The following is a 60948-nucleotide window of genomic DNA, read 5'->3' as shown; positions in this document are numbered from 1 at the left end:
GCTGCCTGGTTCTTGCATCTGCAGTAGCATAACGCAGGAAAACTCCCCCCAGGCAGTGCCTGCCCCGACCGGCTCCTGGAGGGGGGAAATCTGCTCCTGCACGTCCTTGTGCTGCGACTGCAGTTTAGTCATGGAGTGACACGTTCCCCACCTGGAGAGCCGTGTAAAACAGGAACCTCTCGTGCGCTGCTCCGGAGAGCAACTGCCTGTAATTCCTGCTTTTTAACAGCGTGGGCAGCCCCGCAGGGACCAGGCTGGGCTCCCACTCTCACCCCCAGGACTACCATCCTTGGAAGCGTCCTTGCCCAGCAGCTCTTCTGCAGCTCCCCACCAGGGCTGGCCACCAGCGTTCGGTCCTTCGGCCTCACCCATTAACTTCAGAAGGCAAGTGGTGTCTGCTGACAGGAGCCCCCGATTCAGGACACAAAACAAAGCAAGAGTTACACCTACTACTTCTTTTATTGTATTTTATTTGCATAAACAAACTTCAGGGCTTTGCTAAACAGGAACTGTTCAAGTCAAAACAAACCAAACTCTATTGGTGGAGGGGGGGGGGAACAGCACAGCAATCCTGGGGGGGGGAAGGCAGAGGAGAGGGAGCGCGGTGTCTTTGCAGCACGTGCACACTCAGCGGCGGTACGTGGACATGCCTCTCCTGCTCCGGCCGCTCACGGACTCAACCAGAGAACTGCCTGCAAACTCCTTCAGAATATTTTTAAGTAGAAGATAAAAAGAAATACGTCACAACAGCCGTCCTCAGCCAGCACAGGAGGGATTTGCCTTTCGTTTTTATAAAAAGATTAATAAAAAATATTGAAAAATTCTCATCTCCTTTTATATTTTTAACCTAGTAGAATTCTGAAGTTTCTTAGAAAACTATGTTACCTTGGAAAGAGCACTCGAGTTCACAACCAGCTGCAAAGAGGATACACAAAATGCCTACAAGCAGTTTGGGGCTCCAGCACACACCAGGCCTAACACTGTACACAAACAGTGGTGAAAAGTAGGGTGTAATTTTATTTTATTTTTTTTTAAACCATGCTAATTTTGTTAACTTTCAACATAAAAGGAAAACAATTGTTTTTAAAAGGCCCTAAACTCAACTGTTACATAAAAAAAAAGTTTTTTAAAAAAAAATCATAGCAGTTTGGTCCCAACAAGTTAACATTTAGATGTTTATTCACATGCTTCATTGTTTTCTTATTTATAAGAACCAAAAATAGTTTCCAAAATTATCATTGAATTGATGTTACTACATACGTAAAGGCCTAAAATAAGTAGAGTATGAATTTAAAAAATTGAATACACAATAGGGGAGAAAAATTTGAACTGGCGAGTTAATCCCGACCTTTACTATTTCAAATTATAAAAGAGAAAACAAAAGTGTCAAGACTACTGGGTTAAGATGGGCACAAACCAAAATCCACATTGTCTTCAAAGCCTGTTACCAAAAAAATAACCGACCGTTCAATAAGGTCACAGACAAGAAAATCCAGGATCTCACCCAGCACTTGACCTTATTCAGTCCAGAAGGTAAGTCTTTGGGAAGATAGACTCCAAGTGGATCCAAGCATCAATGGTTTCTCAGTTCTAGTCCACGCTAGGGAGGCTGAACTCTGGAAATGCAGTTAACTTCGGATGGTTTCAGAGCTCCGCTCCGGGGCCCTGCTCATCACCATTGCCCTGACAGCCCCCAGCACCCCTTCCCTCCCGCCAGGGCTGTCGGAGACACACGGACGCTGCGGCTACTCAGCCGTCGTCTGTAAGGTGTCCTTTTCCTCTCTGTTTTCTGTTCCGCTTTCGTCATCTTCGATTTCTCCTTCTTCTCCACTGAATTTGTCATGAGCCCATTTAGGGCTGGTGCTTGACTTGCGGAACATGAAGCGACCTCTTCCTCGGGGGAAAGCACCCCGACCACGGCCTCTGTTCACCCACTTGTCCGCACCTTCTCCCTCCCGGTCATCGTGCTGCACAGGAGGAAGCCAAAGACAGAGCTGAACCAGACTGACTACCGGCAACGTAAGAGCAGGAAAACTCTGGCTTGTGATCTACAACCCTGCCGCCAGACTGCCAGGTCTGAGCCGCAGCAAATGCTGCCAGCTAAAGACACGGAGCGTGTCACTGGGCTCAAACCGATCCATTTCTGTACTTCAAGTGCAGGGCAGAGACTGCATACCCAAAAAAATTACAATTCTGCCCTCAACAAGATAAGAGAAAAATGCAGTAATAAAATCAAGGCTTTCTTATTTGAGGGACAAGACTGAAATACTGCATGATTTAACGAGAAGATTAGGGATCTCAAGCACCCCAAGCCACCAAGAGAAAAAATGAGTTAATGTCTGTTTAAAACCGCCCCTTTTTCAAAGCACACAGTCAGCCAGCATTCTCCTAGACTGACGCCTGTTCGTACGGCAGACTGCTGTCATCAGAAATAGAAAGGACTGGTACTGAGCCGTCCAGAAGCTGGACGTTTTATGGGGACAGAAGAACTGGGAAATGTAGGCCATCTGCACCACAGACGAACAGATTTAAGCTGCGTTTTCCACAATACTGTGAGATGTGTGCTCATTAACTGGCCTTTAGGATTTCACTTAATAGCAACCACTCAACAATGAACAGAAACAAGTTCTCCTTGGCCGTGAGCCAGAAGCTTCTTGTGAAGAAGCCTTAACCTGGTGCATTAGACAGAGGTAAAAGCGCCAGCTGTCACTAAACTAAAGCTTTTAAGAGCAGCTACACCTGGAGCATATACACGTGTTCCAGTACTTCAGACACATACCAAGTAGTATTTCTTGCTCTTGGGTGTGTATTCTGGATCCCACTCCTCATCTCTGGTTCGCTTCTGGAAGTCGTTGTTGCCGCCGCTGTTGCTGTTATTGTTGCCTGAAAAGTTGCCTCTGCCCCATCCTCTGCCTCTTGCTCTGAACTGCTGCAACAGCAAAACGCGGAAGAAAAATAAAATGCTTGCAGTGGCAGTGCCCTCCCCCCCTAGACAGCTTCCAGGGCTACCAGGAGATACAACATCACTTCCCTAACCATCCAAGAACACCTTTAACACATCATGAAAATAAGAGAACATTTTAGGGTTTTCTAGCTCATCTGATCACGCAGTCCATCAGTTTCTATAAGGCTGTTTAAGATCGTGTAGAGGCGTTTCCAGAGAACCCAAGAAAAAGCAACTGACAAATACAACATGCACATACATCTCTGTAGCTAAGGCATAAGAAGTGCAAACAATAAGCGTGGTTATGACCAGATGAGTCACCTTGGTAGCCCAACCCAAACTGACTGACGCACGTCATGCTGCCCATCGGGGTTGCTCAGCAATTACTAATGCACGAAAGCTTCCAGGCTTGACTCTGCTCCATGCATCTTGAGTTTAGCTGCCCAGAATATACTCTCAGCACCCTGGTGCGTGCTCCAGACCTGGAGCGATCATATTCTGGCTCATCATCCACAACCAGACAATGTCTTTAGGGTTTCTCCTTTACAGATGCTTTAACTGTGAAAGAGCAAGACGCACTGGCCACTTTTTGACAGCTTTGGGAATCGATCCTTGGGGCAGGGGGGGTGGAGAACACTTACAAAGGTCCCTCTAGCTCTTCCTCTCTCATTTGGACCACTGAATTCTTTAGTCCCAAGGCGGGACTTGTCAAAGCCCGTGGTGCTTTCCTCCCTCTCCTCAGTCTCCTCAGGATACTCCTCCGCTTTGACCGAATGAGAGGACCGTGACGATGACGAACTGGATCTGGATCTCTCACGTACCCTTCGGTGTTTCCTGTTTCAGTGATAGGAGATGGAGGTGAGGGGGACATCAACAGGGTTAATAAATCAGTCGTGACTTGTTTGCTACACAACCATTTCCTTATCACTCCCCTACCAATGCAATGCTCTCCTTTTCCACTAGGAAAAGGAAAAGCCACAGTAAGAGCTCAGGATCAGTTATGACACACAGATCCCAAGTCTTCTCCAGAAAGAACTTGTTGCTTCCGAGGTGTTTACACCATCTACAATGAGATACGCATGCATCTACAGAGTCTTAGTCAAACAGAAAATTAATCTAATAGAAAAGGGTTAAATTAACATTAAAGCAACATTATTTAAATATGGCTGTTCGCTATAACACAACAGGAACAAGGAGGAAAAGTGACTCACCCGTTCTGACACATGGAGCCTTCTCATTTACCTTTAATAATTATTTAATGTTTCAGACAGATATAACGATATCAAGAAGACACGCAGAGGAATAATTCACGGCACTGGAGAAGTTTATGTCAAAAGGTGCACAACAGTATGTACACGATGTTGTCTCCAACCTTAACAGCAGAAACACGAAAGGCAGAAGGAAATGGCTATTAGGTTTCCTACATACTTTTTCTTTGAGCCTTTGTGACTTTTCTCTGTTTTCTCAGTTGATCTTTCCCTTGAGTGACTTGAATCTCTTGAGTCCACCGATTCTCTGGATTTATCACGTTTAAGATCTCTTTCCTTATGTTTTTTACGGCGTTCAATATCAAGGCGCAGGTCGACAGGGTCGTCCTTATATTTCCCTTCAGCCTACAAATGCAGGGAAGGGGGGAGAGTTTAACACAAGGCTTACAGCGCACCGGCTCAGCACCATTACTTTGCTATTGACTGCACAGACTTCTGGAGAACAGGAGTTTATCTGAACACTAATCAATAATCCATTTTAAGATGTAAAATAATGCACTATTAAAATACATTTATTATTTGTCAGAATTCAATTTTCCTACTGCTTTTTAAGAGCACTACTTTTTAACTTGTACTCTCCTCTTTTAAACAGCATTAGAATAAATAGCCTGGTAATAGGGGAGGGAGAAACCCAGAAGCTGACACTTATTGTACACCACAGCCAGTGAGAGATGAGAACAACTTGGAAATCCAACCCAGCTGATTCTGTCTCAGAGCTACAGCATGTCAAAAATGTCTAACGGCCCCTGGCCGTTTGTTACTGAACAGCAGCACACTCGCTATCCTGCCGACAGCCATCATCTAGCAGGGTGGAAGGAATTTTTATCACCAGGTCTGGAAAGAGTACTTAAGGAGAAGCAAAAGTTGTTTGCTGCTTGGAGAGACCTAAGCTAGTAAGAGATGGAGGCCACGGAAATGCAGCAACCAAGTGCATCTGGGGGAACGCCAACATCCCACTGATGTCTGTGGAGCCTTTAATACGTCTGTCAAGAAGTTACTCAGTGGCAGACGTCACCTGTAGCTCTGCTTCCCCCTGGCTGGAAGGCACCAGGTGAAAGATGCCAAAAGCCACCACAGACGGAAGCGTGCATTTCTCCACGCAATCCCAGCAAGCCTACCAGCGCGAGCTGACTCTGGTGTTCCGCAAAGCAAAAAGCAACCAGCCGTATGAAAAACACTCAAAAACTAGCTTTTTTTTTTTTTCTTACACTGTTAATTTAAAAAAAAAAAAATCTGGTAACACTTGCTTTGAGTTCTATTTAAATTGCTGCTTAAATAATGGAATAAGATAGTTTCTTTGGAAAACGAGAAGTCGTGCTACCTGCATATGCTTTAAGACCAGTGGTACCTGGATGAGAGTCTGCTGGCTGCACGTACAGGAGCAGCAAACTGAGCGTGGCTGTGGTTCTGACAAACGTTTAACTGGGCAGCAGGGTGTCTGCGGGCAGGCTGTACACGATGCTGCTAGCAACAACATACCGCCTTCACGGCTGTGCTCAGAGATCGCTACTTCAATTACACAAGACTAATCTCGGGACTGATATGCAACATACATCATATTAATCGTCTTGAATTAAATAAATACAAAAGGATTAGTAATTCTCTAGCTATTAAATTTTTTACTTACATGAGTTTCTAACCACTTTTTTGTTTAAATAAATATGTCAAATAACGCAGGCGTTTTGTTTTGGTATTTTGCTCTTCTACTTTCCCCAGGCAAAGAGCTTTAATTTCTACTCTGAGAATAAAACTGCTCCCAACACGATGGATGACAGATAAGTGACAAAATCAGCAGCAGCTCCCTTATGTGGTACAGCAAACACCTATTTGGGTTTGGGAGGGCACGTCTGTTTCACGGAAGGCTGGCGAGCTGTTTGGAAACCACGTTTATAATACACTCTGCCAAGCTGATGCTCAGAGTTCAGGCCCATCAAATCCATCTCACCATCGTCCATGTCAAGCCACAAGTGTGTTTGGAAAAAATCGAAAACAAATATGAAACAAGTAAGGTTTCAGCAGGACTGTTTAAAATCTCTTCAACTTTCAACGTAAATATGTATGAAGGTGAATAAACAACGGTTAAAATCCCAAACATTTTAGTTAAGCCATTTTTACGATTGTTTACAGTGAGTGCAATGGCTTAACATTCATCTACTCAGAAAAGCTAATACACTAAATTCCAAATGGTCTGGATCTACTAAGACAAGTGCTGAATGTTAAAGTAACAGCAATCAACAGAAATGGTACAGTAAGTTGTTAGAACAAAATTTATAATCTGCTTAATAGTGTATTTGGTTTAGATAAGTATTTAGTTTTACTTTCCTCTTTTTGACATGCATGTCTTTTTGAAAACATGGTTGGAAATATCGCATGTATACAATTGATTTAATAATACTTACAAGCAGAAAAATATCACAAAAAGTCTCTTCTCTCATCATGGGCACTTGTTCCAAAAATCCTCTCTTTTTTCTCAAGCTCACCTCAATTGACTTTGGGGTCATTTACCATAGTCTAACCACTTCACAAAGGTTGTTGATACATTTTTAATAAAAATTAACCCTTTGTAGTTCATTTTTAGAATTATGCCCATCCTTAAAAGAAAAACACAAACTTAAGTAGAGAGTAATTTAAACAAAAACATCACTGTTAAGTTCATGCCCAATGCACTCATTTTGTTCAATTAAACTAATCAGTGTAACAGTTCACCTTGAAGCCAGGATCTCTGGAACTTTTCGTTTCCTCTTGAGAGAATCCATGTTTTCTAAAAGTACTAGGAGATATATCTATCCTCCTAAAAGTAAAGGAAGTACACAGATATAATCTTACTCGCAAGAAGAATCTGAAGTTTTTAGATCAAATGTCATTTAAAGCAGACCAATATTTACAAAAGTACTTAAAACTCCCTGTATTCTTCCAATTTTTTTGCTGAAGGTAGTTATATACTTGAATTATTCCGGAATGAATCAGGAGTTTAAGAGAAGGAAATCTGATATAGCCCTGAAATGTTAAGACAGCGTCTAATGGCACCAACCTGTGGATTTCAGGGCTCTTCTTGTTTTTAGCGGCATCTTGTTCCATTCCTTTCTTTAGATATTTGGTAAAGCGTTCATTCAGTGTCATTGCTGAAGACCCAAAGTGATGCTCTGTTGGGGTTTGAGTAAACAATGACAAAATATTAATACCGGTTTTGTAAAAAGACACAGCACATCGGTGCTACAGCTTGGTCAAATTCAGATGCGGGACATGCGAAGCACACTGGTGATGAGCTCTAACTAAAGCTGCTGACAAATTCCAATTTCAGTCTCGAAATTAACAATTTATTCAAGTGAGTCATTAACTCACTAGAATACACAAATTCTAAGTCACAGTCTCCCTGAATATTGCTGAGGTAAAACCAAGAATGCCTCTTCTGCCTTTCCAGAAGAAAAATTATTTATGTAAATAAAGAAGACTCATGATCAGGCTGCTATTCTCATCTGTGGCACATCTGCTGGAAAACAACTCTTCCAGCATTAACTAGAGTGCACGAAACCCACTTATTTGGGCAAGGGAGGAGTGAACCCTCATCTGAGGATACATGGACTTCTCACCTACCTCTTACATGATGCACTATAGTCACTATATGCTGAGCAAACAGTTCAGAAGGACTTCGCTGAGACTGAGCAGATTGAATATGATGGAAAATCGAACGAAATTCTTGCTCTTTTTTGTTGCTGTGCACAAGGTCACGACACAGCTTGCGTTCCTGAGCCAATATGCCACTCGGACTAGAAAAAGAACAGACCACATGAAATAGAAGAACAGGGTAAAGGTAAGCAGTTTAAAATGATTAATGTGTCAGAAGTTGGAAGCTGACTGCATTTTTTATGCAGTATTATTAAGGCACCACCTAAGAACATTCAATAGCACGAGCAGGACGCTTATTCAAACATCTCTAAAATACACTGCTCTAGGTTACTCGAATAATCCAGGTCACTTGTTATGCTGTACTTGGAGGGCTGTGCAGGTATTAAACCCTGACACCCAGTGAAACACAAGCCCATTCTTACACCACTAGCTGGCCGTGATCTTCTGCTACTGTTCCTAAATTCTAGATTAACCTCCAACATCCCATAGAGCGTATTAACACTTACTGTCTACTGCTGTACAAATGTATTTTCTGGGATAATTTTTTACTGTCTTAAGATTTCCTGAAGCAATGAAGTCACCCCCAGAGCTTCCTAGAGTTTCCGTGATGCTATATTGAGAATAAGAGTAGTTAAACACACTCCAGAGAATCAGATGTCATTTAAGTGGCACTGTAACTTTTCCATCCCACTCAGCTTCTAGCAGCAAGAAGTCATTGAGTACCCAACTCTTTCCTGGTGTAGCGTGGAACCTGATGCAGACACATTTACGTTCTGAACTAATCTTACATCTAGTCACAGAAAGATCAGGAAAAGTTTAACCTTCACGCTATGATTTCACCATCTGCAAACTGGTAACCCCTCTAACCTCTCCCCCGCACCGCCCCCCCACAAAGAGTCATACAAGTATCATAATGCCAGAAAAAAAAAAAGTAACTCCCACCTCCAAAACATGCAAATTGTGATGCAATATTATTTTGCCTTCCTCACACTTGGCAAGCATATGAGGATCTCAGGAAGAGAAGGAGGCAAAGATCATTGTTTAGACTTCTGAAAAAAAACAGCAAATACTTACCGTGCAAGATCTTCATCAAAGGAATCCATTCGAATATTGACCTGGGCTTCACGAGTAATGGAAAAGGAGGATTTGCCAGGAGTTAGCCCCTCTCCTTTGGTGCCTGGTTTCTCCTTTACTTCAGAAGTCTTCCTTGGAGGAGGGGAAGAACTTTTTTCCTGGCTTGATTTGTAAGTGGTCACTCTGAAATTCTTTTCAGGAACAAAGCCCCTGTGACCTGGTTCAGCTCTCTTGGACGCTGGTCTCTCTTCTTTTTTTGATCTGTCAGAATAGCTTTCCTCCTCCATTTCGTCAGGTTTCCTTTGTTTCTCTTTTCCAGGGGGCAAGAACACCACGCCTTCCCATTTTCCTGACCTATCTTCTTCTTGACTTTTACTTGAAGTTGCTACAACCTTAGACATAAATTTGGGCTCGTCATCGAATTCCGAATCTTTTCGGCCCTTTGCCTTATCTTTCTTTTCCTGCTCATCTGTTTCCTCTTTGCCATAATGACTCTCCTTGTGGAATTCCGGGACCTTCAGCTTGTCAAAGTCATCCCGGAACTTGTAGCGCTTGGGCGACTGGCTGCCACGGTATCCCTTCTCGGAGTCAGCTTTGGACGCATAGGTGTCAGATTTTCCCTTTCCATCTGTTGATCCCAACTCAGAGAAATTCCCTTTTTCTTTACTTTTTTCTTTTTCAACATTTGTTACCTTCTGTTCTTTGTCTTTCCCATTCTCAGTCTTCTGCTCTTCCAGATACCTGTTCATAAAACAGACATTACAGCAGTTATTAAAAATCAGAGGTTAATACTTCACTTGAAAGTAGTCAAATTTTAGAGAACATCAAGCTATGCATGTACAGAAAGCTGTGTCTAGGCCCTAAAATAGTTAAAATGTAAAGAAGATTCCTCAGCCTGGATTTACACTTTTAGTTCTCAATAGATTCAGCAAATGTAGAAGAAAATGGATATGCAGAACTGATGAAATGAGGCTTAAGAACAAATAAAAAGCAACTTACCCACAGATTCATTTTAAGGAAAATAGTAACATCTTACCCAATCGCTTTATTTACTTACAAACCTGGTTCGGGAGAACAACACATCAAAACTTTCAAACTGGGCTGTTCTGCTTTAAACAACACACTGGAAATAAAAGCCTCAAAAGCTACTTCAAATTTTGGATGCAAGTTTCATAGGTAAGCTAAATATTTCATGACACGACTGTAAATACAAATAAAAGCAAAAAGGTTAACAGAGGAGAATATTTATTTTGCTGGGAGAAGAAAAAACACTTCCAGTGAGAACAACAATTTATCATAAGCTAGTTTAAAGTATCAGAACTATGTTTTAAAGCATTCATTAAGCAAAACCCTAGCTTTGAGGAAACTGCAGTAAAGCCCAAGGACATTAGATCAGTGCTTTGAAAAGGCCAAGAGTTACAGCTTTTTTTTTCCCTTTTAAAATTTCAGACACCCTTGATACAGAATCAGTCCAATATAACTTTAAAAATAATAAAGAAGAGATTTACAAGTCCTTGTGAATGTTACCTTGTCTTTTAAAACAAAGCATCACCTTCAAACACAAATCTGCAGTGGACTAGCCAAGCGAACAGAAACACGGTAAGCTGATGCCTTCTGTATGGAAGGGTGTCTTCATTCTAGTGACGATCTTGGTGCCTTAGTTTCTCATACTACCCACACACGCAGGCACAAGCACCGCAACTACTTGGGCTGCTTGCAGCAGGACATGCCGTAAGAATTAGATTTTGCTGATTTATAGTATCTAATGCAATTCAAGAATGCAAGACTAAAAAAAAATGTCTTTAACTGAAAATTAAAATAACTCAGAAATGCCAGTTTCCAGTGCACACTGTTAGGTTGCTAGGAAATCTCATCGGGCACATCTTCACTTCAAGCGTTTGTTTTTGCAGGGAACCTACGCAATCTTTAGAACTATCCAAGTCAGAAAACTAACTCCAACTTTCTACATTTCTATAATTTAGACAGTACCAGGCCCAAACAGCTGGCAGCTTGCTGGCATGGCACCCTGCACACACTGGGGTCCCTTTCCAGCTGGAGCCTGCACGCACACTGGAACCCTTGCAGCACTCAGAGAATGCCTACACATGCAAGCTGGCTTGACAAAAAAAACTGCACACGACGAAACACAGCACTTGCCTTTTTGAGAAGGCTCCTCCTCCAGGAGCTGTGGTTTCCTCCTTCTGAGATGTACTGTAAATTGAACCGATTGGTGTTGGACTTTTGCACACAGGGCTCTTCCTTGTCGGGCTCAAACCTGCCGAGCCATGGTCAAACGGACTCTGATGAGAGCCTGCCTGAAAGGAGGCGCTGCTGCTTTGTAACGCAGAGCTCATCTGCGACGGGCTGGACAGGGGAGGGCTCGACTTTTGCAATGGACTTGGCCGAGGAGAACGACGCCTCACCACAACTGACTGGAGAGGGCTTTTTAATGCAGGACTGCGCTCCCTTGGGCTAAGTTCAGACACAGAAGCTCTCGACGCTGAACTTGTACCATAGGTGGTCATATCTTGCCATGGTTTTGATCCCTCAGATGCCTTGGCATCTTGAGCCACTGCTCCTGAAAAAGGCTGCTCCTTAGACTCATCACCTTGATTCTCTCCTGCAGCCTGAGATGCCCGGGCATCCTTGGAAGATGACTTTTTCTCCTTTCCAGATTTACGCTTGGAAGACTCAACCCGGCTATGATTTGAGGAAGACCGGGAAGAGGAAGACCTCCTTGACCGATCAGAAGATGACTTATCAGAATTTCTAGAATGACTTCTGGACCTTGGTGAAGGAGATCTTCTCTTGGGGGAACGAGAGCGTGACCTCCCTCTACGAGGGCTATATGCTTGGCGATAATTTTGCCAGTTTGACCTGTAATTCCCATATCCTCCTCGGTTATACTGGCCCCATGGATAAAACCCTCTATTTCGGCCACGAAAATAATACGGTCTCCTGTATCCTCTATTATGACCTCTGAAATCCCGGTTCTGATAGACTCTCGGATGGTTTCTTTCTCTGTTATGAGACGGAGAATACGATCTTGAACGGGACCTAGAACTGATAAAAGAAAAAAATTACACAAATATTTTTGAGTTTATTCTTCTGTCACAACTTTTTATTTAAAGCCTTATAAAAAAGAATTTGAAAAATTCATTTCTAAGCTTTTAAAAGTAATTCCTTTGGTTTACCCTCATCCAATTGAGGTATTACACTTTGCCCTCAATAAATTACAGTGGAAATAACTTGTATCTATGATACTGCCAAACAAATATTTGACCTCAGGATCACTGCAGAAACCAAGCAGAGTACATGTTGCTCTTCATTTTTCTAGGATGAACGTGGCTGCTACCCAGCTTCAGAAAAAGTGACATATCTCAAACTTCCCGCCGTTTAAAACTTAAGGTCAAGGTTACACCTTATTTTAGATCTCCTCCACAAAGTTTTTTTTTTTTTTTTTTTATGCTACCATTATTGGAACCAAGCCAAAATCTTCCTGTCGCATCCCTCAGTTACCTCATGTGCTTTTGAAATGCTGATAATCAAGATGAAAACCAACTTCTTTGCCAGGTGAGTTAAATAAATTGCTACACCTCCACACAGGAGGGGCAGTACTGGAGCAAATGGCACACTGCTCTACCGTTTTAAGTTTCAAAAGGTGCACCCCTTGCCACGATTCAGAAGCTGGAGCTCCATCAAGCAGGCGGGACGGCAGAGGGATGTGCTCGCCCTCCATCCTGACGCCGCGAGATGGCACTGTTCAGTGTCCCTCTGCTCGCCACCACGCCACGCAAGAACACTCATACAGGACAGAACCAAATCCAAGACAAATACAGATTTAAGTGGCAAAACGTTAAGGGCTAATTGTTCCAATAGTCTCTTCCACTAAATTTTTGGGGATGCAGCTGAGTAACTGTTTAAAAGCCTCGCTGTAGCTAAGTGCCAGCTTTACAGTAAATATTTCACAGCTGCTGGAAAAATACAAACTTCTGAAAGTCTGAGATTTCAGCAAATTTGCATTAGCAAAACAGAGAAAGCATCCAACTACTAAGTTTAAATAGAAAAGAGATTTTTCCAAATGTAATTTTAGTAAATAATATGCACCGAAATAATTTCCACAGTCCCTTCTTAGATTAAGAGATGCGCCTCTAAAAGAGCCATCGGTCACACCGCAATAGCCATGTACTGCTTCTACAGACTGGCAACACACAGCTCACTGCTGCCCCCTCTCCACGCACACCCCAAACCCCTAAATTAAGGGCATACAACGCTGCCGTTAGAATTCCCACAAGATTAGCATACGTGCATGCAGTCAGAGAAAAACTTTAGTTCTGTTTTTATTTTTTCCACCTATCAAATACGTTACAGTTTAGCAGGCAAGTGTTTATTCATACCATAGGCATTGCCAGCAAACCGTTCAATGATATTTTAACATGTTTCGTCCTTTACTTCAAACAACCCAAAAAACCTACATAACTGATCTGAGATACTTCCTCACTCGACGCACAACAAGAAGGAAAAGCAGAGGCAGACAGCAAGAACCAATTGTAATGGGCCCTACTCAAAAGCACTAAGAACGTATGCTCCCATTTTCAGACAACTGCTGCGTTTGTGACCAATTACCAGCAAGAGACCTGTTGTATGCCGCTTCCAAAATCTGCTCTATCATTTCAGAGAGGCTTGCAGCAGGAGAATTTCACTCCAAAAGTTGCAGAGATGATTTACAAGAAATCTTTTTAGAAAAATACAGTCAATATTATGTAAAAGAAACACCACAAATAATAATTCTCCCAACTCCGCCAGCCACTGTAGCTAGCCAGCTAACACACACTGCTCCAGTTCTAAAGCACCTACCATTTTACAATATTTAAAAATGAAAAATAAAGTCATAAAGAAAGCAAGAAATACTAGGCAGACACCAACATGACAATACAACGTAGAACAAACAATAAAACTACCAAATGAAGAGTAAAAAAATTTGTGGTGTATGCTGAAGTACACAATAATGGACTTCTATGCCAAGATACCACGAGACCTACCTCAGAGAACATCCTAACGCCACACAAGATGACTTGCCTGTACTAACCCCATCCATTTTGATTTTTTTTTTAAAGGAGTTATTTACAGAGCACAAGTAGATTCAGCAGCAGCAGAGAGGAAATGCTCATGTTTGCACAGGGTGCCTTTGTTTTCAACTGTCAAAGTTCCTTCATAGCCAGGCAGATATTCCCAAATGACCACGTATCTTCCAGCATTCCAGCTTCCTTCTGCAAAGAACTCCGTTTGACTCAAGTCTCCGCCTCTAATTTAGTTTTGCCATGTCCTCCTCTCTCCAACTGTACATTTATTAGAGCCTCTGCATTTTAAAAATCTCTTTAATTGTTAACAGTTGCATGTGTTTACAGTCTAATGATTTTTCAGAATATGTGTTATTAATTTAAGATTAGTGAAAAAGCAGCTGAACATCATTATCCCCAGTCCAACTGGAATGCCTTTGCCAGATACAAAATGCTTAGCCAAAAGAAAAAGAAAACACAGATATCCTGATATCCAGGGATATCAGGCCTGTAACTGGCCTGATCAGAAGCAATTCAGGGAGATAAGAACAACCACTATGCACATTAATGATTTCTCAAAATTAACTGCAGTGCAATTAACTTTATCTACTTTATCCATCCAGAACTACCATCTCTGTTAACTGACTCCTGTATGTTCAGGGGAGGGGCAGGGAAACAACAAAACTTGCCCCTACCTTTCATAGCAGCATCTTAAACTGACATTAAAACTCGTCTGAATTCGTTTTTAGAAAGAGGAAGAAAGCATGCAACATCTGCAAAGGCCCCTCAAGCCTGGGATCAATTACATTAAAAGCTTAAAAAAAGCCAAAGATATTTAACAAAACAAAGGAGCACGGTTTGCTACGGACCTTCCTTCCCAACTCTTTCTTCCCCACTCTGACTATGGAACACGCACTTAAACTCTCTCACAGCAGTAAAGTAAATGTCTGATCAAAAGCAAAATCTCAAAATAAACCCAGGTCAGGATAAAAAGCTATGATTTTTTTGCACTTTGTCCTGCTTTGGCAATTGCAAACATCATCATTAACCATGAATACTTTTAATACAGGGAACTGGATCTCAGAAATTGTGCGTACTTAGCATTAGGAAAAGCACAACAGGCTATCCTGTTACACACAGCAGCAATTAAGAACCGCACAAGAACATGGGGAAAAAAACCACACATGCATTTTGACAGAGGCTTCTATTAATACCTTCGAGGAAAAACAAAGCACAGAGGTCTTCCCTAAGGGCCCAGTCTAAAAAGGCTGTAACAACTTCAGTGTGGGCTGTACCCCTGACAGAATGAGCTCTACTAACAAAAACACCTTCTGATCTAACTGTACATGAGAGTATCTGTTAGTATGCATATTAGGGGAAAGAGACCTGCACAGAAAAGTAAAGTTATGGTTCACCAAAAAAAAAACATGCTACATAGACCAGATCAAGGGCTCAAAAGAAGTTTCTTGACAATGCTGAGAAACAGTTACAACTGAAAACAGCACCGCTTGGCAGGAAACAGCCTAAGCCACAGGACACTATCTGTCCTCGAATCTAATCAAAGTCTTTCCCTGGGAAAGAATTAAGTGACAAACCATCTGAACAGGACAGAGAGGAAAACCACCGTTACACCCTTTGGCTTCGGAGCTGCACATACTTACCTAAGTCTGCGTTTTCTTGACCGTGAGACAGAACGAGAACGGGAGCGAGATTTGGAGAAGGAACGCGAGCGTGATCTTGATCCAGACCTCGAACGGGAAGAACGGGATCCAGATTTTGATTTGTTAGTTTTAGACATCTTTGCAAGCACCTGTCAGTTGTACCTGAAGGAAACAGGGTAATAAAAGTATTTGAAAAATGAAGTCACACGGCAGATTGGAGAGAACAGGCAGCATCTGGCAGCCTGACAAACTACAGAGGGACATGAAGCTCGATAACACTGGAAATCGGAGTGTTTGAAGTGGCTGCCTAATAACAGATGAATGGTGTTGGGCTCAGAATAGAAGGTTTATTTCAGTCTAAGGAGGAAATCTGCAAAAAGAATAAAAGGTTTTCAACCCAGAGTAATTACAAATTTGAGTGCTACAGCTGAAAGCAGCAAGTTAATGCAAAACCCAGGAACAGGCAGAGGCCAAGCTGCTAGCTTAAGCAAGAATACCTCTAAAGAGACAAACCATTTCCTTTCAGTCACATCACTGTCAATACAGCCAGCTGTCACTGGGTTAAAGAACAATGAAGAAATAAAAAGTCTTATTGTCAAAAAAAACCACACACCCCCATCTTCTCTAAATTTTCAGAAGGAACCATGAACAAAAATTATAATCCAAGATAGATTAATATTACCCTATTTGTACAGATCTGCTTTGCTACGAGTGCTCAGGTTAAATCCCAGACACACGTGTCCTGTCTGCTTGTGCAGTTTATGCAGTTGCTATGATCAGTTACAAGCGTCTATCATCCAGTGAGGAGTTCTGTTGCAGCCAAAGTAATTCAGATGTCCTTCCAAATATTCACAGTGTCACTCAAATGCTAAAGACAGAAGAGATTATGCCGTAGCATTAAATGACTCAAAATAGCTATAGTTATGAATTACCTGGGTTATTTTCAGCAATGTATCCAGGTAGAGAGTCCCTTAGAAGATGTTTCAGGGAACACAGTCCGACCACATAATTGTTTCAGTTACACCCTACCCGATGTGTTCTCTTGTAAGCATCAACTTTGTATCAGCCAGCAAGATTTTCTAAAGGATTTTCATCATCTCTTACCTCCAGGGAAAGAAATATTCAGCATTATTAAGAGGAGGGAGTGTCATATTGTTTACATTTGAAGGGTAGTACAAATTTTGATAAAATCCAAGATGTTGTTTTTCTTTCAGCTGGCCAGATTTTCCTGTTAGTATCCAAGAGAGTCAAATGCATAACACACGGTTTTGCAGCTTCCCACAGGTACCTTCACAAACTTTCCCCATCATGCCAACGACAACCTGCTTTTGTGAGCTCCCTTCCACCAAGGGCTGCGGAAGCAAACTCGGCATTCCAGAGACAGGTCAGAGGAGCTCTAGTGCCTTTTCTGTCCAGCCATTACAGTCCTTCTCAACTGTAGCAATACTTGACCTATTTAATCCCTGTAACCAGCCATAACAAAATTCCTGACAATCTAAAATTTGATCATGCTGCAAAATATGCTCCAGCTTTCGAGTCCCTGTTGGTTCCAGTAGAGTTCTTCAGCTTAAATGGAAAATGCTTTGGCCCCTGACTTGGCGAGCAGCAAGGGGGACTCTTCCTCCTCGGATTAAATTCCCAGTCTCCTTTATTTCCATTCCTAGAAACTGGAGGTTTCAGTGGTGGTCTGGAAAAGGGACTAAGTGCTAGTTTGAGTTAAGTGTTTAGACTGTCGAGTATTCCACATTAGCAGTTTACCAACTGAAGATGTGAACTCTGCAATTCCAGAAGTAGCTGACGAAATTGAGAAGAAAACCTGCTCTCTTTAAACACCACATGAATTTCATTCACAGCATGAGAAGCAATTTATTTAGCATTTAACAGAATTCTTTAGGAATTTCTACAAGAAATGACATGTTTTCCCTTTAAAGTTAGTAAAACATTTTCTCTCTCTCACATCACCTACAGAAGCTCAAAATACATGAGAGCCACAAAGGATCATGTAGTAAAAATCTAATCAATGTTTTTAACCCAAACAGCCGTCCACGACTGCCTGTGGCTTTGAGACCCCCTAACAATCTGCTCTATTTAAGTAAGCGTAAGCCCTTGGCCTCTGCTGCCCTAGGAGAGAATAAAATAATCACTGTGCAAGTACCTGAGATCACGGAGTCCCCGAGAAAACTGAGCATCAGTAATTGTTGTGATCACCCGGAGGTTACATATTGTAAGTTAATTATTTATTTCAAGGGCTGAAAAGCATCTCAAATCAGGAAACAAAGAGAGGCATTCTGACAACAAACTGCCAAAACCCGAGCATCTGTGAAACAAACACTCTCCAACGTTCATCACCCCTTTTCTAGAAGAGGGGAAAAACAACAATTGCTCTGAGAATTAGGAAAAGGATTATAAAGACAAAATTTGCATTAATTGAGTACTGAATAAAAGTTGTCAATAAACTTTCCCACAGAAGTGACTAATGAATTAGAGACAGAAAGAAAAAAGGAACTATGTTAGTAAAAGTTTATCCTTTTTTTCACCTACTGATTAAAAATAGAGACATTTAGGTACATAAACACAACCAATCAAGTACTTCTGCTGCTGTATCCATTTTAAGCAAATTCCAGTGGACTGACTTGCAATGTCTTCACTTTCAGTCGCTCTCCAAAGCCAAATTACATATATGGTTACCAAATACTCCAGTTACTGCCAGGGCACTCTCAGGAACAGCGCAACGCCCGTCACAGGAGCAACTGCTGAGAAACTGGGTCACTCATCATGGGAGCTGGTACTTTCCAGAAATAGGAAGTCAGCTTTTGTTTTAAAAATCATGTTACATGTTCCTGTTCTTCCCTTTCAATTCAACTGAAATATTTTATGATATTCCACACTAGAAAGTATGTAGAATAAAAATAAAAATTAAATGTTTCCTGCTTTACTAGGAAAAAATAAAACACACCTGGGATGAAAAATAAAAAAGCACTATCACTGAAGAAGCAAAATTCATTCTTATGCATGGCCATTTTTCAGGGGAGAAAAAAAAAATCTGTGAAAGGACCATATATAAACATTTCCTTTTAATTTACTAAATATATCTGTTGAAACAGCAACATTTCCTAGTCTGTTGCCAAAACAATCAAGGAAGAGACACAGAATGAACAAATGGCGATGGGAACTACTAGAAGGTAGAGGAAGATGATCTATATTGCCCCTCAGAATCAGAGAGCTGCTCCCAACCGAATCCTGAGTGCTTTGATACCATAAGCTATGTTCTGTAAGGAGATTACAAATATATCCCATAAACTGTGTAATTTCAGGATAGCTCTGTATTAAGTGACAACCCCGTAGTTCAAGAATAAACTACACTTCAATGTATTATCATCTGTAAGTTACCTTTATTTACACTGAACTCCATACCGCTTGATATATTTTTATAGACTAATATCATTGAAACAGCTTTGACCACAGCTCTTCTCTTTTGTGTCCCTTCTATAATAAACCATTTTCCAAGAAAAAGCAGATGGTTAGACTGACTGACCGCGCAGAGCAGAAGTGGCAGTAAGTCCTGAGAAGGCCCCAAAACAGATTTTTAAAGTATCACTTACTTTGAGCTGTTTAATAGTCTTCGTATTTTACTTGGATCCACAGCACTTACTAGCCAAACATTAGTTTGGTATGTGTGATGTGTGCCAAAAGCTCCTTTGTCTTAGAAGGTTTTTTTTATCTTTGTCAATATTTTTAAAGCTGATTCATTCCTAACATGTGAGGTAACTCCTACTAGAATAGAAACTGAGTTGCTATGCTCTATCAGCACCCAAAAGGTTAAACAAACCAAATACTGGAGTCATTTCAGCTGCTCTGTGTTAACACTGCAGCTGTAAACTTATTGTGGTATACATTTAGTTGTTCTAAGCTCAGACTCAGATAAAATGTGTTCAGCTGGTAAGCAAAAATACTGTTCTGAAAGAATATATTCTTATAAAGCATCCTAAGGATTACTCTGATTTTAAAGAAAGAGATGCCAGTAAATGAAGCAAACTGAGAAAGCAGCAGTGGCTGCTCACTTTCCTTTCCATTTAGATTTTTCCACTGAACACACCGCTGTGCCCCCAATGCACACACATGCATACAGCCCCACACAGCTCACAGGGGAGCACTGCTTTTTGAAACACTGGAAGGTACAACGTGTCTGGTCCTGAGTGGGGACTGCAGCAGAAGCATTTACACAGTGCTCTGGAGACCTGTCCTTAGCAGGCTGCTCTGCCAGAGCTCACGTTTCCTTCCTGCTTACAGCTACACAACTGCCTTCCCGTGACACTGCCTCCACCTCTACCTTCGAGGGGACACGGCTGATCCCCGCTGCCTGACACGGGTCTCATCTCTCGGCAGAGATGAGCGTGACTGCACGCATCTGGTAGAGATGCGCTCCTGGAAACATTGCCAGAACTTTTCAAAATTGTTCTTTCTCGCGTTGTCTTTCTGAAGACCCAGTTATAAGCTGTCCAGCAGATCTTCCCAAATAGTATAGTCTCACATTCAAAAATACCAGCACTGATCTTGAGTGTGCCAAGTTTAAAAGCTCTGGTAAGGTATTACCCTATCGGAAAATAGAGACTTGACATCTTGTTTATCTGCTGTAAAACTACACCATATAACATACCTCATAATACAACACACACCAAGTACGAAGAAACTATCTGTATTCCAAATTAGTTTGCTAAATTCACTCATACCACACAGATTTCAAATTAGTTGTGTTTATTGCAAGCCAGATCTGAAATCACAGAAGTTGGTCACTGAAAGAAATCTAACAGACAGCTGTTTAGTCTGCTGTAAGTACACTGCCAAAGGAAATCATTAAGCATTATATTTTTTTTTTTTTTAACTCTTATGGTAAGAAGCGTGGGCATTTCAGCAGAAAACGTGCAAATCGCTAATTACTCCCTTAGCAACAAAGCCCATGTACAAAGTTCCCATCCTGCCAATACAAGGAATTGTTCATCTACATTCTAAACTTAATCCATGTCATGACAGAGGTTACAAATGTTCTATTTTAAAAGAATACCTTTAATCTAGACCGATTCTGTGACCCCATTTGTACAAACCCTACTGACAAATAAGAGGGGTGGTACAAGATGGAGAACCAACAGCCTGGAAGCCTCTCACTCTCAAAATAAGTGTTTCCTAAAATTTGGAGGTTATTTCAAGGAACAAAGTTTGCCTTCTCCATTTCTAAATCCTCACAGCAATCCATCATACCACTCAAAGTGGTGAAAACAATGGAAGAGCAAATGCTCCTACTAAGCCACCACAATGGACTTTGCCCAGAAGACAAAACTTTTGTCACAAAACAGCGACAGTAAAGTTAATGTTTTACTTGTTTTAAGTCTCCTGACAGAACCCAAAAGAACAGCTCAACTCTGCTCCACAGCAGTGAAAAAAAGTCACTGTCAAGAGTCTCTTACTGCTGTACACTTCCACTAGCTACCTCAGCTTCAGAATTTAATTATTCAGAATAGTTAAGGAGAACTTTTATGGCCACTGACTGAAATCAGTGCAACGCTTCAGCAAAAGAGCAAACCAGGGGGTGGGGAGGTGTTGGAAATATGAGGGTTTAACAATTTAGATCAGTACGACATTTAATAATCTGGCCAATTAAGGTATATAGGGGGAAGCACTCCTTTTGTCCCAAAAGTCACCAGGGTATAAACAAAATTTGTTCTCTTTCACCCTTATATTTACCAGCTATTTGGAAAGACAAACCAAATCATTCCAAGACATAAGGCCGAGTTTTTTCTTCAAATCCTGTATAGTTCTTTTTGCACAGCAACAACGAAAAAAAGAATTCAGTGGATACAGTTTAACTTGCAGTATGACCAGGACAGAGGGGATACAAGAAGGTTTGTTCCAAATCCCAAGGCAGGCAGTTTTACCACTTTTGAAGATTTCCTTTCCTATTGTGTGCCTACCTGCTTGAGCAGGTTCACACCCTGCACCCTTCAACAGTCAGGTTTCACCGTCTCAGCTTTGTCAATTATGAGATCAGGATGCAAACCTGAAATGAGAAGAAAAAGCGTTGAAGCATCTTTGTATGTACACTGTCGTACTTACTGCCACCAACGATCAACAGGAGCCTTAAGCTCTCATCCTGTGCTGTACCCAAAACGTCCATCATGTCTTAAGCATTTCAACAGAGCGCATCCAATGCAAAAGTTCATTGCCCACTTCACTGTGAATTCTTTCATGTACTTTTACAAAGAACATAGCTTCTAGAACAGTTATTCAAGCTTTCCAAGTTTTAAGACTACTTATTCCTTCCTTCCCCGCCTCCCCTGCGCCCCACCCCACCTCCTCTTACATACATACTAATCGCTGTCATTACACTGGTACAGACGTATTGAAGTAATTTCTCTCAGCTCATTTGTATGGTCTTACTGGATTCAGGACTAAGTATTTTCCCATATTGTTAAAGAGAATCCACAAGCCAAGAGAAACAATTGTTTTCCTGACAAATTCATCCATCAGTATATCGCCGTCTTCAAAGGGTGCCACCAGTCCACTGTGAGCTGTTTTGACAGGTCTATAATTACATTTCAGTATCCTTCCATGCACTGCTAGAGGGGTGTAAGTTTTAAAAAAGAAAACAACAGTAAACACAACCTCATAAATTACTCCATGTTATTAAACCCCTGATCTGACAGCAGGAATAGCATTTACTCTATGTTCAACCATAAAATAAACTTGTTTAAAGCTATTCATTTCTTCTGTTTACTTCATTGAAAAAAGGTTTCAAGGCTACTTGAAGATTTTACTTTCTCTTAAACAGCAATTAAGTCCTTTTCTCACCCAAAAGGGAAGGTTGCATTGCAAGGTTTAGGGTTTTCTAAATCATGCTTACCAATCTTTGAAAAAAGCCAAATAAAGAACACTACAACATAAGACTGTTTTTTGGTAATTATTTTTACTGTCATCATGTCTGTCTGTCTAAACATCCATGTAAGGGAAAAATCTTGTCTTTCAATTCAGCCTTTCACAGTGGCTACCACCAAAAAAAAAAGATTGCCATAACTATTTTTTCTTGCTTTGTGATAAAACACTTAGGTTTTATTTGTTTTTTTCACCTATTCCCCAAACATTAACATTACCACAAACTTTTGGTAGAATCCACTGCACACAGGTGTCATCCAGATAAAAAGCTGGCTGAATTATCTTTTGTAGAATACTCTTTTCATATTTAGAGCACCACTACAAAAAAAATGAACCAAGACAACACACAACAAGCAAGAACAGCTAACCTTTCTTCCAGATATGGAAAGGAAAGTAGGAAACGTGTTCAACGTTCTCTGCTGAAGCAGAAATCATAGTCCAGAAGTTTCGTATTCCAGAACACTGTAAAGAACATTTCTACATGCCAAGACACAGGTCAAATTAAGAACATTTCTAGTTTTCACAATGCCTTTTTCCAGGAATTTGTTTCCTATTTCCAATTGGCCTATATTACTTTAATGACTGTCTCTTTCCATCCTCCCTTTTTTTTTTTTTTTTGCAGTCTTTCAAGCAGTACTCATCATTATTTCAGACCTTTTGCAGATGTTAAAGCAGAACAGAACCACCACGGCACTGTTCAGAAAAGCCATCTAACAAGACGTTACAGCTGAAATCACTCCATCTCAAGCATGTCATCGAGGATTGCTGTAACACATAGCACCACAATTCGCCAGCTCAGAGAGAAAAATACAGCAGATATGTCCCTACCAAAAGAAGCAATTTAGTTGTCTTCATTTGTCTATAATACACTGAGCATAAACACTAAGTCATTTGGAAACAAGCAAAATGGCGTATGTACATACCTTAGAAGTGTGCACAGTGCTGCAAAACTTGCTACAGTCGTTTCAGTTTATTGCATAGTGTTTAATAAACTAACTTTCAAATATTAAATATTTTGTAAAAGCATTTATAGGAAGCTCTATATAATTCTGGTAGGAAAACAAAAGTTTACTTGTTCCTTTCAGGCCAGCATTTAATGAAACAGTTACGGTTTATTTTGCTCTAAGCCCCAAAGTAAACAAGATAGCACCTCATTAGAGAAAGCGCTCCTGCCTGGGTGTCTTGTCATCCATCCAGTGTTCACTAGCACAAACATTCCGCTCGGGAAGAAGCGGCTGAACCGCTACTCTATTTGCTCACAACAGCCTTCATTATCAGGGAACAAAAAAATTAATTCTCCTTCAGCCAGCTCTACAATTCATAATCCTGAGCTCCAAAACCCAAACAAGATTAGTTAATTCTTAAAAAAAACCCCTACAAAATCCTTACACAGTGTACTTTGCACAATAAGGCAACAGCAACGACTATAAAAATAAACTTATTTTAAAAAGTCACAGAACTACACAGTAAAAAAAAAAAAAAAATCACTTTCATTTCCTAAAAACCAAAGATACCCGAAAGGCTTATATCAATTTAAACTGTGGCAGCCTTTGTCCTAGCCAAGAAACACCTCCTTACAAATTTAAAACCCCAGAAGATAAAAATTATTTATTGCTGATTGACCCTATATCCCAGTTAGTATTCTACAAAGATATCAAAGATATTAGAAAATAATGACACAAACAGAAGTGTCAGCATTGTGCTCTTTTTAAAAGCATTGAAAATAAGAAAGTAGCTATTTAAACAATAGTAATCACCTAAATCCGGGCCTAACAGAGGCAGAAAACCTGATCAAGCAATTAAAAATCCAGTCCTACTCATGATCTTGTAATTCATAACCCTGTGAAATTCACCACTTCTGTGCATTTTAATTCATCTGACTCGCAGAGAAGCAGAGGAGGACGGTGGCACCTGGAGATGCATGGGAAGACTTGGGCAAGAATACCCCTGTTAAGAACTGCCAAGTATTAGTTAAGACACAATGACGAACTACAGGAAATAAGAAGTGTCAAATAAAACACGACAGTAACTAACAACTGTCAGCACCTTTCAGAATTAATTTCAGTATGATCTTGTTTCAATTTAACTGTCTACCTACAGAGTTGCACTGTGCCCAATACCAAATTGCTACTTGAATGCGGACTATCACAGATAGGAAAAGTTGGTTAAATACGCAAACACGAGCTACAGGGCTAACGTAAAAACACATGTAGAACTGTAATAAATGCTGTCCCTAGTACTGCCTCTTGCACTCAGGCTCCACACACTTGGTAAAAGCAGCCTGACACCAGTGTCAAATCAGAGCAATCTTTGTTTCTAGACACATACCTGGCAAAGAATAGAAGAGCTATTCTTTTCTTTTCTGCAGCAAGTGCCCCATAGGATATTTTTCATACCACACGTTAATTCCCTGGAAGGATCTGCACCCGAGCAGCACCCTGCACTTGCACCTGCTGAGGCTGCCAGGAGGATGGCAGGACTCTGGCAGCTCATGCCAAGGGACACAGCCAGAGAACACCCCAAAACCCCCTCCCTTCAAACCCCCGGGGTCAGCATGAAGACACTTGGCACCTGCTCTTCCCCTGCAGGCTCCCAGAGCCATGTTTTATCAAAGAGCAAATTAAAATAATGACCATAGCAGCTTGACTACCACAAATTCCTATACTACATTAAAAGTTGGGAATAATATTCCTAAATCAGTTAAGTTTGACAACCATCAATACACTGATGCGAACTAAAGCTCCTGTTCTAAAAAAGCAGTGCAGAAGCGTGACAGATTAACCTTGCTATGCATGACAACTATGTAAAATCTGTTTCCCAGCAAGCTTTGTACTGCAGCTGCATGAGATTCTGCTGTTAAGTTACTTACGTGCAAAACAAGTTGCAGCTCTCTACGTGTCAGAGCCCACTGGAAGTGCCAGCAGTAACATACAGAGTACAGAAAGCACACACTGGCATTGCTAGTTCAGAAATCAAAGTCTAATAATCTCACTTTCTACTCAATTCTTCCTTTTCAAGCTAAGGTTTGGTCTTGCACCAAGAATTAAGTATGCTCTTGATAGCAACAGAATAGTTAAGGGGAAGAAAAAAAAGCCACCTGCACAGCTCCTGTTGCCAGCCCAGTGGACTGCAAATTAAAATGCTATTTCTAATCGTCCAGTTCAAATTTCATTAGGGTAACAAAAAGCAGAACAATTCCTCTTTCTAGATCAAGTATCCAGTGTGTGTTTTCAGGAGATTAACGACATAAGTTAAACGAAAGCTTAGAACTACATCTACCAACCTCTGCAACAAAAATTTTCCTGGACAACACTGCTAAAACCAAAACCAACCAAGGAAACAAAAAAAACCCAAACAACCCCAAACAGTGCATTCTACTTTAATACAAAACACACTTTGGGTAAAAAAAAGTTCAGATTATTCTGCCATAGCAAGAGAAGCATTAATTTGTCAATAGCAGTTCCAATTTCTCTCTAGCCTATATACTTTCAAAATTAAGATTTCCCTTCAAGCATGTTTGGGTTTTCACACAATTAAACTAATCCCTAAAGAAGTACAATATTGAGCTCCAGCCCCGGTTTCAGATAATTAGAAGCAGGTTCTATAAAATGGTTAGAGAAGACTATTTACAGGTTCTTCCAAAAATGACTAATTCTGCAGATTGTACTGCTGAACAATCCCTTTCTAAGTAATTTGACTAAATATAAACACCAACTGGTCACTTGAATTCTGACACTAGTTACTTGGTTAAAAGCTTATTTTATATATCTTTGATCTTAAAAAGTCTTATGTTGTTACTCAAACAGTTTAGTGACAGGGAGCTCAAAGAAAACAAATCCAAGAAAAAGCTGATTAAAAATCTGGATGTTTTTGTTACAGAAGTCAGGCAGCTGGATTTTCTGTTAAACACGGAATAAAAACATCCTTAATAAAAAAAACCAAACAAACCCATTTCATCAGCTTTTTGCATCCAAACCTACACAACCTGGGAACAGATGAGCAGAAAAATCAGATCTTTCTCAAAACTAATGGCTTCCTCACAGTACAGCCCTACTATTTTGAACCGGTTTTGGATGTGAACTGAACCCTTGTCAAAACTGTTGGGGGGCTGTGAATCCTTGTGCCTGTAGTTTCAGATCACCCAAGAGAGGCAAGAAGTGGTCCAATTTACATAAGAAAACCATTCACAAATCAGTTAACCAAAAGAATTCAAACTTGTGTATAATTGAAGTTATCGTGCTACTCCCCACACAGCGATGGAAGAATAAACTGTGACCTCCAGTGAAGTTTCCAACCCTCTCAGGTCACTGCAGGCTGGAAACCAGCAGACTCTGCACACCAGGACTTCCTTCGTTACAGTGACCACAACGCAGTTAGAAAAACGTGGAAGTTACGCTTCCAAAGAAACAGCAAGAAATGTAAAAAATAATTGAATCCAGGGCTCTTCGGAACATCTTCTGAAATACACAGTACAGTTACAGTCAAAATTGAATCTGTCCTAAAGGATTACTACTCTTCACACATTTAACCTATGAAAATACCAGCTCCAGCAACTCTCATTTATAAGCTGCAAAAGGTAAAACCATTCACGTCTTTATTCTCAAGCCAGCACTTGATTTATCTCTACCTTAACTTGAATCTTGTTACCTCAGGGGAAAACAAGGATTTCCATGACTTCATATAACATTAAAAGTTATTTTAAAAAGATAAAAAAAATCATGCAGTTATATGTAAGCACAAGCCATCAGAACAGGCTATCCCTATACTCTGCTAGGCTACGAAACAGGTAAATGCTTGTCCACAGAAATCTTGTACGTATGGAATAACATATGGAATAAGCTTATTCGAACAGATAGTTTTCAGTACTGTGTTTACATACCTTGTGTAAGTCTCCCATCAATTATGTTTCTGAATACTGCTTTATTAGAAGCGATTGAGCTCTCGCCTAAGTAAAAAAGGGAAAATCAAATTTAAAACAATCAAGATACTGGCAAATCCTCACATTTTACAAACACAGGAAGGGATTCTGATGTTAGCCATTCATCCCAGAACCGTTTCCCAGTAAAAAAAGGCTGCCAAAATTACTTAAGCTAATCAGACAGTGCATACACAGATCCTTAACTCAGGAAACCGATTTCATCCACAGCCCTATAGCCGCAATTAACTGTAATAATCAGGTACACAACCCCCATAAGATATCATGTGTACAGCCTTCTGTTAAGGCACAAGTTAACATCAATACTGAGCCCAATTCCCTTGAGAACAGAATTTCAGTTTAGCACCCCTGACACCCCCAACCCATCATCTTTTGTGCTCTCAAGGCAGAGAAACCGAAGGGGTTACTTGCCAAGCTTTCCTTTCTTCCTTCCGCCCAACCAAAGGTAAAAGTGAAATGCAAGCAGCGGTGGGGAGAGCACACACTGGCTTGCTGCACAAGTTACAGCACCCCTCGCATTACAGCAGGAGCTTTTTTGGGTTTTGTACAGCTACCTTACACTGTAAATCATGACAGGCTAAAAATGGCTGGATGACAAATTTGGAGCCGAAATTACGAGCAGATCATTTGCTCGTCTATCACAGCAGTAGTAGCCATGAGCAGGGCTTTGCAGAGAGGCCTCACTGGTGTATGACAGGGCACAAATGTACAAAGTATTTTCATATGTGATAGAAATAAGGAGAGTGACAGAAAACTCTTCCTGGAGGAAACTACACCCCCTGTAAGGACCCAGCACTCCAGGGTTCCTGCAGCGAGGCTGGGTGTCACCTCTGTGTGCCATTATTTTCTTTTTCATGGACGCGACAGCTTCCGGTTACCATGGAGTGAAACAACGCAAACACAATTCTCAGCTGGCATGAAATGTAATCCCATGATTTTACTATTCATAGCTCTGACATGATAAAGCTAAATTAAGCAGAAACTCTTAACTTTCTCAAACCTAAAAGCAGTGACTATCTCCATCGTGTAGCCTCTGCTAATGCTCTATTTCACTGTGAAGAGGGGAAGGATATTTTCCTTTATGGTACAAGAGACTCCGGACCTACAAATCCGGCCTGCCACGCAGAAACAAAATGGCACCTACTTGTTCCCAGGCACCGCTTTGGCGTCACTCCAGCAGGAACAGAGGAGACAAGATGAGCTCTTGTGCTAAATCCAACACCTTCTCCTCATCGTGGGACCCATTACAGAAACCCACAAAGCAGTTTTAACCATGCTCCCGGGCTTGCCCAGCAGCGAGTGTTTGCTGAACTGTCTGCCCGCACCAGAACAGGGGTCAGTTCAAAGCACAAATAAGAGCTACACCAAGCACAAGGTAAATCAGCACAACCCCAGTGCCAGCCATTAGTGGTTTCCACAGCCTTGAGGGATCACCGTGCAGAACCTCCCCAGGGGGCCAGAACAGCTTTTGCAATGAACACCACACCACTATTCCTCTTTCTTTCGAGGCCTGTGGACTAAACTATATGGTTAAATATACAGCAGGAATCCTGCGACACAGAGGAACTCTCTGTACCATGGTAATTCAGAGGAAACCATACAACCCAAAAAACACGTTATTGTACTGGCACACACAGCCATTAAACACAGCTCAGTATATTGTAAACTTTTCCAGATATGGAAAAAAGTTCAAGGGCTATGTAGCTGCTTAAACAATTAACAAGTTCCAACACAGCAAACTGTCATTTTGCAAAGACAAAGCCAAGTGAGCTAAAAAAAAACAACAATCAAGTTTCTGGCAAAACTGCACTATTCTTTTAGGGAGCTAGTGATACAGCTAAAAAGCGAATACCACAGTTTTACAATGAAAAGCATCCTCAGGCTTAACCAGTCCAGCTTAGCACCCCCTAGGCCTCTCAAAACAAGATTTCTTTTAAAATAGAGAAAGTGGGAGCAGGTATAAAAAATAATTAAGTTTGCTGACTTGCATGGATTGCCACCTACTTTATATCCTGGTGCCTTACATACGTAATACTTTTGTTTTCTAATAGCACCAATCATGTCAAAAGGTGCTCACCAGCTTTTCTGCAGCATGCCAATCTCAAACACCCCACCCATGAGCTCATGAGGCACAGGCCTGGCTTGACCTGGATGACTATTTTCTTAAATAGTTTATGAAGCTTCCTGTCTTAAAAAAGCTGGAGAAAGCAGCAGAGAGCTAAATTGTATTACCATAACCCAAATAGCAGGATGCACATTTAATTTACAATACACATAACAAAACTTTGCTTCCAGCAAAACAGAATTAAAGGCCAGAGGCACAGGGCTGCTCTGAAATCCCAGCATACGGGGAAACCCCTTTCCGGACAGCCTGAAGAGCAGGACCATGTTTTCCAGAGACACACAGCTTGCACAGAGACATGGAATTAACAAGGAAGGAAAAACGCAGGAAGACACCAGAGCACAACTCATCAGAAACACAGGCACGACTTCTGCAGACAAAGAACTCCATGCAGAACACAGGCATGGATTCATCCAACACGGGGTCCGTATGGACACCCTGCAGGGCAGCAAGATCTGCCACCCTCTAACTCGTGTACAGCAAGCACCTCAAAATTACCAGGTGGACCGAGCTATAGATGCCTCCTTACCATGGCCGGGTTGTTTCTTTACAGTAAACTGGCAGGTAAAAGGTTTCACCTTTTGATCCCTGGACAAAAAAAGGATGTAAAAATGTGGGCATTCGAGTTAGCAGGCGGCAAAGCCTCCCACACCCTTGCTGGCAACGACACACTGCCCCACGCCTTCCTCCTTCCCAGGAGCAGGGGAACCGTGCAACCCTGCAGCCATCCATTCAGACTCCAGAACTCTGCAAACTCCCTGCGCTGAGATCCCATCGTTTACAGATCACACGCTTTCACGGGTAATCAACACCAATTTTGAAAAGACATCTCAGGACACTAAGGCCTATCTGCTGGAGTACTGCATCGGGAGCAGCATTTTCAGCTTCTTAAGGATTCCAGAGATAACTCTTAAAACTGACTTCTCACAGGTGCCCCTCCCTGCTCCTTCTAAAGTAGGAACAACTAATTCCCAGTAGGAAGGACACGAAAGAAAAATATATAACAGGATCCAAAGAAAATTTAGACATAATCACAAGGCCCTAGACTCTACAGAGGATCCTATGTCACAAGACATGCATTTTAGACAGGTCTCTACAATAACTGCCTTATTTTATCCTCTTACCTGCTGTTAGATTGTATAACTAATAATGCAGTTCACAAAGTCAGCCATTTCCTCACTCTGTGCTGGGCACTTGCAACGTGCCGCAGCAAGTATACAGACAAACTACTAAACGCTACAGGAGAAGGCACTATTGTCTCTAAATACTCATTTTTTCTGTCTCTACAATATAGTCCCTTAAAGGCAATCTGAGAGGCTAAGCTTCAAAACATATCTTTTTAAAGGAATGGAAATAGGGTTATGCAATACAAACCCAAAGGACAGCTCTCCTTTTCAGCCACAGCACTTGAGGGCAGCGTCCACACAAAAGACACATTAAAAATGCCTAAAACATCACATTGGCCTTACCATAAACATTGACATAACTACCTGCCTTCACTACTAGCGGGAAGGAACACTGCAAGAGTCCTTTGCAGAGAGTAATTGGATGATTTAATTGTCTGTGCTCTTAGGAAAGAGCATCCTGAAAATGTCCATTGGCTGATGTGACCCTGCAGCCTCTTACACAGGCGCTCTGTGCTGACACTGCTGCAGAAGCAGCAGATGAAGGCTCTTCTCCTTCCACCCGTCACCTATAAGGCAACCTATAACATTTTCCAAACTGTTCTACACATTGTTTATTTCAACAAACAAATCTGTTCTTATTCTGTTCTCAGCATCCAACGCATCACTGTATACTTAAAAAACAAGAACGAGTACCCCACCTCCGACAAGTCCCAAGGAAATGCTGTTACACACACACACCACCACCCACTCCACATCTACAGAGTCCTCACACGCACCAAACAGAAGTGAACCTGCGCCTTCCAAGGCTGCTACACAGAGTACTGCTTATTCCAAACCTATCGCGTCACCTTCTGGCACAAACGCATTCAGAAAGCCATTCAGGAGGCACTTAGAGTGACAACTACCTTGTGGAGACTTTGAAATGCATTTATAGAAACCTCAAACACATTAATCTCCCCAGAACAACACGAGTTAGGGAAACAAGCCTTTGTCAGCCTGGTGAAAACAAAGATTCAGGGCTCACACATGCCTCTGTACCACTGCAAAGCCCATTCCGCCGCATCACCTGAGGTTCTACCAAACTTCACTTTTAAACAAGATACAGAGCACAGAGTATGAGTGAACAACCCCATCCTGCTGCACCGAGAAGCACACGGTGCTGAGCGCCGGTGAGTGAGCCCTACGAGAGCTACGCACCACCGGAGGTCCAACCCCAGCTCACGGGGTCGCGGCTGCAGCCCGGACAAGCTGCTACCCCTGCGAGCTGCTGCTCCCCCCGGCCCCGCGGGCCTAGCGGCCCCGACCGCCTCCTCAGGTAATACAGACAGCACCTCCCGTGCCGCAGAGAGCATGCGGGGATCCCGGACACAGCCCGTGACCCCGGAGAAGGGAAGAAACCTCCGGGGACAGGCCGAAAGCCCGAAGCGGGGGAAGGAATCTCCGGGGACAGTTCCCAGAGACCCAGGCAGTGAACGGAAATCTCCAGAAACAATCTGGGCCGGGATAGGGAGATGAACCTCCGGGGACAGGCCCGGGCCGGAGCGGGACCAGAGCAGCCTCCGGGGACAGGCCCGGGCCGGCTCCAACCGTCCGCGGGGACGCGAGGCGGCGGCGGGAGGCCAGGCCCAGCCCAGACTCGAGGCCCCGCTCAGATCGGGCCCCGGGAGCGCTCCGCGCCCCATCCGAGCCCGCCCGGGGGGGCCGCGGAGCTGCGCCCGGCACGTGGCGGCCGCCAGGGGGGCAGCGCCGCACTAAGGCCCAGATTGTAGAGGGCGGGGGAGCGGGGGGATGGCAAATCCCAGGCGGGGCGGGCGGCTCGGCCGCGGAGAGCCCTCGGACCACAGCACAGGGAGGGAAGGGGAAGGGAAGAGCCCAATGACGGAGGGCCGGGCGCCGCCGCGCCAGGCTGGGCCTACCCGCACTCACCGGACGCCGCTCCACCCGCGGCCTCCTCAGCAGCCAGGCGCCTCCACCTCCTCCTTACGCACTTCCGCTTGGCGCCCGCCCGCTGCCTGCCCGCGGGGGCTGCCGGGAGACGCAGTGCGGCTCTTGCCGCGTTCATTGGCTGGCAGCGCCCGAAGGACTACAGCTCCCAGAGACCTCGCGCGGGAGCTTTACATCATTTCCGCCTCCTCCCCTGCCCGACCCTGGCGCCACGGAGAGGGCGCGGCTTCCGGCGGGGAGGGGCGGGGCTACGGCAGGGCCCGGCCGGGAAATGGCGGCGGGGGCGGTGCAAGATGTTCTCTCCAGTGCGGGCCGGGCCGAGTCTCCTCCCGGCTCCCCGGTGCCGCCGGAGCGAGGGCGTAGAGCAGCCAGTCCGTCGCCCACTGGCAGCCTGGGGCCGTGTGTCGGCAGCCGCCCCTTCCCGCCCAGGCCCAGGCGGCGCTAGGCCGCGGCCCTCAGGAGCCGGCGGTCCCGGGCTCCCCGCGCCTGGTGGCGGTTTTTCCCACCTCCCGAGGGCCCGGCTGCCTGCCCCCGGCTGGGAGGCCGGGCGGGGGAGGATGCAGCTCTCGTGCGGGGGCCCATCGACATGTGAGGGCAGCCGGCGCGAGTCTGCTGAGGCCGCGGGAGGGAGCAGACAGAGCAAACGGTGCTGGGGGGGCTCTAGGGGTGAGCCCCGACGTGGGGGTAAATCTGCCCCGCTGCTGCCGGAGGGGCAGGAGAGCTGCCAGCCCCGCCAAGCACGGAGGCACAGCCGCCTGCCTGCCAGCAGCGCAGTTCCCATCCCCCGGGGACAGAGCGAGGCGAGGCGAGGGCAGTTGTCCACTTTTATTGTTCGCAAAGGTTGTCCGGATGCATAACACTGTCACAACGGCACGGAGAGCAGCATGGCGCCGGCTGGGCCCCGGGTGCGCGCTCCGGGGGCACCCAGCGCACACGCAGACACGCGTGGGGACATGGGGACAGGGAGCGGCCTCCCCCTGGCTGGGCTGCGAGCCCCGGGCAGCCCCGAATCCTCCTGCCCCACGCAGGGCACGGCCAGGCGAGCGTCCCCGATGTCTGGCCAGGCTCTATTTACAGTATTCACATACATTGTACCCAGCAAGTTAAATAACTACATTATTACACCACACGTCTGGGGCGGCTCTGGCAGGCTGCTAGGGTGGGGGTGTCAGTCTGATAAGGTGCATATTTAAAAAAAACAAAAAACAAAACGAAATAAAAACAAGAACAAAGAGAGAAACCAGGTGTCCCCGCAGTGGGCAGGAGGTTGGCAGCTGCCTCGCCAGGGTCCCACAGCGCCCGGGCCCTCCGCGGCAGGGCCGGGCGTGCGCGGCGGGCAGGGGGGAGCAGCGAGGTTTTTCTTCTGACAACAGCTACAGTTCTGCGCGGCGTCCGGAGTCGGGACGTGTGCGGTGGCCCTGCGGGGACATCTTCCGGGGCCTGGCCCTCACAGCACCTCTGCAGGCAGAGGGAGGGTGCGGCGGTGAGACTGGGGCAGACATGGCATCACCCTGGCCCCCCGTGCACCCCCCCCATCTCTCACCTGTCACCTGGGGGGGCTTGACCACAGCCTGCTTGAGGAAGGGCTCCTTGTCGCCGAAGGGGATGATGCTGCCGGGGCTGGTGCCGTGGTGGGAGAGCTCCAGCAGCTCCTGCGACCCCTCCGTGCCTGAGAAGCCGTTCTCATGCTTGCTGGGCTGCACGCCATTCACCAGGGACGCTGGGGACGCCACCTCCTTGGCGGGGGAGCTGTGGGGCAGGAGGGCTGGGGTCAGCCAGGGCCCCACTGCCCCCTGGCCCCCCCGGCCGCTCCCGCGCTCACCTTGGCTGCATCCCCTCGCCTGCCAGGCCCTTCGGCCCCCCCAGAGTCCCCGTGCTCGGCGTCTCCGTCTCAGGGAGTTCCTCCTCCTTCGGCATCGGCCCCACACGCTTCTCGCGGCCTGGGGACATCAGCAGAGCCCCCGCTCAGCCATGGCCCTGGGCAGGAGCATTGCTGGGGGGGGGAGCAGGATGGGGTGGCAGCTCTGCAGACCCCGGGCACCGCAGATGTGTGATAGGCTGGTGGAAGGAGCGGTGTACCTGGGGCATCCTCCTGCTCGGCCGCTTTCCCATTCACCACCTTCTTGTCCTCCTTCTTCTGCAGGGAGAGGAGAGCTGTGAGGGGCAGCGGTGGCTCTGGCCAGGGGTGGGAGGGCTCTGCAGAGTCCCCCGTGTCCCCAGGCAGGGGGCACAGGGGACAGACACCCACCTTGGCATCTGCCGTGTCCGACTTGCGCGTCCTCTTCATGATCTCCTCCAGGCGCTGTGGGGCAGAGAGGGGCTCGTGCACAGCCCTCGCCAGGGGGACCTGCCCTGGCTCCTGGGCAGAATCCCTTGCAGGGACCCCTCGCACCGTGCCATGCACCCAGGGGTGCCCCCAGCCCTCACCTTCTTCCTCTCCAGCCGCTCCTGCTCCTCACGCTGGAAATGCTTTTCCCGCTCCAGGCGCTGCCTCTCAGCCTCTTCACGCGCCCTGGCCTCGGCCTCTTCCCTCTGCGGCACAGCGGGACAGCAGGGACGGATGAAGGACAGCAGGGACAGGCTGCCCGGGTGGCTCAGCACAGCCCTGCCCCACATCCCCTCCAGCCACCCTGGGCATTGAGGGGCTGGACTGGTCCTCGTCCCTGCATCCCGCTGAGGTGGGGACCACAGGAGAGCATCCCTGCCTTTCCCCTCCATCCCTGCCTTTCCCCTCCATCCCTGCCTTCATCCCCCATCCCACCTCTTCCTCCATTCCGCCTCCCCTGCAGCCCCCTGCCCCCACACCCCACCACCCCAGACCTGTCTCTGCAGCCGCTCTGTCTCCTCTCGCTCGGCCCGTGCCTTCTCCTGGGCCTCCCGTTCCTCCTGCAGCCGCCGTTCCTCCTCCTGCCGACGCGCCATGGCCTCCCTGCGGCTCTGCTCCTCCGCCGCCTGCTGCGCCCGCTCCTCCTGCAGACGCCTGTGGGGAGGGGGCCCTCAGCAAGGTGGGGGGCTGGGGCCGGGGGCCGGGGGGGGGGGCAGCACCCACCTCTCCCGCTCCTCCTGCTCCCGGCGCTCCCGCTCCTCACGCTCCCGCTGCTCGCGGGCCTGACGTCGCTTCTCCGCCAGCAGCCGGGCAGCCTCCTCCCGGTCCGTGGTGCCAGCTGGGGGTCTGCCTGGGGGGGTGGCTGGCACAGGGCCAGGGGCCGCAGGGGCCACAGGAGCTGGGGGGGCTGTGGGGTGCACACAGTGTCAGTGCTGTTCCCGCTACCCCCAGCCCCGCCAACCCCCCAGCCACCCCATACGCACCTGCCGTTGGCTCTGTGGGCACCTTGGGGGGCTCGGGGAGGGATGGGGGGGCCGGTCCCCGCTCCTCCTCCTTTCTCTCACGCACCTTTGCCTGGCCCTCCTGCTCCCCCCGCTCCTCCCGGGCCCTGGCCCGCACCTTGGGAGAGGAGTGGGCGCTGCGGGGCAGGGGCGGCTTGTGGGGGGAGCCGAGGGCCGGGCTGGGGGATGCCGGACGGGCTTTGGGGGTGGCGGGGGATGAGGGACGGTTCTTGGGGCCGGGGCTGCAAATGGAGCGAGAGATGGCATTAGCGGTGCTGAGGCAGCCCCTGTGGCGGTGGGGCAGGGGGCTGGCAACCCTCCCTGGCGGCGGGTCCCTACCTGCTGTCTGCTGCGGGCAGGAACCGGGGCTGTGCTGCCGGCAGTGACTGCCGCTTCTTGAGGCTGCGCTCGCGGGACAGGGCGCTGCGCTCCTTGGCATTCTCCCGCTCCTTCTCCTTCTTCTCCTTCTTCTTCTGCTCCATCCAGGGAGAGACAGAGACAGCGTCAGTGTCAACACCGGGTGCTCGGCTGGGCCGGGAGCCATGCCGTGTCCCACAGCCATGCTGGCACCAAGGGGTCCCCATGGGAGGTGGCACTCACAGGCGAGGACTCGGTCCTGCGGCGTGGTGTCACATCGGGGCTGCTGGTGGTCCCCTTCCGCCTGTCCCAGCAGCGGTGCTGCAGGCGGTGGTTGTGGCAGGGGCTGAGGGGGCTGGCGGAGGCCGAGCGGGGGCACACGGGCACTGGGGGTAGAAGGGACCACACCTCAGGACAGAGCCGGCACAACACTGGCACCAGCTCTCCGATGGCTTCAGGCTCCCTCGTCCCAGTCCCCTGTCTGTGCCAGGACCCGTGTGGCCCCGTGCTCCCCCCGGGTGCTCACCCTGCTCCTTGCCATTCCCAGCCAGCGTCACGGCGCTCCGGCTGCGTGCGAGGAAGGACAGGGTGGGCGTCATCAGCCGGTCCACGATGCTGCTCTCCCAGGGGCTCAGCTGCAAGCTCCGGTCTGGGGAAGGAGAGGGGCACTTAGCACACCCCCAAGCCCCCGGGCACCAGCCCTGGCCCCCAGTCCTGTGCTGGGAGGGAGCAGCCAGGCGGTTGTGCCAAGGCCGGGGCATGTGTGTGGCCCCGGGAGTGCCCAAAGCTCGGCCGCCATGTGGAAGGCTCCCTGCTGCCCTGCATGGCCAGCTGAGGCAGGACAAAGGGTTGTGTGGGTGCAGGCATGGGCGGGCAGCCGGGCACCCACGGGACAGCACTGCAGCATGATGACAACACTGTCCCCATGCCCTACAGACACCTCAGCTGCGGTGCACCCACAGTGAGCAGCATCCACAGCACCAGGGTGTAGTCCTGCCAACAGTAGCCCCTTCCATCCTGGCCCCCTCCTCCTGTCCAGCGCCGGCGTGCACCCTCCCCGTGCCCCTGTCCTGGCGTGCACACCGCAGTGTGCCCTCACCCCGAGGGAGCTGTGCCAAAGTCACCAAGCATGCCATAGGAGCCAGGCCAGGCTCGGCTCATGGTACCCAAGAATGTCAGTTGCCAGCCACGCTGCCGGCTCAGCTGGGCATGGGGATGCCACTGGCTGCCCTCCAGCGCACATCGCTGGCACCGAACACCCCATGAACGCACGGGAAGCACCCGCAGAGACAGAGCCCCTCAGTCCCCCTCCACCAGGGCACCCGGTCAGGCCAGGAGCAGCACACGCTGCCAAAAGGGGATAAAACAGAGCCATGGGAGCAGCAGGGGGGACAAAGCGCCGGGTCCGGCATCACCCCAGGGAGATGCTGCTCCCACCCGGGCAGTGCTGAGAGCCCCTGGGTGCCTCTCCCCAGGCTGAGCCCCCAGCGCTGGTGGGAGCTGCCTGCGTCACCATCGCCTGCAGCCGCCCGTGTCAGCTGCTCCGGCTATTTATACCCGGCCGGGAAGGCGCACACCCATCGCCAGGCAACCCCGAAACACAACAGCAGCCCCGGCGCTGGACGCATCCCTCCGGCGCGGCCAGCAGCCTCGGGCAGCTCGCCCAGGGCCAGGACGACCTCGCAGCACCCGACACAGCACCGCACCCACAGCTCTGTAGCACCCAGCCCTGGGTGCCTGTGGGGCCAGGCGTCACGGCGGTGGGCACCGGCACCGTGCCCAGACCCGAGGAGGGTCCGGTGACAGGCAGTCCCGCTCTGCGGCTGCATCTGCACCCGCTGAAGCTGCCCTGGGGCAGGGAACCAGAGTTCCCAGTCCCAGTTGTGGCATCCCACGGGGCTGCCACCACCCAGCCACTCCTCCTGCTCCTCCTCCCAGCCTGCACGCAGCCTCAAGGAGCCGCTGGCCGGCTCCAGCATCCTCCTGCAAACAGCAAACGGCTTCTCCTCTCTCCGCGGGCACCATGCTGCAAGGCAGGGCCTGGGGACGGGGGACCCTGGCCTCGGGGGTCCCCAGCGCTGGGCGGGGGCTGGGCTGTGCCCCCTGCGCTGGGGCGAATGCAAAGGGCTCTTACTTCTACTGGGAGAGTTCCAGAGGGTGGCAGAGGATTTGGAGAGCCGCTTGTTGATTATAGAGTCGACGTGTTTGGGGAGGTTTACAGCGGACACCGAGCACCGGCTCGCACCTGGAGGAGGGAAAAGACACAAGGACATTAAGGTCCCGGGGCTGGGGCCGGGCCCCCCACATGCAGCATGCACGGCCGCGCCGGGGCACTGGGGCAGGAACGGGAGGATGCGACACAGAGAGTGGGGCCAGGAGATGCTGGTGTCCAGGCACACAACACATGGCGCTGGCATCCGGCGCAGCATGGTGCCCAAGCCCCAGGGGGTCATGCTGGGATCATGCAGGGATCTCATCCTTTGGGAGCCAAGGTGGCTCCTGGGCCCTCCCATGCTGGTTCCCCCCAAGAGCAGTCCTGGGAACCGGGAACTGGGTGGCCAGGGTCCTCGGCAGGCCTGGGTGAGCAGCCAGCCAGGGGAGCAGGTCAGAGGCAGAAAATACAGACAAAAGACAATGCTCACGCCAGTATCGGGTCCCTACAGCAGCGCCAGGAGGGTCCTGGTGCCTGGCAGCACCTCCACAGGGTGCCAGGACCCCTCTGCCTGGCCAGGCTCCTCCGAAGAGACCGGCATGGGGAGATTGCTGCCGGCAGAGGCGGCAGCCAGGAGATCGGCGAGCGAGACTGCCAGTGGCAGCTCTGGCAGCGTGCCCCACGTGGGAAGGTGCAGGGGAAGGTGTCCCCTTGACGGACCCTGCTGGGTGCTGCACCGCAGGCACGCGGGTCTGTCCCTGAATGTGCCACAAGCCACAAGCGGGCACACGGTGCCCGTACGCACAGCCTGTCCGGGCAGAGCTGGCCACACAACGCCGGTACGCACAGCCCAGCCAGGCACAGCCGGGCACACGGTGCCTGTACACACGTGGTGCCAGGCACAGCCGGGCGCACACTACTGATACACGCGGCCCCAACAGGTACACAGTGCTGTACGCACAGCCCGGCACACACCTGTACACACGGCCCTGTCAGGCAGAGCCAGCCCACAACACAAGCCCTGCGGGCACCGCTCTCCCCTCTATGCCATCAGCCTGCCATCGGATATGCCAGGGAATGCCAGTGCCTGCTGGTGCAGCCCTGTCCCCTCAGCAGTCAGGGGTCAGGACAGACCCCACATGCCCAGCCCCGCTGTCAAACCCCGCGGGGTGTCCCCAAGGAGCCCCCGAGGAGAGTGGCCCGCTGGGCTCAGTGCTCCTGCTGCGGGAAAGTGGGCACGGCTGAGCCTCCGGCAGCCGCTGCAGGGGCACGGCACGGCATGGCCATACACACCCAGGAGCACACACAGCCACGGTCACCACCCCCGTGTTGGGGCTGGAGGGGCCAAGCGCTGCCCCCACCCAGCCGGGGGACAAGGGGACAAGCGGCAGCAGAGACTCCAATGAGAGACAGCAACAGCCTTGCACGGCTCCACAACCCCTGCCCAGCTGACAGAGACACGGGCACCACAGCCGTGGCGTCCCCACGGGCAGCCAGGGCCGTCCCCACACATGTCCCTGCACAGAGCAGTGACCGTGACGCACAGCCTCCACCTTACGCCCAGCCTGAGGGACACGGTGCCACGAGAGCGGGGAAAAACCAAGGGACCCCGTCAGGCTGCGGCACAGCCCGGGGTGATGGCAGCATGGCTCCCCAGCAGAGCAGGGCTGAGCTGGGTTTGGGGAGTCTCGCCCTCCCTGCACAGAGCACCGCAGAGCCGTGCCCAGCCGCCCCCACCGCCGGCAGAGCCACGGGGCTCCGGCTGCCCTCGCCCAGCCTGGCACTCACCGTCCTTGTGTGCGGGGGAGCCGTGGTGCAGGGCCCCAGCCCAGGACCACCTTTGCTGCCGGATCTCTGCCCACGTCTTCTTGGCCGACCGCTGGATCGCCGCCTCGTAGCGCTCCTGCCCCAGGGAGAGGGATGAAATGAACAGGGCTGGGACTGGCTGGAGCTGCCTGGCATCAGGGTACCGCAGCAATGGGGATGCTTAGAGGGGGACGGGGCAGTGATGCCTGCGCCAGGACACAAGTGCCCAAGGAGCTGGGCACCGTGAAGGATGTGCGCCACAGAGGACGGGCACGGCGGGCAGCTCCCAAAGAGCCACAGGATCTCCCCAGGGAGCACATCCCCAATGGTGCCACCCCAGCCCCCCACCCACTGAGCCTATGATCCCCCATCCCCACCTTGTTCTTCTCCAGCTTCTGCCTCTGCCGCTCCTCCAGGACAGCACGGCGTTTCTCCGCCTTCAGCCGCTGCTCCTCCAGGCGCTTGCGGCGCTCCTCCAGCTGCTTCTCCCGCAGCAGCCTGGCCTTCTCCTCCTTCTCCAGCCACAGCACCCGCTTGGCGGCTGCAGGGGGGAGCCGGGGCAGCGGGGTCGCACCCGAGGCACAGCCCCGGTGTTGGCGAACCCCGCGGTCGGGATGCGTGCCCGTGGTGGCAGTGCGGGGCCGAGGGCTGGCTCCGGCCAGGGCACGCGGCTGGGCTCCCCGAGTGCGCGGGGCAGGCGGCATCGCGGCCGGCCGGCAAGGGAGGGGTTTGGGCGAGGACAAAAGGGAGGCCGGGAGCCCGCCGAGCCGCGCCGCGCCGGTGAACAATGGGGGAATGAGGGTGGAAAGAGCGCGGGGACGAGGAGGCCCCATGCGCGGCACAGGGGCCCCGCTCGCCCTCCGCCCCGAGCCACTGCGGGGCTGCCTGCAGCTGCCTGCTGCTGCCTGCACACGGGAGAGAGCTGGGCACGGGGCTGGTGGTAGCCATACAGACCAGGGGGCATCAGTGCACCCGGGGGGCACCTGCACCACATGAGGCAGCCGGGGAAGCGTGGCAAAGGGGGCAGCGGTGTGCCGGGGGGGGCAGCAGCATGCTGGGCGGGACAGAGCCGCTGGCACAGCAGCTCCTGCCCAGGCTCAGCTCATTGCAGCTAATGGGATTGCCCCTGACCCGGCAAAGCTCCTTAGCTCCTGCCTCCCCTGCTTCATCCACTTTCCCTCCCGGCGCGTGCCCGGGGGCTCCCGGGGGTTTGCCAGCCCCGCGTCCCACCCTGCTGCCCCTGCCCCGTACCCAGGTACTTGGCCCGCTCCTCGCGCCGCTCCTTCGCCTGCTTGTGCCTTGCCTGGGCTTTCTGGGCATCTGCAGCGGGGAGACACCGTCAGATCAGCACCCGACCCCCCCCCAGCCCCGGTGCTGTGCTGGCACCAGTCGGGCATGGAGGCATCGAGCAGCGCCTGCAGGGTGCCAGCGCCCCAGAGCACCCCCGACCCCCCTGGCACCCACCTTGCTTGGGCCTGGGGCTGGCGGTAGGAGCCGGCGAGGCTGCAGCTGGGGCTGGGCGGTCACTCCGGGGCAGCACGTCCTTCGAGGGGGGCCCAGCTGTGCCCCCTGGGGGACTTTTGGCACTGGAGCGGGGGGGCCCTTCGCCGGCAGCCAGAGTCGGGGGCTCACTCCCGCGGGGCAGCGTCTCTGCTGGGCAAGGGGCAGCAGCAGTGGGGACGGGCTGGCCAGCGGCGTGGGGCGATGCCTCTTCTTTGGAGTGCTCCGTCGCAGGGGGCCGGGGGGGCCCAGGGGGGGACCGGTCACACCAAGGGGGGACACTCTCTGCTGAGGGGGCCACAGTTGCAGGGACGGGGGAGACAGGCTGTCCTGACGGCATTGTGGCTGCAGGGACGGGTCGGTCACGCTGCGGGGTGCTGCTCTCAGGGGTGGCCGTCACGGCTGGGGGGCAGACGGGCTGCCTGGGGGGGGTCACGGCTGCAGGGACGGGCGAGACGGTCTTTTCGGAGGGGGTGCCAGCTGGAGGGACAGGTGAGATGGGCTGTCCGGAGGGGATGCCGGCTGGAGGGACAGGTCGGTCCCGCTGCAGGGGGGCGTGCTCTCCCTGCAGGGCATCCCCAGGCGAGGGGAGCGGCGAGGTGGGGGGGACAATGCTGTCTCCCATCGGGGATGGTGGCTTCCCTGCAACACAGGCAGAGCAGAGCAAACGGTCACTCAGCAGGGGAGCCCGGGGCAGCCCCGTCCCCCCAAACACAGCCCTCGGGAGCAAGGCTGTCCCTGGCCGCAGGGGCTGGGGACAGTCCCCAGGTCCTCCCAGGGAAGGCAGTGGGATCCCCACTCAAGCCCTGCTGCTGCCCTTGTCTCGGGGGGCGCCCATGCTGCCCCACGCTGCCCCACGCTGCCCCACGCCGGGTGCCAGGCGCCGGGCGCACAATGCACAGAGGGACCAGCCGGGGCTCTGCCAGGCACCGCCGCCACAAAGCCGCCCTTCTTCCTCCGACAGTTGCCGCCCCAGTCCCGCTGCGGGGGGCCGCGGGGACAGAGACCCCACACCGGCACGGGGACCCACGCGCTTCCCCGCCGCTCTCCCCGGAGGATGCAGAGCCGCTTCCGCCGGCGCTGGTGGCAGGGCTGGAGGCAGGATGGGCGCGGGCCCCGCGGCCTGACGTCACTGCTCCGGCCCATGTCCCCCAGCGCTGCACCATGCCACGGCCGGGCCCGCGCGCAGCCATGAACTCATGGCCCAGGAATGCACACGAGGCCGCTGCCGCCAGCAAACAGCCCCCTCCCCGCATAGAGCCCAGCCACTTGCTGCCCCGCCGTGGGGCAGGCGGGGGGCACGCTGCCTGCTCTGTGCACCCTGAGCAGAGCAGCCCGGAGAATTGCGCCCCTGTCCCGGCCAGCCCCAGGGGAGACAGGGACCCCAGGGGCACCCGCTGCACGCCCCGGTGCTGGGGATGGAGAGGTGATGCCAGCCGCCCTGCAAAGCCACAGCGTGTCCCCTTGGCAAAAGCGGATGTGCCAGGACCGCCCATGGTGATCCCTCCCCGTCCCCCGATAACCAGCCCTTTGCCAATGCACTTTTGGGCGCGTGCCGGGATCACAGCCCTGACCCCAGGCAGTGGGCAGGTGCCCGGGAATGATGCCCGACCTGCCCTGGGAGCCATGGGCACCCAGCTCCAGCACCGCTGGCACCGCTGCAGCGTGTGGCCCCAGTTCCGGCAGCGTGGCATGGCAGGGACACCAGTGACCGGCACCCACCGGCCCCAGCGAGCGGCTCTCGCCGCGGGTGATGTCATGCACCGGGCAGGGCCGTGTTTGCAGAGCTCTCCACAATCTTCGGCGAGGGGCAAAGTGTGGGCTCTGTAAACACAGCCGGCGCCGCTCCTCCACCCAACGCCGGAGCCGTCCGAGCCCAGGGGCAGCCCCAGTCTGCCAGGGAAGGCACCGCAAGCCCCCCCTGTGCCGCAGGCATGGGTACACCCCAGGTCCCATGGCTCCCCAGCACCCTCACTGGGGCACAGCACCCACAGCAGCACCCGCCTGCCCAGGGAGGAGCTGGGGGTCCTGCTGCAGCCCCCCTGCAGGCCAGGGCTGGTGTCAGCAGGGTCCACCCCTCCTGGACTCCACGGGGGACACAGCCAGCCATGGCCCCCCCGCCAACCCGTGCAGCCTTCCGGGTATTTTCTGCCGCAGGAAGCCAGCCCATCCCCTGGCCCCGATCCTGCACATCCCACATCCCCATCGCTGCACCCTGCAAGGCAGCCATCAGTCTAATGTGCGGCCGGGAAGGTGCCAGGGCCGCAGCCGGGGGCATCCCCCACCCCGTCCCCCCAAGGCTGCCCCAGATCAGGACCCACAGGCAGAAAGGCTCGGCGGCTCCACAGGAGCCGGCTCTGAGGACAATACCCGTGGTGGCACTGTGCATGTCCCATCTGGGAGGGGTGACCCCCCAGGAGGGCTGTGGTGGCACAGCCAGGCACTGCTCGCAGGGCCACCAGCAGAGTCAAAGCTTGAAGGCCAGGCTGAAAGCCCCAGGCAGATGGGAATACCTCCCGCAGCCCCGGACACGCGAGGAGCTGTGCTGGGGATGGCAGGTGCCTCCTTGCCCACCCTGTGCTGCTAGGCACGGAGCCCCGGGCACAGCCCTGGGCAGGATCCATCCCGCGCCGCCAGACGGAGGGACGGCAGCACCCTGGGCCAGGGCAGGGCTGCCAGGCATGGCCAAAACCCCCGCGCATGGCTGGGGCCAGCCCTGCCGCCATCTGTCCCTGTCGCTGCTCCAGCACAGCAGCTGCCCTGAAACCCAATGCTGCCTGCTCCCAGGCGGCACGGGCGTCCCCTCTCCCCCGGCTGGGGCATTCCGCAGGGGATTAGCTCCCTGGCCCCCCAGACATGTAGGCACGGCTCCCCTGCAGCCCCCAGCCCAGGCGAGCCTGCATCGTTCTGGCCCCACTGTTGGCACTGGGATGGTGCTGTGCCCAGCCATGGGCCATGGCCACGGGGCAAGGTGCTGCCCCTCAATGCCGTGTCACCCAGCTCCTCCCGTGCATCCATGTGGCACCAGCGCCCGCGCCACCGAGCCCCACCAGCACCTCCAGCCCAGCCCTGCCCGGTGCAGCGCTGCTCCGTGGCCAGCACATGGCTGGGGATGCTCAGCCAGGCAGAGGCAAATTCCCCTGTGCCGTGAAGCGAGAGCACATTGCGGCCCCGCGGGGTGCTCCGGTCGGAAGGCGAGCAGCCCTCGTTAACCGTCCGCCGCACATCCCCACGGGGCACTTCCCACGAGGGCGGGGGGGGGCACCCACTGCGCTTTAACCTCAGCTCCCCCCGTCTGCTGCATCCTCACATTCCCGCTCTGCGGCACGGCCAGGGCCCACCATGGGCTGCTCCACGTGCGGTCCCCACTTGGGGACAGGGGCGTCGCACAGGGCTCACCCCCACCCGGGGAGGAGAGGAGAGCAGGGCTGGCGGGTGCAGCGGGGGCCCGTTGATGGCCGCTGCAAAGCCACCTGAAGGGGCTGGTGTCATAGCACCCGGCCGGTGGACCCCGGCCACTCTGGCCATTGCACAAGTCCCTGTGATGCCCAGGGACAAGGTCCCGAGGGGAATCTCAGCCCCGAGAGCCACCGCTGGCTCTGCAGGGCTGCTCCCCGCAGCCCATGGGGACACTCACGCACCCAATGTGTCTTCGTGCCCTTCCCGCTGCGGCTGCCTCCCCCCACCTCGATGGCAGTGCCAGAGCGGAAAGGATGGGTCCCTGGGGCCTCTCCTCATCTCCAACAGGACCCAGTACTGAGCAGGGAAGCAGCTGCAGCCCCCAGGCTGGGATTGCTCTGCGGGTGCCGGTGTCCGGCAGGGAGAGCAGCTGCCCGAGGCCACTGGAGTGCCGTGGAGTGCTCAAAGCCCTGAGGATGCTCGAAGCCCCAGCTCTGCCCCCAATCCCACCCCACCTCGCCACGTCGCAGATGTGCTTTGGAGCCGAGCCCTGCCCGGTCCCACCCAGCTCCTGGGATTCCCCCGTACTGCAGCACCCCTGACACCTGGATGACAGGGACAGTGAGCAAGCATCCCCGGCACAGCCCCGGCACGTCCTGGCCGTGGGTGCAGCGCTGACGCACACCCTCACCCCGGCTCACACGCATGGGCAGGGAGATGCAGGCGATGCACAAAGCAAGCACCAACAGCCCCATACCACAGGGGTGGCCAGTGCCACTCTGTCACTGCCACTGATGGCAATGACACTCCTGTCCCCTCTGGGGGGGGTCCCATGGAGCTGCTGCCCACAGCCACCTGCACCCTGGCCGCGGGCAGCACAGGTGCTGTAGCCCGAGGCTGGTTCCTCTCCCTGATGGCTCAGAGCCAGCGAAATACAGCCGGCAGCGTCACGGTAGGTCAGGCATCTTCCCAAGGTGCCCCACGCGCTGCCCACAGCCCCGCTTTGGGGACAGCCTCCAGGGCCAGGCCGCAGCAGGGCAGGAGGGGCACAGGCAGGAGCGCAGCCGGGAGGGCACAGCTGGATGCCCCTGGTGGGTGCCAGGCAGGAGGAAAGGGAATGGCAAGGCATTGCCCACCCGGCTGGGGTCATGCTGCCTTTTCACCTGCTCCTGGCAGGGCTGCTTTAGTGGGGGCTGCACCCACTCTCCAGCACCCCCCAGCACAGAGGACCAGCCCCCCTTCCCGGGGTCCATATTCTCCCAAGACACTGGGACGGGGGAGGGGGAGGGGAAGGGGGCAGCCATGGGGGAACCACACTGACCCCCGGCAGAAGCCACTGAGCTCCTGAGGCTCAGCACCCAGCCGGCAGTGACGTGCCAAGCTGGAGAGCAACAAGAGGAACTTGGGAGATGGGATCTCGTGGACAGAGTGGGGCCAGAGCCGGGGGGGTTTCCAGCATTTAAAATACATGCGAAGGAAAGAGCCTGAGCTGCTGCACCGCCCCAGCACCCCCACAGCAAACTTTCCGTTTGGCTGCGGTCACGGCACAGCCCCAAACAGACCGAGGGCAGGGGCCGGCAGCACCTGCCTGCCATCCATCTGGGCAGCGCCAGCAGCGGCGACAGGAGGTGCCCTCGTCCTTGGGGTGACCCGTGCGGAGCTACCAGTGCCGAGGGCTGCCGCCCCAGCCACGCTCCCGAAAACCTGTCTGCTGGCATCATGCTGGGAAAACAGAAACCTGGCTCAAAGGCAGGGCAGGGGGCTCCGCACCTGCCGGGATCCGGCCTCTTGGGGAGCTGGTGCTCAGCACCTCCAAAAAACGGGTCCTGAGCCTTGCAACGCGGATGCGGGCACCTACCAGGGCTGGGGCCGTGCAGGATCCGGCTCCGCTCCCAGCAGGCTGCCTGTGCTGTCCCTGCTCAGAGCCCTTCGACCAGCAAGAGCTGCGCTAACTATTTTGGACATGGCACCACGGGACTGTCACATCACCACTCCGCACGTCGCGTCACGTTGCTCTGACGGTTTCGCAGCAGCGGCTCTGCTGGCATCCCCGCGCTGGGAGAGCTCCCGAGCTGCCTGCTCCCAAACACAGGCGCTGGCTGGCAACCAGCTCGCCCTGCACCCTCCCTCTCCGCGTGCAGGAGGGAGAAGGGCTCGAGAAGCCGGGGGAAATCCAGATAAGAACGAACCCCTGCCTGCTCCCCACCTTGGTCCTTGCCCCTCTGCCCGCCTGCGGGGCAGCATCCCACCCATGTGGCTCTGCTGGCCCGAGTTCTGCCCTGTCTGCCCTCCACGGGCTCCTGTCCCCCCAAGCACCAGTGGCTCCCCCACCCCATGGTGGGTCCTGGTCCCTGGAGTACAACCCCAGCCCCGCTGGCAGACGGGACACGGTATATGGGGGGGGGCTGGGCGCTCTGACCCACGCTGGGCAGCGAGACAGAGAGCAGCCTGGGCTACCTGGCCATGTGGGTCTCCCAACTGAGAAGGACTGGGGACGCTCCCCAGAGTGGGACATGCTGCAGAGCCACACGCACTCCCCCACCGCCATCCTCCGCTCGCCGTAAAGCAGCAAATGCCTCCCCGCACCGGGGAACCGAACGGTCCGGGGGGAGTGTGGGGGGCCCGGCCGGCCGCGGAAGTGGCCAGCGTGGCTAGCGTGGCTGGGAGCAGGCAGCCTCCCTCCTCGGGCATCGGGGGGGGGAAGGCCAGGCCCAGCAGGGATGGCTGCGGAGGCGGCGAGCGGGACACAGACAATATGTCCGCAGCGCAGGACGCGCCGTTCGGGCAGCGCGGCCGGTGTGTTCGAGAGCCGCCGGTAAAGGGCGAGCGGCACCGCGGCGTTGCCGGGAGCGGACGGCCATCCCTCGCCGCCTGCCCGGGCCCGGGCGGTGAATCACGGCGGGCAGCGGGGCCGGGGGGGAGGGGAGCCGCCTCTCCTCTTCCTCCATCGGTGGGAAGCGGCCCCGCCGCCGGGCGCTGCTTAGTCACAGCCCCGCGCCGAGCGCGGCCCGGCGGGGCCACGGAGCCCTTGGCTGGAGCCCTGCGGGGAAGAGCCAAAACAAACCCGCGGCTCGGCCCCGCCGGCCGCCGCCCGCCCCGGTTTGCCGAGCCGAGAGCCGGCGGCAGAGTTCATCCCGGGGCAGCGCCGGGACCGGCCGGGCTGGGATCCCCCCCCCGTCCCCGCGGCGAGGGGGCAACGCCGGCACCCCTCGACCCGCCGGCCCCCGCCTCTGCTCGCCCCCGGCCGAGGCGGCAGGCAGCGGGACGGGCCGTGACCTCCGCACAACCGGGGCGCGGACCCCAGGGCCACCCACGCCATCCCTGGCAGGCAGCCCCCCCCGCCTGCCGCGCCGGGACCCGGCACCGCACGCGGCAGCGGGGCCCTGCCCGCCGGGACCCCCGGCAGCGGCACCTGGGGGGGTGGGGGGGGGCTCGGGGCCCGGCCGGCATCGCCCAGCGGCCGGGGAGGAAGAGGCAGGGCAGGGGCAGGCGCCGCCGCCCCGGACCCCCCCGCCATGGCGGGGCCGCCCCCGGGAGGGCTCCCCAAGGGCAGCTCCCCCGCACCCCCCCGGCGGCGGCGGAGCCGGGGGCTGCGCGGCTCCGTCCCACCCCAAGATGGAGGGGCCGTGCCGGGGCTTTGTCCCTCCCGGGAAGACCCCCCCCCCGGCCCCGGCAGCGCGTCCCCCCGGGCTCCTCCACCGCCTTCCTGGGCCCCCGCCCCAGCTCTGCCACCCCAGCGGCTCCGCGGGCGGCCCCGCCGCATCCCCCGGGCCCGGCCGCCGCGGCATCCCCGCCGGCATCGCCCACGGCCGGGTCCCGCATCCCCACGGCGGGGTCCCGTTCCCCCCACGGCTGAACCCCTCTCCCCCACGCCCGGACCCCGCTCCCCGCCGCGGCCCCGCTCCCGCTTCCCCCATGGCCGCATTCTGCACCTCGGCTCCGGCGCGGCCCCGCCGTGCGGGAAAGGCCCTGGGCGCCCGCCGGGGCCGGAGCCGGGAGCGGGGCCGGTCCCCGCCGCGGAGCCTTACCCTGGGCCGGCTGGGGCTGGGGCTGGGGCTGCGGCTCCCGCCCGGCGCGGCTCCTCTCCATGGCGTGTCGGGGAGGCGCAGAGGGCTGGCCGAGCCGTGCCGTGCCGAGCCGCGCCGAGCCGCGCCGCCCCGCTCCCCCCGGCCCGGCGGGGGAGGACGCACGGCGCTCCCCGCCCCGGCCCCGGCCGCGCATCCCGCCCGGCCCCGCGGCCCCGGGCTGGGGGGGGAGCGGGCAGGCCGGGGATGTTCTGCCCGGGGTCGCCTCTCCCCCGGCCCGGCCCTGCGCCCCTCCGCAAGTCTCCCACCCCCGGGGTCGTGGCTGCCCTCCCGCAGCCAGGGCTGGGATCCCACGGCCATCACTCCGGCCTCAGGCCTGCCCTGCTGCTTCCCCTGCACTGCCCAGCATCCCCCAGCCTTGCTCGGGCACTCGCCCATCTCCAGCCCTTCTTCTCCCACATTTTGGGGCTTGCACCCATCCTTCCTACTCCCCACGTTTTATGATGGTCACCTGCAAAGTGCTGCCCTTGCAGCAGACACCCCCTGACTCCCCCGTGGAAAGAGCCACAGCCAGCACCACTCAGATCAGCACCCCAAAGAGATGTCAATTTCCCGTCCTGGACCCCCACCTTGGCTGCTCGTGAGACCTTGAAGCTGCTTCTCCCCCCCCCCCCGCCACCGTCACATGTGAGCCTTAGTCACCGCCAGCAGCCACCCCCTGCTCCCAGGGGTGAGGGCTTCGCCATCACACATCCCACCCTGCCTCGATAACAGGCAGATAAGAAGAGGCCTCCCCCACTCCCCGGACAGGAGCAGAGGCCTTGGCTCAGCTCTGCTCAGGGGTGAAACTCCTCTTGGCCTTGCAAGAAGCAGGGGTGGGCCAGGAGAGCGGCCCCGGTCCCTGCCCCACGCAGCAGCACGGGCGCCTGCCCACTGTGGCAGCACATCCAAGGGCAGGGGACGTGCGGGCAGCAGCAGCAGCAGGGGGAGAAGCACGGCTTTGGGCTTTGCAGGGCCAGCAGGAGCCAGGGACACATCCCCCTCCACTGCGCAACCAGCCTGGCCCAAGGACATCACAAAGTGCCTATCTCTGGGTTCATGGGGACGTGCTGATGAACAGATACAGTTTTCTGTGGGCAGCGCCCATCAGTGATGCCTGTTTTGGGGATGACATCACCACGGGGCCAGGAGATCCCCTGCCACCCATCCTCCCTCGCCTACCAGGCAAACAGGTTTCCTGAAATCCCAGCCCTGTCCTCCGGAAGCGTGTTCCTCTGACTCAGGGGACAGGGAGCGGGCAGGAGAGCTCCCCAGCAGACGGGGCGGCCCCTCTCTGTGCCGCTGCAGGGGTGGCTGTACGCCCCAAACCGCCCCAAATGCCCCAGAGCCCCACGCTGCGGCTGAGCCATCGCCTTCCCGCGGCCCCTGGCCCCCGGCCCCACCGCCTGCCGGCGGCTCGCCCGGCTCAGCCAGAGCAGAGGCTTCCCCGAAACTCCTGGCAGCCTCACCTGCCGGCTGACTCCCTGACGGGGAATGCTGCGTGGCCGAGCCGCGGCTCCAGGAGCTGCGCAGTCCCGGGGGCATGGCGGGGGACAGGAGTGCGAGTGGCACAGGTGCATGTCCCAGTGAACCCACAAACACAGGGGACGCCCCGGGACAGGGAGGGGGAACAGCCCTGCTCACACGCCTGCATGGCCCAGACTCCAAGGGGGCTGCGGCAGCCCAACGGCCCCTCATTTCCATGGCACACAAGGGACCTGGCAGAGCAGGGCTGGGGCCACCCCATGACCTGCTCCAAGGGTGCTGGCGAGTGGCTTCCAAAGCCCCTTTGCCTGGCAGGGCCACAGCCCCGGGGGTCCTGGTGGGGTGAGCGAGGTGTGCCCAGTGGGCACTGCATCACCCAGAGCGGACGAGCATCCCAGGGCTGCGGGTCCAGCTGTACCCGGGGTCGCTCACCCCAGCATGGGACCAGCCTGGAGCAGGGGGCATGGTATGGAAGGGGCAATGGCGGGTGTACAGGGCCTGGGGCTGTGCTCCGGCAGCAATCCCAGCATGGCCAGCGATGCAGAGGGCTCCTGGCTGCCGTGCCAGCCTGAGTCGATGGGCTTATACAACAAGCAGAGCATGGATCGATCACTCCGCTGCAGGCAGAGCCCCGCTGCGTCGGGGTTCCTGGGTCCAGCCCTCTCGTTCCCATGGTGCTGGGAACAGCCGCCCTCCCCGCGCTGATGGAAAATCCGATGAGCTCATGACGAGCATGCCGCCTGGTGCCAGCAGCTGCATGCCCGAGCTCCCCGTGCTCCTCAGCCCTATGGTGCAGGGTGCCACACTGCCATGGCTCCCTCGGGCTGGCCTGGGGAGGGGGCTGGGGTCTAGCCACAGCACCGTGGGCCCGGCACCTCGCCCTGACACTGCCTGCAGGGAGCCTGTCCTGGAGCAGACGGGTGCAGGACCAGCCCGTCCCCAGCAGTGTGCTGAGGCAGCCACCAGCCCCCGAGCATCTTGCCATGGGGCTGGCATCGTGGCTGGCCGCAAAGCCCCACTGCTGTAGGACAAGCCCCTGTGGGTGCAGGTGACAAATGGGACAGCGATGGGTTGAGCCCTGCCCTGCCCTGCCGCAGCCCTCACTTGCTCTGTAATTATCCCAGGCCACATCTGTAATTAGGGCCCTGATGTCACGGTGTCAGGCCTGGGCAGCACCACGCGCTCCCTGCCAGCCCCACCTTGGCCTCTGGCCCTGGGGCTGAAGGAGGTCCTGGTCCTCCAATGCCGTCCCAAGGAGCTCCTGCCTGTCTCCGGCTCCCCGCACCCCCTGCCAGCGTCGCTGCTGGACCCTGTCCCATCCCTGCCCCGCAGCACCCGAGCTGCTGCAGGGCTGGATCGGTCCCTCTGGCTGGTGCAGGGCTTGGCTGCTCACACTGCTGCATCTCTGCCCCCACCACGCTGCTGGCATCCTGCCCCCTCCTCGCCGTGCTGGCCCTGCCACTGGCTGCACGGCTGCCACTCTCCTGGGGATGGATCCTGCCTGGGCAGGAGAGGGACCAGCCCCTGCCCTCTGGAGCCCCCCAGGCTGGGAACAAAGGCGGCGCTGCCGGACCCCCACCCCTCGGCATGGGAACTTGTTGGATCGGCCCCGGCAGCTATAAATAGAGCGGGAGGCACAGGCGTGCATCAGCCAGGGCACATGTGGGTCCAGGCAGCCGCTGCCCCTCGGCTGGTGTGGGGCTCGGGCAGGGTGTGGGGCTACAGCGGCACCCTGGGGGGGAACGGGTACAGGGAGGAGGGTGAAAGCCCTGGGCAGGGCAAGGACACTGCCATCCTGCTTCGGGGATGCTCCCAGCCCTGTGCCGGGGGGTCACAAGGGGAGGCTCCACGCAGCCGCCGTGGAGCAGCACCCGGCCCTTTATTGCAAGTGTGACAACCGCGCTCCCCGCGGCACACGGTCACCCCCACCTCTAGCACCCGCGCAGGGGCCGGGCTGCGCCAGTGACAGTGAACTGCGCACTCAGCACCTCCGAGGATGCCCGCGTCCGCTGGCCCGGCTGCTGCCCACCAGCGAAGAGGGTGAAGGTGCCGGGCTCGAGGCGCCAGTCCTGTGCCCAGACGGCACGCTGCTCGGCCGCCACCTGGAAGGACAGCTTGGTCTCCCGGCCGGCTGGCACGGCCACACGTCGGAAAGCCACCAGCTGCCAGCGGGGCACCGGCACAGACGACTGCTCCCACCGCAGGTACAGCTGCACCACCTGCCCGAAGGGATGGGAGTCAGTGCCAATGGGACCCCCCAGCTGACCCCCCCGGCTGTATCTGTACCCAGTACAGCCACATCAGTGCGGAGCGGCTGCGCTCACCTCCTCGCCATCCCGCTGCCCCGTGTTCTCCAGCACCACAGACACGGAGAGGTTGGCACAGATGGGCAGCACTGGGGGGCTCAGCACCAGGTCCCGGTACTGGAAGGTGGTGTAGGACAGCCCGTAGCCGAAGGGGTAGAGTGGGGCCTCCTGCCCATAGTACCGGTACGTGCGCCCCTCCATGGTGTAGTTCTCCATCGGTGGCACCTGTGGGATGCGGGGCAAGGCTGGGTGGGCACAGTAAAGCATCAGCCCTGCATCCCATGGCTCCCCTGGCCACTGAGGGCTACAGGTGCTGCTAGCTGCCCCAGCCTTACCTGGTGCATGCCTGCGGGCCATGTGGCTGGTAGCCTGCCGGCCGGATTGGCCCCCACCTCACCCAGCAGGACCTTGGCGATGGCGAGGCCAGTGGCCTGGGCAGGGAAGAAGCATGCCAGGATGGCCCCCACGCCCTCATGCGCCTGCGCCCAGCTCACGTCCAGGGGCCCCGCGTTGAACAGCAGCAGGATGACAGGGCGCCCAGCGGCTGCAGGGAGATGGCTGTCACCAAGAGCCCCGCAACAGTGCTGCTCGGACGGCTCTGGGGTGCCCCATGGATGGGGAACACCTCGGGGGGTTGTGGTTCCCCTCCCTGCACTGCAGCCCATCACCACCCTCCCCGGGCTGCCCCCGCCCCACAGGACCCCACAGCCAGCCCCCCAGAGCCCCTACCCGCCTGAACGGCGTCCTGCAGCAGCTCCAGCTGGTGGCCTGGCAGGGACAGGTCCCTCCGGTCCTTCGCCTCTGTCTCCAGATCTGTCCCTGCATGGGGACAGCCAAGGGACAGCCCCTTACACCCCACCTGGCCACCGCAGACGGATGCAGTAGAGGCACTGACCACCTCGGGGGGCCGATGGGGACCCATTCCCCCCCCGCAGCTGCCCAGGCTCTGGGGGGCTCCCCCTCCCTCGGCTGTGCCCACCCAGCGCCCTCCCCGCTCCCACCTACCTGTCCCCAGGCAGACCACCACCACGTCGGCTGCCCCCGCTGCACCCACCACCTCCGCCTGCGAGTACTGCTGGCACCGCGGCTCCTGGCAGCCCGCCGCGAAGCTGATGTTGGCCGGCAGCGTCTCCAGCCCTCTCCTGTGCCAGGGGAGAGCAAAGGGCACAGGAGCTGCTGTGCCCCAGGGTCGGGGCGCCTTGGGGACGTCCCCCCCTTGCCCTGGCCCCCAGCGAAGGGTCAAACGGCTGCAGCGGCAGCCCCGGGCAGTGCCCACGGCTGGGGAGGGACGGCAGCATCGCGCTGTCTCACCGGGGAGTGTAGATGTACCGTGGCTCCGGCACCGGGGCGTAGTCCCCAAACAGCACTCGGGGGTTGTCGGCGAAGGGACCCACCACCTGGGAGGGCAGAGGGGCAACAGTGGGCACCGGCAGCCCTGTGCCACACAGCCTGCGGCTCTCCAAAGGAGGGGACACCTGTGTGCATGGGGCACGGAGCCAGCAGCCCCTGGGTCACCGTGTCCCCCTGCCGCCTCCGTTTGCGGTGCTCACCGCAAGGCGTTTGCCAGGCAGGTCCCGGGCCCGGAGGGGCAGGGTCCCCCGCACGTTCTTCAGCAGCACGAAGCTCTTGACAGCAGCTTCCAGGGAGAGGTTGCGGTGCTCAGGGCTCTGCACCACGCTCAGGTCCAGGGCACTGTAGGGGTTCATGGCCGGGGGGTCGAACTCCCCCAGCCGCATCCGTGTGTAGAAGAGAGGCCGGACCCGATCGCGCAGCATCTGCAAAGACCCCGACCAGCACCCAAACCTCAGGGGTGCTTGGTGGGGGCAGCCCCGGCTCCCTGTCCGTGCCCCCAGCCCCGCTCCCCCCAACTCACCTGCAGTGTGATGTTGCCCATGGCCAGAGCCTTGGGGATGTGCATGAAGACGTTGTTCCTCATGCCGTAGGAGAGCTCCAGGTTGCAGCCGGCATTCATCGAGGCTGCCGTGCCGGAGAGAAGGGAAACCCCCTGTCACAGCTGCGTGGTGCCCGGGGACCCCGCACCCATCCCACCAGCTCACCGACTGCTGTCTCCAGAAAGGTGCGCGTGTAGTGGTGCCCCAGCATGATGAGCTCCAGGGCCCCCTCGTCGCTCACCACGTAGCCCTCAAACCCCCACTCATTGCGCAGGATGTCCGTCAGCAGCTTCTTGTTGGCGCAGGCAGGAACGCCATTGATCCTGTGGGAGAGGGGATAGGGCAGCCCGCCCGGCTGGCCACTGGCCACCCTGCAGGCAGCCCAGCCTGCGCAGCCCCTGCCGTGCTCGGTACCTGTTGTAGCTGCACATGAAGCTGTAGGAGCCGGCGCGCACACACGCCTGGAACTGGGGCAGGAAGGTGGTGCGCAAGTCCCGCTCCATCACCTGCAATCGGGGCCGCAGAGAGAGGTCAGTGCCTGGGGGGGCCGCCAGCCATCCCACGGCCCTGCCGTGCTCACCTTGGCGTCGAAGCTGAGCCGGGAGACGGGGATGTTCTCGGGGCCCCCATGCACGCTGAAGTGCTTGCAGCCAGCGCTGGCCTTGATGTAGCGGGGGTGCTGGCCCTGCAGCCCCTGCACAAAGCTGCGGGCCAGCTCCCCGGTCAGGAACGGATCCTCCCCATAGGTCTCCTGGACGAGGCGCAGGCAGGTCACCACCAAGACCCCCAGCCCTGCACTCCCACAGCCAGCGTCCCAGGGAGCTGCTGCCACCCTCCCTCCGGCCACCCATGGTCCTGTGTGGGCCCCCCCCGTGCTGACACCTGGTTCCTGCCCCACAGCGGGTGCCTCATGATGTTCAGGACGGGGCTGAAGCAGCTGAGCCCAGTGTGGTCACCATAGCGGCCAGTGGCGGCGAAGTCATTGTGCTTGGCTCTCACCTCGGTGGCGGTGGCGTTGGCCACCCGGTAGATGAGCTCGGGGCTGCGGAGGGAGCACGGGGGTGTCGGGGGACGAGGAGGGGTCCGTCCCGCAGGGCCAAGTACCGCATTCACAGATGCCCCATCCCGTGGGGGCCCATCTCCAGGGGAGCCCCGTGCCCGGTGCCCGTACCTGAAGGCGGCGGCGAGCCCCAGCGCCTGGGGAAAAGCTGTGGCCCAGCCGGGCGCCTCCGCGTCACCCCGCAAGCACTCGGTGTTCCAGTTGTAGGGCGCGATGCCCAGCCGCGGGACCGGGGGCGCGGGGCCGTTCCCCATCGCGCCCCCCCTCGCCACCTGCGGGCCAGGGGTGCTGAGCGGGGCGGGGGGGATCCCCGAGGGGTCCCGGGGGGATCCCGGGGCCGCCCCGCCGCCCCCTCACCTGCAGCACCAGCTCGGCGGGGCTCAGCCGGCCCAGCAGGTCGTCGAGGCGGCGGTGCCAGGGCAGCGCCGGGTCCTGGAAGGGGAAGGAGAAGGAGAAGGGCTGCGCCCGCCCCGTCCCGGCGCCCAGCGCCGCGCACAGCAGCACGGCGGCGGCCCGGAGCCCCGCCAGCCCCGCCACGGCCGCTCCCGGGGCCGCCGAGCTCCGCCGGGCGGGCGGGAGGGCGGCTCGGCGCGGCATGGCACGGCTCGGCACGGCTCGGTTCCTGGGATCAGCCCAGACCGGCCCGGAGCTCCGAGGCCACGGGCGATGGGCGCAGCGGGGCGGGGCGGGACGCGCTGCAGCTCGGTCCTGCGCCCGCCGGACGGGGCGGAGCGGAGCGGGACGGGGCGGGACGGGACGGGACGAGACGGGACATCCCAGGATCCCGCACGTCCCGGTGCGGGGGATGCCGGTGCGGAGGGTCCCTGGACGGGAGATCCCAGGGCAGGAGGTCCCGGGGAGCTGCCGGGCCCCGGCCGTGCTCCCCGCCGCCCCGGGAAGGCATCAGAAAGCGGCGGGTCCGGAGGAGCTCCAGCCACCTCCCCCCAAACGAGCAACCAGACCCGGCGCGGGGGCCCGTGCCCCGGGGTCCGTATTTGGGGAGCTGCAAGTCCCGGCCGGTGGCACCGGAGCACGGTGCAACGTGCAGCCAGGCCCTGGCTCCCGTCCCCTGGATCTGCCGCGGTGGCAGGTTGCGGTGTTTTGGTTCCCACCCCGCTGGGCACCTCCCGGCGTGGGCACACGTCTGCGAGTGGGAACCGGCAGAGCTGCCTGGTGAAGCCAAACCGGCTCCCGGGGACACCCCCGCTGCAACGAGGGGAGAGGCCTTCATTAGCACCCCGTGCTTTAACGAGAACCACGGAGCATGATGCCAGTGCAGGTCTCACACAGTGAACAGGGACATGGTACCTCCTGTGGGCACCCACATGTGGGAGCAGCCGCAGTGGCCGTGGTCACACTCTCAGTGCCTGGGAGCCGAGGCTGCTGGTCCTCCCAGCCGTGCTGCCCAAGGCCCACATGTGCAGCCTGGGGACACTGCTTGGGGCTGGGCGGTGGCTCCGGTGCGAGTGCGCTGGCAGGGCTGCGGCCGGACCTGGCACATGTTGGCCAGGTGACTCCCCAGCCAGCGAGGGCCAGCGCTGTGTGACCCGGAGCAGCATGTGCGGCTTGTGCAGCCCCCGGGCACGCAGCGACATTTGCTCTGCAGCTCTCACATGGCCGCTCCCAGAAAACAAGTGGTGTGGTGACAGCCATGGTTTGGCTTGGCACCAGACAGCCTCAGCCCATGGAGACCTGTGGGCGAGTTTGGTGGCCACCTGGCTCAGGGAGCTCATGGCCGCTCTGGCATTGTGGCTGTGACGTTGTGCACTGCGTGCCATGGGGTCTCTGCTGCCCCCACCTTTGCGCTCCCCTGGATGTAGCTCTGCAGCTGGGAGATGCACAGGGGGTGAGAGGAAAGCACAAAATGACCCGGCAATGTGTGCTTGAAGCCCAGAGGGCCAACCATATCCTGGAGAAAAGCAGCTCGTATCAAAAGCAGCGTGGGCAGCAGGGCGAGGAGGGGGGATTCTGCCCCTCTGCTCTTATCTGGGGAGACCCCCCTGCAGTGCTGCCTCCAGCTCTGGGGCACCAACAGCAGAAGGACACGGAGCTGTTGGAGCGGGGCCAGAGGAGGCCACAGAGATGCTGGGAGGGCTGGAGCCCCTCTGCTGTGGGGACAGGCTGAGAGAGCTGGGGGGGTTCAGCCTGGAGAAGAGAAGGCTCCGGGGAGACCTTGGAGCCCCTTCCAGTCCCTAAAGGGGCTCCAGGAGAGATGGGGAGGGACTCTGGATCAGGGAGGGGAGCCATGGGACAAGGGGTAATAACTTCAAATGAATAGAGGGGAGATTTAGATGAGATATCGGGAAGAAATTTTTGGCTGAGAGGGTGGTGAGCCCCTGGCCCAGGTTGCCCAGAGAAGCTGTGGCTGCCCCATCCCTGGAGGGGCTCAAGACCAGGTTGGACGGAGCTTGGAGAAACCTGGTCTGGTGGGAGGTGTCCCTGCCCAGGGCAGGGGGATGGAACTGGATGACCTTTAAGGCCCTTTCCAACCCAAACCGTTCTGTGATTCTATGGCCATTTGCCCACCGGTGCTGTGACGGGGCTGGGTGCAGGAGGGGAGCCGGCGCTTGCAGGCTGCTCCCTGGCTTTAGGGCTGGGAGATGGGGGGCCACAGACATCTCAGCCTCTTGTCAGTGCTGTGTCCAACTCCTGCCGGGGATTGTGGCAATGCTGGCGGTTCCCCAGCCTGGGTCGACCATGCCAAGAGCTGGTATCAAACCTAGAGGCTCACAGCCCGCCAGCAGCCAAGCAAGCACAGGCTGCGCTGTCCTGGGGACGTAGCCATGTAAGGCAATGCCAGCAGGTTGGACGCAGCCGGCGAGAGCCCAGCCGGCCCCCGCACTCTCAGCACTGCTGCTCCGTGGTGACAGCCAGTGATCACCCAGCTGCTGGATTCCTGAGCAGCCGGCGGGGGGGTCCCACTAACAGCTCCCTCTGCGCCCAGAGCACATCCTCCATCCCACTGCCCCGGCTGGAGCCACCCTTGAGTGTGGGTCAGCAATCATCACTCGCTCAGCAACATGTCTAGGATAGAGATATCCCTGAACAAATAAATAACCTCCAGGCAGCGTCCATCTGGGAGCAGAGGCCGGTGCTTGGACAGCCGCGCTGGCTGGGGAGGGTCAGGGGGGCTCGGTTGCTCCAGTAAATATTTACTGCAGTCAGATGGAGCCCCATGCCGGGCTGATCTCTGTGACACCCCTGCTCTCAGCTGCGTTTCCCCATGGACGTGTTTGTTTCTCCCACGTGTGAGGCACGGAAACCCTGTGCCCAGTGGCCCCCATTCCCACCCCGTGCTGCAGCCCCAGGCTCCAAGCTGGTGCTGCCCTGGCAGCCCCGGGGGATGCCAGCTGCCCTTGCCCCAGAAACTAATTTCTGCCAAGACACCGGGGCCTGCGGCTGGGCAGGGCCCAAAGCGAGAGCCCCATCCCTGCAACGTCCAAGGCCGGGCGGGATGTGGGGGTTCTGTGCAGCCTGGCCTGGCGGGAGGTGCCCCTGCCCAGGGCAGGGGGTGGAACTGGATGACCTTTAAGGTTCCTTCCAACCCGAACCGTTCCATGATTCTATCCGTTGTTCATCCAGCAAAACCCCCCTCACTGCCACCAGCGGGGCTGGCGTCCCTCTGCAGGCCCGGCCCTCCCCGGGCATCTCTCGCGGGCAGCAGCACCGCCGACACCGCTGCGGGCTGGGCCCTGCTCCCGGCAGGCACCCAGAGGAGCGGGGGGAGCCGGAACCGGGCCCGGGGGAAGCGCCCGCGGCGGCCCCGGGAACGGCGGGTCGTGCGCGGACCCCGGCGCAGAGACCGGCCCGGCGGCGCCCCCTGGCGGCGAAGCGCCACCCCTGGCCCCGCCTATCCCCGCGGTCAGGTGACCCTCCCCGCACGCCGGGATTTGTAGGCGCCTCTCCGTCACGTGAGGCGGGGTAGACCCACCACCTCCCCTGTCACGGCGCCGCGCATGCGCGCCGAGGGCGGGCGCGTTGCACTCTGGGGGCTGTAGTTCGCCGTCGCGGGTGAGGCGGGGCCGGCGGAGCGGCGCGGACTGCGAGTCCCGGCGTGCCCCGCGGCGTGGCGGGTGCGAGAGGCGGCGGGGCCGGGCCGGGCGGGCGGCGGCCGGGCAGGATGTCGCGCCAGGCCGGCCGCGGCACCGAGAGCAAGAAAATGGTAACCGCGGGGCCGCGGCGCCCGAGGGTCCGGGCGGACCCCGGCGCGGGGGGTGCGGAAGAGGCGGAGGCCCGGCGCTGAGGGGGCGGCCTGCGGCAGGGCCCGGCGCCGCCCGCCGCTGGGCCGCGCTGCCCGCCCGGCTTGGCGGGGGATGATCGGCGGGACCGGGCCCTCCGCCTGCCCCAGAGGCCCGAGGCGCGGAGCGGGGGGCTCGGTGCGAGCCGCACCGTGGGAGCTGCGGGGCCCGCCACCGCCCGGGAACGGGCGCGGCCTAAAGCCTCCGGTCCCCGCTGATGTCAGCTGCGGGGCAGGGCGGGGAGCGCCCGGTGCGGCGGGGCCGGGGTCAGGGATCGGGCAGGAGCGGGACAGAACGCAGACGCTTCTCCTCTCTCCCCGGTCCCGCGTTACCCGTCCGGCCGAGCGGAGAAACGGGGGAGGGAGAACGAAACTGCAGAGCCGAGGTCGGGCTCTGGGCCACGCCGGAGCGAACCAGCTCATTTCTCGTGCGATGTCAGTATTTGCAAGCAAGTAGTAAAAAATAAAACCTGTTTTTTCCTCCCTCCTTGGCCGTGTTGACGGGCTGGTTGTGGCTCAGCGGCGGCCAGGCAGCTGCTCCTGCCCCCTCCGCACCACCAGGGGTTCAGCTCCTTAAATACGGTGATTTTTATTTAAGGAATTGGTGTTACTTCATTAGGATTCTGACATTTTTGTAGCCACACAATGGTTACGTAGTGTTGAGACTACACAGTAG

At 54.9% G+C, this 60948-nt stretch overlaps 4 protein-coding genes across 15 annotated transcripts in view; 1 reads left to right on the top strand and 3 right to left on the bottom strand.

Moving 5' to 3' along the window:
• Positions 1–453: 453 nt before the first annotated feature.
• Positions 454–32780, bottom strand: THRAP3 (thyroid hormone receptor associated protein 3). Of its 7 annotated transcripts, none has more exons than XM_054223404.1 (13): positions 32670–32751; positions 27438–27503; positions 21601–21686; positions 15635–15796; positions 11071–11976; positions 8914–9654; positions 7807–7979; positions 7244–7355; positions 6919–7003; positions 4373–4557; positions 3586–3778; positions 2780–2929; positions 454–1967 (listed from the first exon to the last, which is right to left on the bottom strand). In XM_054223404.1, the coding sequence occupies exons 4-13, from the start codon at positions 15769–15771 to the stop codon at positions 1746–1748; spliced, it is 2904 nt and encodes a 967-aa protein (XP_054079379.1). In that variant the 5' UTR covers positions 15772–15796; positions 21601–21686; positions 27438–27503; positions 32670–32751; the 3' UTR covers positions 454–1745. The 7 variants fall into 7 exon arrangements, with proteins under 7 accessions (XP_054079379.1, XP_054079385.1, XP_054079381.1 ...); XM_054223410.1 differs by having other exon boundaries at positions 2780–2926; XM_054223406.1 differs by lacking the exons at positions 27438–27503; positions 32670–32751 and adding exons at positions 21994–22245; positions 22927–23035.
• A 719-nt stretch (positions 32781–33499) lies between these two features.
• MAP7D1 (MAP7 domain containing 1) lies at positions 33500–49398 on the bottom strand. Of its 3 annotated transcripts, none has more exons than XM_054223947.1 (18): positions 49257–49398; positions 41794–42471; positions 41581–41649; positions 40707–40870; positions 40312–40426; positions 38506–38616; positions 36898–37020; positions 36615–36757; positions 36354–36487; positions 35997–36256; positions 35737–35920; positions 35508–35667; positions 35115–35219; positions 34936–34989; positions 34767–34824; positions 34510–34627; positions 34231–34436; positions 33500–34145 (listed from the first exon to the last, which is right to left on the bottom strand). In XM_054223947.1, the coding sequence occupies exons 1-18, from the start codon at positions 49315–49317 to the stop codon at positions 34135–34137; spliced, it is 2754 nt and encodes a 917-aa protein (XP_054079922.1). In that variant the 5' UTR covers positions 49318–49398; the 3' UTR covers positions 33500–34134. The 3 variants fall into 3 exon arrangements, with proteins under 3 accessions (XP_054079922.1, XP_054079923.1, XP_054079924.1); XM_054223948.1 differs by lacking the exon at positions 49257–49398 and adding an exon at positions 47087–47305; XM_054223949.1 differs by lacking the exon at positions 38506–38616.
• A 3198-nt stretch (positions 49399–52596) lies between these two features.
• LOC128918892 (uncharacterized) lies at positions 52597–56724 on the bottom strand. Its single transcript, XM_054223697.1, has 14 exons — positions 56393–56724; positions 56147–56307; positions 55858–56017; positions 55556–55726; positions 55390–55481; positions 55141–55298; positions 54957–55060; positions 54634–54858; positions 54395–54480; positions 54089–54225; positions 53813–53902; positions 53419–53627; positions 53102–53308; positions 52597–52996 (listed from the first exon to the last, which is right to left on the bottom strand). Exons 1-14 carry the CDS (start codon positions 56630–56632, stop codon positions 52709–52711), a joined length of 2328 nt encoding a protein of 775 aa, XP_054079672.1. The 5' UTR covers positions 56633–56724; the 3' UTR covers positions 52597–52708.
• A 3365-nt stretch (positions 56725–60089) lies between these two features.
• Positions 60090–60948, top strand: part of TRAPPC3 (trafficking protein particle complex subunit 3) — a 6034-nt gene continuing 5175 nt past the window's right edge. Inside the window, exon 1 of one of the 4 annotated variants that reach the window (XM_054223861.1) lies at positions 60090–60197. In XM_054223861.1, the coding sequence (XP_054079836.1) occupies positions 60156–60197 (42 nt within the window). In that variant the 5' untranslated portion in view covers positions 60090–60155. Of the gene's footprint in view, positions 60198–60351; positions 60708–60733 lie in introns of those variants that run through there. The other 3 variants (XM_054223862.1, XM_054223864.1, XM_054223863.1) reach the window with 3 other exon arrangements.

The sequence above is a fragment of the Rissa tridactyla genome, chromosome 18 (assembly GCF_028500815.1).
Source record: "Rissa tridactyla isolate bRisTri1 chromosome 18, bRisTri1.patW.cur.20221130, whole genome shotgun sequence".
NCBI lineage: Eukaryota > Metazoa > Chordata > Aves > Charadriiformes > Laridae > Rissa > Rissa tridactyla.
Note: the sequence above shows the minus strand (reverse complement) of the source record. Positions and strands in the feature narration are given on the sequence as shown.

What these genes read in the sequence shown, in the direction of transcription:
- LOC128918892 (XM_054223697.1), bottom strand. Translation starts at nt 56,632, where the DNA reads ATGCCGCGCCGAGCCGCCCTCCCGCCCGCCCGGCGGAGCTCGGCGGCC. An exon ending in TTCATGTGCAGCTACAACAG is followed by an intron (nt 55,299 to 55,389) that starts GTACCGAGCACG and finishes CCTCTCCCACAG; the next exon opens with GATCAATGGCGTTCCTGCCT. An exon ending in CTTTCTGGAGACAGCAGTCG is followed by an intron (nt 55,061 to 55,140) that starts GTGAGCTGGTGG and finishes CCGGCACGGCAG; the next exon opens with CCTCGATGAATGCCGGCTGC.
- THRAP3 (XM_054223409.1), bottom strand. Translation starts at nt 15,771, where the DNA reads ATGTCTAAAACTAACAAATCAAAATCTGGATCCCGTTCTTCCCGTTCG. An exon ending in TTTGATGAAGATCTTGCACG is followed by an intron (nt 7,980 to 8,913) that starts GTAAGTATTTGC and finishes TTCTTTTTCTAG; the next exon opens with TCCGAGTGGCATATTGGCTC. An exon ending in CCAGAGATCCTGGCTTCAAG is followed by an intron (nt 4,558 to 6,918) that starts GTGAACTGTTAC and finishes CTGCATTTGTAG; the next exon opens with GCTGAAGGGAAATATAAGGA.
- MAP7D1 (XM_054223947.1), bottom strand. Translation starts at nt 49,317, where the DNA reads ATGGAGAGGAGCCGCGCCGGGCGGGAGCCGCAGCCCCAGCCCCAGCCC. An exon ending in GCAGGACCGAGTCCTCGCCT is followed by an intron (nt 36,488 to 36,614) that starts GTGAGTGCCACC and finishes TGGATGGAGCAG; the next exon opens with AAGAAGAAGGAGAAGAAGGA. An exon ending in CAGAGCGGCTGCAGAGACAG is followed by an intron (nt 35,220 to 35,507) that starts GTCTGGGGTGGT and finishes GCTGTGCCGCAG; the next exon opens with AGGGAAGAGGCCGAGGCCAG.